General features: G+C 40.5%; 1 protein-coding gene across 1 annotated transcript; it reads right to left on the reverse strand.

Moving 5' to 3' along the window:
* Positions 1–18,156: 18,156 nt before the first annotated feature.
* Positions 18,157–47,738, reverse strand: LOC113836414 (brain-derived neurotrophic factor-like). The gene is given in 2 exon segments (XM_027422296.2): positions 18,157–19,672; positions 47,368–47,738. Coding segments are annotated over 2 exon segments (1,086 nt in total). The 5' UTR covers positions 47,686–47,738; the 3' UTR covers positions 18,157–18,904.
* Positions 47,739–72,089: the final 24,351 nt, after the last annotated feature.

Raw genomic sequence — 72,089 nt, forward strand, 5'->3', positions numbered from 1 at the left:
ATTCTGGATCAGTTTCCCCATATGTGTTGGTGGTGATGTACATATGTTCTAAAGATAAAAGTGCATGTTTAATGTTCTAGAACCTTGGTGGCACCACAAACTTGGAAGAGTCCTAGGGTGAACTCTTGGCCTATGTCTGGCTCTCAGGGTGTTTTAAAAAGTTCATTGTCTGCTCAGTGTTTTCATACTCTTAGTTTGTAGCAGAAGGTGTTTACTTTTCCTTCTTTTTAGGTGGCAGGAGTTCTGAGCTTAGGGTGTGTTATTTAAGCTTATTTACAGAACGAAAAACTGATGGATGCCGACTAAATGCTAGATATACAGATAAAGTTGGCTTTTCTATGCATCTGTCTTTTGGTATTTTTGTTGCAGCTTTTATTTCAATATTCTGGAAAGTTCCTAACAATTGTGGTAAAGTCTTTGAAAAGTCTTGAAAAACCCTCTGTAGGTGCCCCTACTACTAATGCCATGCAAATTCATGAGGACTAATGTAAATAAGAACAGTTTGAGCAAATATCCTTTTATTTCTGTTTTGTTCTTTATGTTTGGCAACTATATCCTCTTTAGATCATATTACTACATTTCTGTATCCTGTGGGCCTCAAGGCACATCTTGAGATATCAAAGAAAAAGAAAAAAAACATATAACAACATGGAATCACGAACTGTTAGAGCTTAGAGATCATTATGTTCAGCCCTGTCATGTTACGGATGAGGAGATGTCTAAGGGACATGAGATGGCTTGTCTAAGGTCACACAGCAAAACAGTAATCTTTTTTCTAATGAGAACTTTCCCTCTGAAATATTTTGATGTCTTCAGCGTTGTTGACATTTCCTTGGAAAGAGAACAATTTTTGAAATGAAATATTCTCTTCCAAGAGCCAAAGCAGGGGACGTTGGGCTTGAGGGTGGATGAGGCTTGTAGAAAGAAGCCAGCAGAGGTGTACTAGAGGAAGCCTTCCAACTGAGTGGTGGCTCGTTAGTTCAGCACAAATGCACCCTCTAGAAAAACAAAACAAAACCATAAACAAAGACACATTGAAGCAGGTGGATTCCTTCAAGTGAAATTATCAGGTCATTTTATTCAATAATTTTTTGAGGCTCTACTTCATGACAATAATGTGCCCAGTTCTATGAGAAAATTAATTTTCTGATAAAAATAACTAGCATTTATACAACAGGGGAAGCATAGTACAGTGGTCAATAACATGAAATCACTTTCAGTGTAACTACTTTCTTTTGGTAAAGTCTTGAGCAAGCCTCCTTTTAAAAAGAAAGATTAGTGTATTGCTGTGTCGGTGTCTGTGTTTAGGCCTGAGTACATGTGTGTGCATCCTGTGCATGCAGGTGCCTGTCGAGGCCAGAAGAGATCATCAAATTCCCTGCAACTAGAGTCACAGGCAGTTTTGAGCTGCTCAATGTTGTTGCTCTAAACTGCTGAGCCTTTCAGCCTCTTGAGCAAGACTCTTAAGCTCTTCATGCTTGGCTTCCTTATGAATCAAGTGGGGGTTTACGAATAGTTGTAGGGAAGGTCAGGAGTTTAATAAATAGTGGGTTCTGATTGTGTCTGACCTGCAGCCAAGCCTATGCTGTTATTTTACCTGTAATCTTGCAGGGTCAGACCCTACATGTATGACATAGATACCATTCTAAATTGAGGGTCAGAGATGGAAAATTGTTTCTAGCATAGCAAATCAAAGATATTCAAGGAGGAGATGGAGATGGCTCTGAGTCTTGACGGGTTTATTTATGTGGGAATGTGAAGGGACACCTGTTGGTGAGAAGTAGGCAGGGGTTGGCTCAGTAACTATGGCCCCTGAGACATGTGCAGGACTCCAGTGGCCTCTGAGGTACAAAGCCCTAGGTGGATGGATAAGATTGGTCTTAAGTACAAGACAGAGTGTACGCAATAAAGGTCAAGACCCAGAATGGTTCATAAAATGATCAAACGGCAAGAGAAATAGAGTAAAAATTAAGATTTGAGAGTTTGAGATATGGCATGGGGATTGTTTTTCATTAAGAATTAGTAAAATAGTGGCTTTATTTACTGGCTTAGTTTTCTTTTGACAAAAGTCACTTCAGTATACAGGAAAAAGGGTCCTTTTTAATTTCAAATCACCATGCTATATGATTTTGAAAGCACTGTGCTGATTTGAAGTGCTCAAGCATTCTTTATGAAATGTGATTGATGTGCTTCACACATTTAAACTAAGATGGAATTATACACAATTTTCTTTGACTGAATGAAATAAGTTCAGAACTTGAACTTTACCTGTGAATTCTCCCTCTCCTTCATTGGTTCACTCATATTTAATGGGCAATTGTTGTTTACTGTTCTTTAATTCTGACTGCAGGTTTTAAAATTTGACTTATGTTTATAGCTCACATTTTGCTGCTAAAGCCCCTAATATCCTCTCAGCAGGGTTAAAAAGGGTAGTAGAGATGACTTAGCATAACTTTCACTTTATGGTGGAGAATGCTGAAGTTCAGAGGGAACGTAACGGCTTTCAAGAGTGTAAAGGCCAAACATGTGATTGGACTTTTAAGTGATTATCTGAATATATAAATAATTGTGCTTTGGAGAAGAGCTTAGCTTCTAAGAAATGGCTCATAGATTCCCAACACAACTCTCATGTACTATTTCAAGACCTCAAATTCACAAGGCATTTAGATGTCAACAGGAACATTGAGATGTTGAAATCTTTCTCGCTGTGGCATGAATGTGTCTCCCCAAAATGAAAGTGTTAAAATTCAAGCTCCAATACAACAGTGTTGGAAGGTAGGACTTTTGGGACTCTTTGGGTCCTGGAGGTTCTGTAATTATGAATGGGTTAATGGTTCATTGATAAGGGGAATTTGGTTACCTTTTACCTTTTGTCTCTGTCATGTGAAGATACAATGCTCCTTCCTTCTGGGAGATGCAATGCCAATGCACCATCTTAAAACCAGAGAACAGCCCTCACCAGAGTTGAACCTCCTGATGCTTGATCTTAGAGTTCCCTGTCTCCAGAACTGTTGGAAATAAATTTATGAAGCTTATAAATTTTGTCTTGGGTCTTCTGTTATTACAGCACAAATGTACTACAATATTCCTTGTGCAGAGACCAAGGCTAAAAGAATTAAGGGACTTGCCCAGTTCACATGGTTGGAAAGTGTCAGAGCAAGGTCAAGGATTCCAGTTGGCTGACTGCTAGGACCATGTTTTCGCCCTGCACATGTTTATCCTTATTTCCGAAAGTCTTCATTTCAAGAATCCATCTCTTTACAGTCACATATACTGAAAGGAATTCTACTTCACAATGCCTGGAAGAACATCAAGTGGAATGTATCCAAACCAAGAGGAAACCAATTGCTTAGTTTTCTTCTGTTCAGGTTGGTATGTAGTAGGGGTGGAAATGTGCAAGATTGGGCAATTCAGTTTCAGCAAGTTCTTAATTTTTTTAAATTCCCATAAAGTGCTATCATTTTTTTTGGTGAAACGTGAACCATAAATAGTGAATTCAGAGTTGGAACCCTGGTGAAGCAAAACCCAATCCCACTAATACCAGGTCACCTATTTGCACAACACATTGGAGCTATTTTGTTCTCCCTGCTTATAAACAGGAAATACATCTGAAATCTCAATGGCCAGATTATGTGATGGTTATGTGTAAGTGTATTCATGTATGTGAAAGCATGGGACATTATTAAAAAACAAACAAACAAAACAAATCAAGAAGACATTATCTGGGCTTTTCCCTAGTACAGTGCTCTTTCTCATCTGTCATGGATCAGACTCCAGAAAATTTCTGTATCTGTCAATCTTGTTTGTTTTCAAAATAATATTGATACCCAAGCTTCTCTCCCAGGGGCTCTACTTCTTTTGATTTGGGGTAAGATCTAGAAATCATGCTTTTTTTGTTCTTGTAAACACCTAGATGCCCAACATACAGTGAGAGTAGATAATTTCTCACTTAGACTTCTAAGTAGATTTTTCCTTATTGCTGATAACTACTGCTATTTTATAGCCATTAAGGGCTAGATATACTTGAAACGTAGTTGGCCATTCAATTATCCTATAACCAATCAATTTAAAACATACATGTTGGGAGCTTCTGGCATATGGATAGATGGACTGTGGTGGGAAAACAGATGAATGGGAATATCTAGTACCCAAGACAAGCAAGGGTAAAACAGGGGAGTTGACCAGCAGTGCAAATAGTTTTTGCCTAGTAAGTAGTTACTGTTTCAGGAGAGATATTCTAAAGGCCTCATGGAAATCTTAAAAGATGCTGTAACATGTAGCAATATTTTAAAAAATGGGTGGTGGAGGAGATTACTTTGTGAAGAGAGACACAATTAATTCAAAAGTTGCTTTTATAAGTTCATAGTGGTACATAAATATGCCCTGGGCTCTGTCTGGGCTTGTAAGATGGAAGCATTTCTATTGTAAAATGGAGGCAAAGAACAAAACTGAGTGCTATAGCAGAAAAGAGTGGTTTGAAAGAAAATGGCCCTTATAGAGAGTGTAACTATTAAGAGATGTGACTTGTTGGAGTAGATATGGCCTTGTTGGAGGAAGTGTGCCACTCTGGGGGTGGGCTTTGATGTCACCTATGCTCAAGCTACTTCCAATGTGGACCGACTACTTCTGCTGCCTGTGGATCAAGATCTACAACTCTCAGTTCTTTGTCCAGCACCATGTCTGCCTGCATGCCACTATGTCCTGCCATGATGATAATGGACTGAACCTCTGAAACTGTAAGCTAACCCCAACTAAATGTTTTCCTTTATAAGAGCTGCCATAATCATGATGTCTTTTCACAGCAATGGAAACCCTAACTAGGAAAAACACTTAATGATTTTTTTTTTCTGATCCAGAACAATGCTGGGCATTTTGAAGAATAAATCCATTACTTGGGAAATGTTATGGATTGCTCATGAATGACTTGTTGAGAGTGGAAAATAAACAGAAACACCAAGCTTCACTTTGAGAGTATGCACATGGGCTTACCACCTTACAGGTGGAGTTGTCAGACACCAGGAATTAAAAAAACAGGGCAAGTGGAGGAGTGCTGTCTTCTAGACATAACATGGCTATTGTAGCCATGAACTCACAGCACCTATGGTTATCTCCATAAGTTAAAGGAGCCAAAATTAATACACAGATGGGAAGGTGCTCTCCAGGATATATTTCTTATTGAGGAGCTATTGGCAGTTGATAGCTGCTGAGGGAAGTAGAATCATTCTCTTTTGAAAGGGCTCCAATGGTTAGATTTTCCATGCTGAAGTGGATGGCCACATATTCAATGCACATTGGGCAATATTAATTGGACTTTATGGGTTATAAAAAACAAAAAGACATGAAGTTGGGAAGGCGACATGTTTGAGGGGACACAGAGGGATTGGATTATTGAAGTGGAGGTGGACATTATCACATTTTACTGTGTACATGTATTAAATTCGCAAAAATTGAAATAAAAAAGTAAAACGTTCAAGTCACCTAGTTGAGTTTGAATGTAAACTAACACAATAATAAATCTTTCATACTAGTCGGTGTCTCATCAATATGATATATACCAGGTATACTAGTCAAATACCTGAGAAAATAACTTAAAGGGGCAGGGTTTATTGTGGCTCACACAATATTGTGGTGAGAGTTTGTCAATGGCAGGGATGTCATGGCAGCATGAATGTGGGGCAACTAATCACATTGCAGATGTGATTTTGGCAGATGAACATTGGCACTTCACTCTGTCTTAGTCTAGGACTCTCCTTGTGGAATAATGTCTTTCCCCTTCAATTCACCCTATCAAGAAACATCTTCACACACATGCCCAAAACTTTGTCTCCTGGGTGAGTCTGGGTCCTGCAGATTTGCTAGTCACTATGAACCACCATTCCTAGCAAAGGCTAACTATAAAGAGGTTTCATAGACTTATGGTTTAAAAGTTTAATGTCCAAATAGTATACTATAGGCGCTGGCAAGAACTCCTTGGTACATAGCACAGTATGGAAAGGTAGGTCAGAAGTAATGAGTTCTGGGTACAACCAGACTCAGGATTTTGTAACAATTTTCCTTGTAGAACTAATGAAAGTCTCATGAAAAATACTTTATCTCTTTCAAGGGTATGGCCTCAGTTGCTTTTAGGACCTTCTGCTCAGCTCCATTTCATTAAGATTGCATGGTCTCCCAATACTGCCACCCTGGTGACCACTCCCCCAACATATGAACCTTTGTGTGAACACTTATTCACATCGTGTTATAGTCACTGTTTGGATCTACTTATATGAAATAGGTATTTACCTGGAAATCCCACTTTATTGAGCATTCTGTATTTTACCTGATTTGTTTTGTTTTGTTTGCTGTGGGTTATGGTTGGCTAGGGTTTCTTTGATCAAGGAAAGACACATAAAATGAATAAAGGCATAGATTAAATAGAGAGTCCACACAGGGAGGAAGTTGTGGAGTGGGAGGGTAGTATAAGGTATGTTATGAGTTGTCTGAATATCCAATGGGGAAAATTACCTGAAGAAACATCATAAAAGTCTTGAATGCCACTATGACTGATGTGTATTCTGTCAGTAATTACAGGACATTCCACGTGTTAAATGGGAAGAGATTATATAAGCCATCCATCCATCAGTAAGATATATTAGAGAGCATATGTCCTCTGAATTTATCTCCTGATTATACCAGTAATTGCCTCCAAATCACAGCCTCTCTCAGCCTTAGTTCCATGAGAAATTATCATAATTAGAGTTCCATTCTACATTTCTTTCTGACATTCAATCATCAAGCAGACAAGGCCACCATGAGTGCGTGTGGGGTACTCATTTGGGTATACAATACACAATGCACACACACACACACACACACACACACACACACTGTCTTAAAACATTGTTGCCTTAAAAACATCCCTCTTGCTCTATTTCATCCCTTGAACAAGCACTGAACTTTACTCCTGCGTATCACCTTCACAAAAGGACTGCATCCCTGCATCCTTTTACACACAAAATACATTTGTGTGTGAATGGGTGTTGTGACTTGCATGGTGTGATCCAATGCATTTTCACACTCATTTCCATTTGAACCTTCAGAGAGATCATATCTTAAAAGGAAAGAGAGAAGTCATAGACAACAGGTGGGGGAGAAGGAGACTGCTCGAAGGCTGCTATATTCCAGGTGAGGCATAATGAACACCTTAGCTGAAGTAATGGAAAGGAGAGCTGAAAATGGAAGGAAGACATGAAAAAAGAACCCTGAAATACAAACAAAGGGAAATTCTGACACCTGCATTTTGATCTCCTTGACATTGCTCCCATTTCCTCTGGGGACATGTCCCGGATAAGGGTGAAATCAGATGCTCCTTGGCAGTTTCAAATGACACCGCCCCTAACTTTCCATTGGATAAGAGATGGCCCAAAATAGCCTCTGGTCCCACAGTCGGGTGATTACTGAGACTCAGATTCCTATTCTGAAAACACAGGGAAGAAGCCAGGCATTTGCCCACTTACCCTCTCAAGCAGCTGCCCCGGGGCATTAGCACCCTGGTGCCTGCTGACGCAGTGCATCTGCCAAATTTGATTAGTCCCATGGCCTTGCTAAGCCAGGCGTGCCCTGCATTGCTGCTAAAAGAAGCCCTTCAGGAAGGGGTGATAGGACTCAGATACATTTTTCTTCTAATTGTCAATCACTACTGCCTGCTGGGAAGTTTATGGTAGAGGTGGGGGACAGAAGGCAAAGTCAAATGTTATTTTAATGGTCACTTTTGAAAACATAGAAAATCCTCAAAATAGTCATGATCGACTGTTTTTTGTCCTTTCAGTTGAACTTTTTAAAGACTTTCAGTGTCCAACAGAATAAGCCAGTCATTAATTAAATGACACTAGGGTGTGTTGCTGGTTGGAAGCAGGGGATGGCCTGCCTGTGAGAAACCCACACAGCTCCATTCTCCATAGCCCTAGGCCAGGGGACCCTCAGTTGTAGACATGGCTCCCTGCAGCCTTTGTGCCTGCATTGTTTCTGTTCAGGGCACCTGCAGGAATTGATAGACCTTGGCCCCAAAGTACAGGGTTAGGTTGAACTGTCTAGTGCCCAATTTATGACTCCAAAGGTTGGCTTTATCTTCTAGAATGCCTATCGTTGTTGCTGTGGTTGTGCACCCATTTGCACTTAGTTTACTCTAGGGCTGAGGTCCTGCTCAGCTAATTCTCAGTCACTAAAATCCCAGGATTGTGGTCATGTGCTGACTTAGAGGAAAATGAACCCAACCACTGGGAAGATTTTTGAAAAATACTGTTGCCTGGCTCCACTACCAGGGATTCTAATTTAACTTGCCTGTGTTTGGGGTTGGCATAAGAACCTTTAAATCTTCTGTGTGCAATTCGTATGTATAGGTCAAAACTGAGCCATAGGTAAGTTAAAATTGAAGCTTTGGGAAAACAGAGATATAACCTTAATCCTGACTATATTATTTATTAAGTATAATACCTCAAATGACTTATTTAAGCCTCTTTGCTGTCAGTTTCTGAGCCATGTGGTTGTTAAGTATTTTACAGAGCATGGAAAGCAGTTAGCATGGTTGTAGGGAGAAATTCTGGCCATGCCCGCTTGGGGGCTGGCACAGGTGACAACAACCACGCACACTTGGGCATGGTCAGAGTGACATAAGAAGGCCTTAAATATGAGTGTCGCATGCATGTGGCTCTCTCTGTTCTCTGACCCGCCTGGTTGTACAGGACTGGCTCCGTTGTGTGAGTACTTTCCTAATAAACCATCTGCTCATCAAACTAGCTCTGACTCCATTGCAATCCGCATTAATTGCTCTTCACTTTACATGGAATCTCATATAAATTAAGAATATTCTACTAGAGTCTGCTGCCAAACTCTTCTCCTTGTAGGTGTTCAACTAATCTTAGGATAGCCATCCCTTACTGACTTCTGACTGGCTTGTCTATCTGAAATCCATGGATGTCACCCTTAAGTAAATATCTACAGAACACACATCACCCTTTCATGCTTGATGTCTGCTAAACCTCGGGAATATACAGTCCTCAGCACTTTGACTTTGGTGTCAGAGCTACTCCACCACCTGGAGGACTTACATCAAAAATTTGGGAGATGAGAAAGGCGAGTCAAGTTCATTTTTGGGTTAGTTCTAGTCAACTGGCAGTGATTACACAGAACATAACTGAGCTCAGCTAGAACTTACTAGTGATGGTAGGTGATGATGTCCAAGACATCTTCTCCACTAACCATTAATACAGGATAACTTTGTAAAGTATTGACTTTGGAGGGATGGAGATGTAGCTAAGTGGTAGAGTACTTGCCCGTCGTGCAGGATGCTAATCCTCAGTACCACTCAAAGAACATTGACCTAGGCAGGACTGAGCACTCCCGAGCTTAGCGAGTGGTTCTAAACACTCATCTACCCAATCCCAACAACTCACAGGAAGCCTTGCAGCTCTGTTACAAAGTCGAAGGGATGACAGCTGTCCCACTTCTAGGTATTGAAAACAGCTGGCGTAAAGTAAAGGGAACCAGAGCCAGCCGCATTGGGAGGGGCCTTCATGCAATATGAGCCTATTTGCATGTTAACCCTTAAAAGAGACAGTCAGTGCTCTCTTGAAAGTTAAGAATAAGTAAGCATGGCCAGTGTTTTTCCTTTCTGATGGAAGCCCAAATCCCTCCCTCCCTCCCTTTCTCCCTTCCTTCTCCCTCTCTTTTTTCCTCCCTCCCCTTCCCTTTCTCACCCTTCCTCCCTCTTTCTTTTCTCACTCTCTTTTTCCCTTTTTCCCTCTCTCTGTATTTTCTGTTTCCTTAGTGTTTGTTTAATTTTGGCTTAGGTGGTTAGGATAGTGACTGCAGACACAGGCTATGTGAAGTCAAACCACTGTGCAGTACTCACCAACACTGAGAACTTGGGTAGAAATTATCTTTGTGCCTTAGTTTCTTTGTACCACCAACTCTTGATTGTTGTAAAGTGGGTTACTCTGCACAGGTGCCAGGAATGCTTCCCACTTTACTAGTTGCCTGCCATCATGGGATAAGATGGATGCATGAGATGAGGCAGGAGACCGAGGCAGGTTCTTTTCATGTTCTTTGGCCACTTTAAGGGATGTGATTGTGCCTCTGTTTGTCTTTCAGACTTCTTGAGTTCAGCCATCTACCATGGCCTCAGTTATTACCTGGTACAGACACTTAGGAGGCATGGACACCATTTGAAATATGTAGTCTAGAGAAATACCTTTTGTTGTAGTTTTCTGTTCCATTTGCCTATGAATATGGAGTGGTCACTGTCTAACAGACAAGACGTATTGCTAGTGGATAAACAGGAGTTGCCTCTCTGAATTTTCTAGAAAAGACAAAGCAGCCTTTAATGCTGCACAGACAACATAGGATCCTTCTTAGGAACTGGAGGACTCCATAGAAGGATCTCTGAGGTCTATGCTAGGCAAGCCCCACTTACCAGAATTTCCCCCTATGAGTGTGCAATGCTCTTTGAGGCTTTTCTGTGAGATCCTCACTTTTTTCCCAAGTTTTGTGTGTAGTGCCTCTTTGAGTCTCATAAACTCTTAGGGTATGCATTATTTTTTTTTCTAGCTTTATTTATAAGTGAGGAAGCAGACACAGAGAAGGTGAGTGACTTTCTCTTAGTCATAGAGCTATAATAGCAGGGATGGAATTCAGACACATGGGTCAAGCTCCAACATCTGTAACCTTAATGGCCATAGTATGTGCCTCCTGACAGATGAGAAGATGGGAGCCATAGGAAGCAGAGCCTGGAGGTCATCGAGAGGGAAGCCAGGCATGAAATGGCAATAAAAGGAGACATACTTAACATGGTAACAGATTTCTAACAGATTCAGACCTGAAGGACTCTGGGCTAGGAATAATCCAAAGCTTGGAGGCTGGAATAAAGATTCTAGGTCATGGTATGCCAATGACCTTGGTCCCCTACTCTGACCAAAGCTTTACTCAGAATGGTATCCCATGGCCAATTCTGAAACACCTTGTTTTCAAGGCTTTCTTCTCCAGTGGAGAATATACTTAGTGTTCAGAAGTGGCAGCAAAACAAACTGAGACGGGCACATCCTTGGCAAAGATGTAATGTCTACCCGAAACAAAATGAAAGCCCATTTTGTAACAAAGACTTCTAGAAACAATGACAAGGGGATGTAAATCCATCAGTTTAACTTGGAGGCTCCTCACCATAATTTAGCCACATGCTGCATTTCTCTTTGCCAAGCACAATAGGGCATGTGAGCAGGAAAAAAAATAGAACACAGGTAAGGAAGCATGGCCTAGCTTTGAAAGTAAGTATAAAGATAGGTAGAAATAGTGCACACCTTGCCGTTGGTCAACTTTGCCAAGGCTTTTTTTTTTTTTTTTTTTTTTAGCCTTGTTACATTTCATTTTAAAAAATGACTTTATAAGCTGTATTTAAAGTGAAAATTCTCTGGAAGCCTATCCATCACAACCCTTGTTCTGACTCAAGGTGCAACAGTGTTGTGGCATCTGTCAAGTAATAAGGGCACCAAGAATGGAGGGAAGAAAGAGGTAGAACATCTCAAGATGGTCTCCACCATGTAAGCGCTTCAGAAATCTCTTTTGTAATCTCATTTTACTGCAGGTAATGGAGTAGGCAGAATGCCTTAGAGCTAAAAGCTTACTCTAAAAAAGTCCAGCTTGGCCTTCTCCTATGAGTGATAATGGCTTAACAGAGTCTTAGAGACCCAAAATTGCTTGGCTAGCCTAGTCACGGTTGAAATCATCAAACTCCTGGCTTTTAAGCCAGGTTTGCTATAATTCAGTTTTCCGTATTGCTGAATGGGAAATAATTTTAGGCACCCTCCCATCCATCCTATGAATAGAAAAATTTTCAAATGCAGCTTGAAATCTAAAATATGCAGGATTATGCAAACAGAGAAAAACCTCTCTCTCTCTCTCTCTCTCTCTCTCTCTCTCTCTCTCTCATACACACACACACACACACACACACACACACACACACACAGTGATAACATGCTTAAGGGGATAGGCCCTTATTTCCATAATATAATTCCTACAAGGAAGAGGTAAGCCACAAAGCACAAAGACTGGGGAAGCCATTTGGTCATTCTGGAGGGTCAACCTAGGACTCCTTATCCTGCTAATGGCTAATTAAGCCAGGGTGTGTGTTTATGAACAGTACTTCATAGAGAGAGACAGGGCTACTAGAATGTGCACTTCTTCAGGTGGACTAAGATTTTCCTTTGCTGCATGCTGCCTCTCATTCCCAATGTGTTATAAATAATCACATGCTCTGGGACCTGACTCCACTACTCCCATTACTTTGAAAATAAAGAAAACAAAATGCCAACTATGAACTCGAGTGAGCTTTTCTGGTATGCATTTCCATGCTGGCATCAGTGCAACCCTGCACATTCTCCCACTTCTAAGTACCCAGTGCTCTTGGACTTTAGGAAGTGGCTTTCTAGATTGTTTGAAGGTGGTAGGGTCTTGGAAAGAGACAGTGTCCTGGAAGGATCAGAGACCACAGTTCCAAACCTTTGGGCTATGCTAACACTCTGTTACCCATATAAACACATAGAAGACTGGGTGTTGGATTCCCTTTCTAGTGATGCTCATGACTCACTCAGAGTACTTGTTGGCTAGGTTGTAAGGCTCAAGCCCCAGAGCCTCCTCCATGTCTTCGAGTCTAGAGTGGGGCCTAAGAATGTACATTTCTGAAGAGTCCTTAGAGATGCTGCTGCTGGTGGTGGTGGTGGTGTGGTTGGAGGTCACTCTGAGACTGGCTGTATTAGTGCAGCAGAAGAGTATGGAGACTGTGACCTCCGAGCAAAAACTGTTGAATAGGTTTTAGAGAAGGGCTCTGCTGTTTAAGTATGTCTATTTTATATTTATGCCATTTCCCTCTTCTGACCTGCACTAAATTACAATTCAGAAACCATTTCTTAAACATTGGGGCCTGATGGAATAGATATATTTTTACTAAATAAATTGAATGTATCCTAGAGTACTTAATAAAATTTTTGCAAACTGTGAGCACATAGCTAAACAAAACTGTCTCCCCCTAATTCAGATGTTGCACACAGAGCAGCTCCTTGTATCTGAGGAGTGATTTGAAAGGATACCCAGCAGTAAGTGCCAGGCTGCAGCATCACTATATCCTTTTGAAATGTGGACACCTCAAGCTGTTTCAACTCACTCTTTGGTTATTTACATGCTTCAGACACATCCTGTCATTAACTACAGCAGTTGGTGTGAGATTGTTTTCAGGATAAAGGAAACATTTTTTTTTCCTGAAGGAAACTTTCTTTTTATTTCTAGATTAAAAGCAAATAGTAGCTCACACTTAAATACAGAATAAATGCAAAGGCAGTCGCCTGTGTGTGTGTGTGTGTGTGTGTGTGTGTGTGTGTGTGTGTGTGTGTGTGTTTGGTGTATTAATTGTAAGATTAGCTTTTACAGTTTGATGCTACAGCCATTACCAAGCATCAGAATTGTTTTTCCAAAGGCCAATGCCAGGTTATGAAGTTTTCATGTGGTTGCTTACCAAGTTATAAAAAGAGCTGGGTAAAGGCTTATGGAAATTCTATGTCATGTCACATAAATAGATTTTTTGTTAATGAAGGATAGATGTATAAAGTGTCATAGTATTTTTGACATTCGTGTGTAATGTTCTTGTGTAATGTTCATATTCTGCAAATAATATACTTTATTCAATCATTTGTTAAAAAGCAAGGCACATGCATTTTTTCCTAGAAAGAATACTAGCTAAAATTAAAAGAGTAGATGATGCTCAAAAGACTGGTGGTAGAGGTGCAATTGGGTTTTCACTAGCTGGACTGTCTAGGCATGCTGGATGCTTTGTAGTGACTGTAACTCACTCTAGTCACTATCCTGGGCTCTCAGGCAGAAGTTTATTAGCTATAGAAAGGACAGTGCAACTAAAAGGAGTCAGAGTCACAGCTACTCTTCTTTGACCTCCCAAACCAAACAACTCATCTTTAAGGCAACAGTTAACACACAGCTAAAAGAATGGTTCAGTTACCATCAAATACTATTTTTTTCTGGTCAGGATATTAAAGTTTAACAATATCTGTGATGGTTCTTTCCAGGGTAAATACTTCATCTACATATGTATGTATGTATGTATGTATGTATGTATGTATGTATGTATGTATGCATGCACGCACATGAGTATGTATGTGTGTTTCTTGTAAATCTCAGTTGGCTCTGTTAACAATAGCTTACTAAAAATATGGACATTTCATCTTGACTGACTTGAACACATTAGATATTAGGATAGGAGAAACTAATAATGCTGCCAGGAGTGCTGGCTGCACCGAGGCAAGGCCTGATGTTTACTGGTGCAGTTCAAAGGTATCTGACCTGTTTTCTAGAGCATGATAATCATTTCAATGAACATGGGACAATTTCACTCTTTCATTCCAAGATGTACTTCAAGTTTCCACTGAGTTGGGATATTATTGATAAAAATCAGTGACGATGATAAAACAACCTCATAGACACATCGAATGACCACAGAGGTGCACTAATGTGATGAAAGCAATAGATCAAATCATGCAGCTTATTTCCAAGCTTCTTAATGATTAAACAGGCTTAATCCAGTGCAAACTGGTTACTCCTGTTACACTCCAATTGGGTAATTTAGCAATGCTTCTATCTTGTTCCTCTGACTTCATATTTTCTCTCATTTTTTGGTCATAGTTATAGCCTGAAGATCGTGACTTTTTATGTTGGTTAAGTAAGTTATACATTTTGATCTGATCTTTGGCACTAATGGAAACCTCACCCTATTTGCCAAACTCCTTTACCTTTACAAACATGGACGTCCTATTTAATTTCCACCTCTTGTTACTCAATCATTTTGAAAAAAACTTTAGTCTTTGTCAACTATGAAGATTGGGTAAGCCTGAAATATTGCAAAGGTCTAATTTCATGACTGGGATGTCAGGGCTGGCTGGTGTGTATGTGTGTGTGTGTGGGGGGGGGGGTTCAGAGGTTAGAGTGCTCTGCAAATGCACTGGGCAGATTATAGTCATTTATCTCATTCGATTTGCTCTTGCATATACACAACACAAGTCAGTGTTTGTTATGACTTTCCTGATCCTTATTTATAAGACAATACACGAGGAAACCATGTGTGTATGTTTGAAATAGAAATGATACATTGCACAGATATAGTTCCCCACTTTCTGGGATGGGCTGTCAGTGCTCAAATAGGGAGCCTGAGGAGTCAGAACAGATGCTCTTTTCCTTAATGGCCCTTTGTCTAATTTAAAATCTTCCATTTATTTCCCTAAGATTTAGTGATAACTTTAAACACTTTAACTAAATTACCCAGCGGCTTGGCAGCCATCATGGAGGCAAATCTTTTTAGAGATTGTAGCAATCTGTTAGATCATGGGTACTATGATATAAAATCTGCATGCTCCACATACAAAAATTAAATCAGTGCAATGGATACAAGCACATGCTGCAAACGGCATCGCTTCCAAACCGAGGGGACATGACCTGTCTCCAAATATTGAATTTCTGCAAGATTTTCAGTCATTGACTTTCTAAATTTGAGCCAATTTATTCTCATTATCCCTAAGTAAACCTACTTTGATTTTTTTAAACAGTTATTTTATAATCAAATAGAGCCTGCCAGCCCTGCTTCATGGATCCTGATGTTGCTAGGATACATGGTTTGGTATTTGATGAAAGTACATCACTTCAAAGGGGAAAAGTTTCAAGTGTCCTAGAAAATGACACTCCTGTCTTCTACTACAGAAGACAGGCCCAATCCTGGAGCTTTTCTGAGGCTTACAGTCTGCAGGATTGGCCTCCCCGTGCTTTGAAATAAGCATCCTGTGTGGGGACTGTTCAGTTGCTAGCACTAGTCAAGTTGGTCTTAAAGCAAGGAACACATGTATTTATAATAAAACACATTTTCATATTTAACAGTGAAGAGAAAAAACCCAGAACCCCCAGATTTTATGTACTTTGAAAATATATTTAAAAACATTAAAAATTCTATATTTAAAACATATATTATATGTTAATTGGTACACTTAAATAGATCCTGTATTTACAATAGGCTTCTGATGTGGTTAAGTTTTAATGCCAATTTTTTTCAATAACATAATTATATAAATATACTAAAATACAATAAATATTTTTCTTGTTTTACATGGTGAATAATATCTTTACCATAGAGAGAACAAGGCCACAGACATTTACTTACAGTTTCAATGGGAATCACTATAAAAAAGCAACAGGTCTGCTGCCATGCATGAAACATTTCTGCCAAAAAGAGACCACAGCAAGACTTAAAAACAAAACAGAACAGAACAGAACCAGAACGGACAGAAACAAAGAAAGGATTTTAAAAACAAATCTCAGGTCAACATAAACCACCAAACATGTAACTATGATGGATCTTAGTGGGTAAGAGAACGAGCCACTGACCACACAGCTGCTGAGTGTCTCCCATGAAGCCACTTAACAGACCTGGCCCTTGGAATACTGTTAAGATTGTGACGGGAATTCTTTTGTTTGTTTGACTGGCGTCTCTCAGAATGAAGCTGCAAAAAGTTAACATAGAATAGATATTCCAAGCATTCCTTAATAGATTAAAAAACAATGACGAAGATTAATGTTGTCAAACAGCATAAAACAATCTGTGCTACGTAGTCTTTCTTTCAAAGACAGGTATTCAGTGGTACTCCAGAATGCAGGTTAACTCTAAAGGAAAGACTGGACAAAAAGAAACTGTTTGCTGATGGTATCTTCACTCCCTGAGTCACAATGGACATTCACTTTTGTTCATCTTTTCCCCTCCTAAGATGAAGCAATTTTTTTTGCCTGTTTTCTGATGCTCAAGAACCCAGATAAGTAACCACTAACACATTCACTCTTGGAAGAAGGCCAAATCGAGAAATGGTCTTGACACTAATTCTCACTGGGTCCATTCATTCAGGCTACCAAGCTGACTTCTAATCCCAAAGGGCAAAGTACAGAGGGGACCCTCACCATGAATAGACAGAATTGCAGGAGGTTTCTGTGCTCTTCACTGAAGCAAAATTTTCTCCTGTGTTCTTGCCTCTTCCACAGTACAAAACACCTTCTTTAGTCTTGTTTCTGCCCGGGGCTTTTAGCCTTTCTAGACATTGATCATTCCATCTAAGTTTTGGTGTCTTTTCCTTTTTTTCTTTTCCTTCTACGAAAACATCTCAAAAATAAAACCTAGGCTTCCTTAAGTCTAGGTTCAAAACAAATAAGTATCCTCATAGCAAACATTTTCTATCATTGCATTAATTGCATCATCACAAATGTCACATTTGGATCCAAACCCGCTCCAGGTTAATCCAACTGTCTACACAATTATTTAGGAACGGATGGAGGGCATAAATGGATTTGAGTGAGGTTTTCCAATTGAAAACCTCTTGAGCACTGTTAGGTAATGTAGGCACTTAAAGCAGGAGGTCTAAGCAACTTGACACATCATTCCAGAGCCTACTCTGAAGGGTGCTTTGTGCCTTCCTTTAGGAATGTCTCAAGTACCATTCTCCACCTCCACCTAGACCTCAGGATGGCCACTCAGAAATTCCTCCTGCATTGCCAGGAAATGGTATGTCAGCTCCACTTAGCCTCCACAGGGCCATTCAGTAGCATTTCAATGGCAGTGTGGATTCCGGCTCTGATCTAAGTGTCTGGCTGTATTTGGTGACTTTTACATGCAAAACATTGTTAGGCCTTATAATGATTTACCCAATTCTTACCACTTACAAAAAAAAAAAAAAAGGAATATTTATTCTTGTTCTTTTTCTCTTGGGGGGGGAGGGGAGACAACCCAAAAAAAAAAAAAAAAACAAAAAAACAAAAAAACAAAACCAAACCAAAAAACAAAACCAAAAACATATTGTTTCCTATGAGTGTCATGATATGACAAACTTCGTTCACCTGTTCAGTGATGATAAAATATTTCAAAGCGCACAACTAAATTTTCTTTCATAATATAAAACAAAACAAAAAGAGAGGACCAAAGGAAGAGGAGGGAGGGGAAGAATGCTCTTTAAACAAATTGGGGTCTTTCCAAGAAAGCAGCTTTCCCTGACCCATCAGGGTGATCTGAGGACCGGGGAGATACATCATGGGCAGTGGAGTGTGAGCATTTTATTCAGTTGCCTTAATTTTTATTCACTTCCAGTCATCTGATTGGATTTTGCAAACATCTTTACAACATACAAATGTAACGTTTTATCAACCAGAATGGATACTGAAGAAATTTTCTCCATCCCTATTCCTGGTAGAACTAAAAAAACAAAACAAACAAACAAACAAAATAAAACACAAAACAAACAGAAATATACCCCTCCCTTCCCCCCTTCCCTCAGCCAGTAAAGCAATGACAACAGCACCTTGACATTGTTTTAATTCCAACGCTATCAGAAGTCGAAAGCAGTAAAACAGAGTACTAACAATAACGAAGATACTTAGTGTCTAAAATGTAAACGGAATGTTTTGGTTCAAATTTTTGTTTTTGTTTTTGTTTTTTTTTTTGTCTGTTTTTTGAAAGAGGGACAGTTTATTATCAATTCACAATTAAAGCAGCATGCAATTTATTATTTTTTTTTTAACTTTTTGTTTTCAATTCTTGGCAACGGCAACAAACCACAACATTATCGAGGAATGTAATGCAGACTTTTAAAGTTGTGCGCAAATGACTGTTTCCTTTCTGGTCATGGATATGTCCAATAAATAGATTGTAGAACCACTGTACTGTATAAACTTCATTTATACATGCAGTTCATAAAATTATTTTTTCTTAACTGAATAATTTACCCTGTTATGTATATATACAAATAGATAATTTTTATCTCAATATAATCTATACAACATAAATCCACTATCTTCCCCTCTTAATGGTCAGTGTACATACACAGGAAGTGTCTATCCTTATGAAACGCCAGCCAATTCTCTTTTTGCTATCCATAGTAAGCGCCCGAACATACGACTGGGTAGTTCGGCATTGCGAGTTCCAGTGCCTTTTGTCTATGCCCCTGCAGCCTTCCTTTGTGTAACCCATGGGATTACACTTGGTCTCGTAGAAATATTGCTTCAGTTGGCCTTTTGATACCGGGACTTTCTCCAGGACTGTGACAGTCCCACCCGACATGTCCACTGCAGTCTTTTTATCTGCCGCTGTGACCCACTCGCTAATACTGTCACACACGCTCAGCTCCCCACGGCGGGCTGGGTCAGAGTGGCGCCGGACTCTCATAGACATGTTTGCAGCATCCAGGTAATTTTTGTATTCCTCTAGCAGAAAGAGGAGAGGAGGCTCCAAAGGCACTTGACTGCTGAGCATCACCCGGGAAGAATACAAGTCCGCGTCCTTATGGTTTTCTTCGTTGGGCCGAACCTTCTGGTCCTCATCCAGTAGCTCTTCGATCACATGTTCAAAAGTGTCAGCCAGGGATGTCGACAGACCTCTCGAACCTGCCCTGGGCCCATTCACGCTCTCCAGAGTCCCATGGGTCCGCACACCTGGGTAGGCCAAGCTGCCTTGTCCATGGATGCTTGCTTCTTTCATGGGCGCAGCCTTCATGCAACCGAAGTATGAAATAACCATAGTAAGGAAAAGGATGGTCATCACTCTTCTCACCTGGTGGAACTGTGGGAAGGAAGCAGAGAGAGACACGGAACAGGTTAGAGCTTACTTTCTCTGGGATACCGTGTGACCCATCTGATTGTAATTCCAGATCATTCTGCAAGGTCAAGGGATTTTTTTTTTTTCTTTAATGTCTTAGTGATCCACTCCAGCTGCAGGGGACACAAATCAATGTCAGTTAGTGTGCTGTATGTGGCTTAATATAAACCAGAGACATGCAATGTTTTCCCCAAGATTTACATGTAAGCCTGAGAGTAAACGGTTTCTAAGCAAGTGAACACAATGGTGGCTTCACGGCTCCCACTTCCTCCTGCTTTAGCAGCTTTGGAAGTTTAATTTTTCATGATCTCTGCTCACGCTGTCACCAGAACCACAATCACAAATGTTACTAAGCAACAACTGCAAGTCGACTAGTAATGTTCCTTTCAAGTCAGCAACACAGTCCTGTGTCGGAATGTGTGGCAGAAACAGTAGTTGCTTGAGGGCCGGATGGGTCTCTGCAGCTCTGAGGAGCCTAAGCAGGAACAGTACAATAAAACAGCAATCAGAGAGCCTGGAGGGGCCTTTTTCCTCCAGACACAGTGTTAAGGCATGTTTGGACCACCAAGTTTTGCAGATAAGGAAGCTAAAGGCCACATAGGACTTGCCTGGTGTCATGAAGAAACTTTAGATTAGGAACTAGAGATATCATCTCCAAAGTTCTACTGCATCTGAAAAGGTTTTGCTTATTTCCAAACAATTCATTTTCAACAGCTTGGTTCTAATGATGTGCCTGAGGCAGGTATGAAAACAATGTGTCTCTTTAGAGAAAGATGGATAGTTCCCATGAGGAAGCACATAAGTCAATATCAATGCCTCTCACGTGCAGACTCTGAGCTCATCTCACACTGGTCTTTCCCAACTCACTGAAGGCACTTAGCCTGATGGCTTGTTTTGGCTAATCTTCAGATCTAACTGAGAAAACTCAACTTCTCTTTATCAGAGCACACCCACCCCCTTGGATATGTATGGTGTGTGTATAAAACTCTGTTGTCATACCTTTACAAAGCTGAGTAGTGTTTTACACACTTTGGAATAGGTAGCTAGAACATCTTTCTGTGCATTTGTAGTTTCCTAAAACTCTCTCTCTCTCTTAACAGCACACCACACAGTTAAATCACATGTTGGCCTTCCATCTATAAGCGTGCTCTACAAACCCAATCAAAATTGAATAACAAAGCAAAAGTAAAACATACCTATAGACCAAACCAGGGTACATCAGGTGGTGGAAGACTTCAGAATTACTTACCTGAAGCACTGTAATCTTAGCATTAAGAGTAGCATCCATCTAACTTGATACTAACTTTGTTTCTACCTGTTAGCTCTGGAACATGGACTTGTAAAGACATACATATACACTGATCATCATGCTGGGTAAATCCACAGGTGTCTCTGCCCACGATGTGTTGCTGAATACAAAACAACCTACCTTCAGTCAATAGGGTACAGTGGAGAAATGGCCAAAAGCTCTAGTACTGAAAATCCAAGTTTCTAGTGCTCACTTTAGAAAGCATATTCTAAATCAAGAGGCTTTATATCACCCCCTATACAAATTTCCTCTCATATTCACCTTCAATTTGCGTAAAAGGTAAACATACTTGGAATTGCTTGGACAGGAGGGGCAGCTGAGCAGCTAGAAGATGGGAGTTATCACATGTGGTACCCTGAACAGGGAGCACAGAGAGCTTGAGCTGCAAATGCTGTGGGAATTCTCACCAAAATGGGACCTGAAGGCTCTCCTGAAGTCTACAGTGGTATGAACATCATCTCGAGGCTGATTTTCCTCAGGAGGGCAGTGACACCTATTACAGACTTCATATCTTTGTATAGCCTCCACACACCAGCCACAGCAAAGGGAGGCTCTCAAGCACAGTCAGACAGGTAGCAAAGGGAGTGAGCAACATTTCACACTCACAATCTAGGCAATGATTGAGCCAGGTGCAGCACCCCTCTGAAGGAGGCTCCTGTCTTCCTTAGGAAAATAGCACTCTACCTCAAGCCTTCCCCCCTGCTCTGCACAGCATCCCCACTACTTGGTAGCCATGTCACCCTTAGTGAAGGGTACTGAGCTACTTGCCCCTCTGTGTCCTAGGACTTTCTGTTGTCACTGGACTATCTTTGACACCCTTAGCCTAGGCATGATGAGCCAGTATCAGATTTTAAGTTACTCAGAGTAGAGTCGGGACTATTTATGTTTGCTTCCTTCTACGTTTTGTACTAGTGACTAGTAGAAGTTCAATATAAATAATTAGGTTGTCTTTATTAATAAAACCTACAAATTATGAGAGAGAGAGAGAGAGAGAGAGAGAGAGAGAGAGAGAGAGAGAGAGAGAGAACTGCTTGAACCACATGGTGATTTAAGGTTAGAAAGGCAAACTGGTTTGAGAAAAATGTCCCTGTGAATACTGTTAATATCTAAAGTTTTAGGAATGATTTTATGCAGTACCATTACAGAAATGGATCCTGCATGGAGGTTTCTGATCAGGGTGGTGATACTTATACCATGGAGAGAAATTTTTTCTAGTATCCCAAGTGCACATTTAAAGAACTCAAGGGGCTTTTCCAATTGAGGCCGATGAAATGAAACATCTTTAAACTAGTGTATGTTGGTGCATGCTTCTAATCCTAGCTCTCAGGAGACAGAGATAAGTGGATCTTTGTGATTTTTGAGACCAGCTTATTCTATATAGTGAGTTCCAGGCCAACCAGGATACAGAGTGAGACCTTATTTCAAAAATAAGTAAATAAAAAAATGTTTTAGTTGTCTGTATCACATTGGTGAAATTTTGCCATTATCAGCTATTTTTATACCACATTCCATCAAATCTAAGATACTTTTATTTAAAGACACACAAGTTTGGGGCTGGAGAGAGAGTTCAGCAGTTAAAAGCTCTTTGCTATTCTTGCAGAGGACACCAGTTCTGTTCCTAGAACCCACACGGATGCTCCTAACTGTAACTCCAGTTCCAGGGAATCCAATGCCCTCTTCTGGCTTGCATGGACACTACACACATATCACACACACACACACACACACACACACACACACACACACACACACACACTAAAATTAAATATTTTTAACAGCCTGCCAATTCATGTTCTATTGAGAAAGAAAAACATGCTTTCAAACTTTGTTTTTCCCTTCCTAACATTATTTTTTACAGAGTTTTTAAAGACTTATTTGGATATAATTTATCCTATATAACTTTGGTACATACACAAAATAGAAAAAAAAGGAAATGGATAAAAGCAATGGTAGGTATGTAATTATTGGCTAGCTAAGAATACAAGATGATATCCACAGGAGAATACGATCCAACTTAAAAATGTTGAAATACAAAAACAAAAAGGTGAATTTTAGAAGTAATGAGATGTAGACTTAATAGGCAGTTACTAAATGGCTGTATGATTTTAAATGGCTGGAGCTGCTGAGGCATCTTAGATACAGAGTTAGAAATTTGTTTATCACTATTACACTAATGAGTCTTTGGGGAGGGACAGAGTATTGGGACATGGCATCTTTGTGTAGCCTTGGCTGTCTTGGAGCTAGTTCTGTAGACCAGGTTGACCTCGAACTCACAGAGATCCATCTGCATCTGCCTCCCCAGTGCTGGGATTAAAGGTCTGCACCATCACTGTCTGGCCACTAATGAGTCTTCTAATGATAGCTTTTTTTCTTCAGCCTTTCATAGGTATCCTTTATCTTTTTTATTTTTAACATTCTGATAAAAAGTAATTAATTCTATATGTATCTTTCTCTCACCAATTACACAAGCAAATTCCAAGTAAAATATTGACATCTGAATAAATATGACTTGGATTTCACTCTAGGTCTACATACAGATATTGGTTCAAGCTGAGCATCTAAATAGATTCAGTAATTAACTGGATGGTAACACATCCAGCCCCACTTCTCTGACACCCTCTGAGTGGTACTTCAGCAATTCATTTGGCCTATTTGCTGAAAAGGCTTTAGAAAATGCCTTGAAAAGTAACTCAATACCTTTTGTGAGCACAATGGTATGCCCTACTTTGCCTGTTTACTATATATTTCTTCCTATGTATCCCAGGATGGCCTTGGCTCTAATCTCAATCTTCTTGTCCCAGCTTCTGAAGTGTTGGGAATATAGACATAGATCATCATGCCCAGCTCTACTTTGTTTTCTAAGCATGGCTTCCTGATATTTTAGGTACTCTTGGAGTTGATGAAAATGTTTGGAATGAAGTTTAATGACACATTTCCTATATAGCCTTTAAATTTAGTCAATAAAGGCATTTCACCAATGTTTCCATTCGAACTTATCCTACCAATATCTCTTTCTCTGGCATACTGCCACTATACTAGCCCAGTCTTTATTATTTCCTTTTTTTAAAAAAACTATAATGTCCCCTTGTTGCATAGGATAATCCTTTCTGCCTTATAAAATTCCTGACAAAACACTCCTGTAGATTCTCTTACACAAAAATTTACAATGGCTTTATGTCTTGTTCTAATGAGGCCACGCCCTTGAGGTCCTTGGTCATCACTGGAAATTATTTGATTTTTCTCTGCAAACAGACCTCTTTCCTTTATACCTCTAGGAAACTGAGTCTTGGTTGTCTTTCATGACCTAGTTTAAGCATTAAAACTTGTCATTGCTGCCAGCTTCTCTAATTACTTAAGCACATGCTATCTTCTTCCTTTTAATTCTCCATTATTATTGTATTTGGTACTTCATGCCCTCTATATTTGTCATTATCTATACTTACTAGTTATGCCCAGTCTTCTGTAAGAAAATAAGTTCTCCAAGGAAAAGGGTCATGTCATACCTCTTGTAATGCTCACACAGAAAAATTAACAGTAATAATCCATAAACACTCATTTATTAAGCCAAGAGAAAGAAGAGTTCTGATGTCATTTTTCACAAGAAGTCTTATCATTTGAATACACTGAAAGCTTTAGTTAAATTCTTGATACATTTTAGTATATAATGTATATGTATACAATAGGCAAATTACAATCACAAATTTTAAACTCTAAGGAACCATGAATGGTTGATATTTATCATCCAAAAAATCCTTGAATTTTAATGGAGTAGAACATTGAGTGATAAAAGCAAAAAAAAAAAAAACACCAAAAAATCAAAAACAAAAGACACTAAAACACCCTGTGCTACATACAGCTGTTTCCAGGGGATCAGTGAGTGGGAGGTTTGTGTAGTAGTCAGTGCTAATAGCAATAATAATGATATACAAATTTGGAATGTCTGTCTTGTAGCTGTCCCTATCATATTCTTCTAAATTCTTCAGTGGGTAATTTTATACACTATATTAGGAACTAATAAAAGTCTAAGAAGGGCTCCTGTTGTGCTTTGAATATGAAATGCTTCCCACAGACTCCTGTGTTTAAGGCTCAGTCCTCAGCTAGTGCTATTTTGGGAAATGGTGGGAACTTTCGGAAGTAAAGGCGTGGTATGGAAAGCAATCAGTGGGGACACCAGAGAAGCATACTTTGTCCCTCGCCCCTTTCTCTTTGCCACAAGGTAAGAAGCTTCCCTCCACTAGGCTCCCCTCATTCCAGCCATTAGTTGAAATCTCTAGTAAATCTCTCCTCCTTTCAACTTTTTCTCTGAGGTATCTCTGATGTCAAAAAATCTCAATAAATCTCACCATCCAAAGATACCGGGGTTGTTCAGTGCTGCTAAGCAGATGATTAGTCTATGTCTGCTTAAATTTAATGAATTCATTGATACCAATTTTCCCAAGGCTTAACAACAGTCAACTCTACCATATCTAGGATGATTTTCTTAACCTCGTCTCAGCAAAGTTAATATAGTATATGTCACATTAAAAAAATCAACATGTTAAAAGGAAAACTTAGTTAGAAGCATGCTTCACAAGACCTAAACATATGACCAAAAGACTATTCATAATAGCTTTCTCCTCTACTTCAATACTACATAACTTTGTTGTCTAAAAGATTATAGAATGTTCAAAATCTTCATTGAATTGGATTGTGACAGAGAAAGGACAGTTAATATCATCATGATTATACAGATACAGCAATTACATTTCAGAGAAGTAGTCTGGCAAATGTCACAAAGCTAATAGATCACTGTCTCCTCACCTGAGCTCTTACTGCTAGAACATAATGCCAGTTTTAGAATATTAATCACAGGAAAGAGAAAGACTATGACAAAGAGGGAGCTTGTAAAACTTGAGCACCATTTTATACGGTTATACTAATCACAGAGGCCAACTTTCTAAAACCAGCAACAAAACGATACTACTAGAACTGTTTGTAGCCTTTGTCATGATTCAGATCTTCCCCTTGTGAGTTGAAGAGTTGATCCCTCACACACAGCTATGTATACAAGTGGGCTTTTAGATATTGCATAGGTCATGAGTGCTCTGATCTCATCAATGGTATATCCATTGATAGATTAATTATTAAATCGTAAATGGGAAAGGTAGAAGCCATAGGAGGTAGGGCCTACATGATGTTCTGCCTTATAAAGGATGGGAAGCTGTGGAGGCAGATGATCATGGAGTGAAAACTTTGAAGTGCAAGCCAAAATAGTCTTTTTTCCTCCTTTATGTTAGTCATATTAGAACTAAATGTTCATGGCCAAAATTGAGAAAAAGAACCAAATAACCATATAGAAAGATCAGGAACTTGGGGATGAGAGGACCATAAAAGCTTTAACTATTCCTAATCTCTTTGGGTTTTGTATGTAAGCATGTAACCAAAGCAAACAGTTTAATGACAGGGTGACTTATTTTAGACAGTTCCATAACTACCAAGGATAATGATAATGTTAAAGAAAGATTAATTAATATTTAATTCTGTCATACAGGATACAAACCTATTAAAACCACATTAATAAAAATCTGCAAAATAACATTAAAATGTTTAACTTGCATCTGATTTTACCACATCCATATATTAACCTTACTTCTGTTTGTTCAATTATAAGACAAGGGATCCATATTCTAGTTCCATAGTCTAAGAAGGAGGTGAGACCAATGTGTAATGTAAAAGAAAAAGATGAATGATCCAGGGAAGGAGTAGATTAAATTCTAGAAGGAAAAAGATGCTATTTCTAGGTAAAAAATGAAATACTTTGCAAAGATTTCAAAGGATTCAGGGAGCTCTAGCTAAGATAGTAGGAGAGATGATTGTTTGGTAAATGGTTTAGAAGGGAGAAAGAATAGAATTAGACTATGAGGAGAAGAGCTCTGGATCAGAAGTAGTAAGAAATAAGACTAAACAATTGACCAACTTCATAAGGTTCTAGGAATGATGATAAACAGACTGGAAGCTACTTTATGGACACTGAAGAACCAGTTTTCTGAGTAGAGGGGGCTGTTTTACACTGCCCACACAAGGCTTCAAGGAGTGGCAGACTGGAAGAAATAAATGAGTTCAAGAATTGCATTATTATTGAATAGTGAGCTTTAAAAATAAATGCTAAGTAGTTGTTTACATGTGGAACTATGGATCTGGATCAATCTATTTACTAAAGCATGTTTCAAAAAGGAAAGTGGTTACAGAAGTGGGCAGAGTTAACTACCAACCACAGTAATGTCTGAGTTGGCAAAAGAACAGAACATAGAGAGATGGAGATGAGGGAAAAACTACAAACTTTCATTCCAATTATAATTGTACTGAACTTTGGTTCTATGGCTCAGCACTTTTAATTCAAAGCTCTCCAAGTGCTTTGCAAATATTAAGTAATTAAGACTCATAGGACCCAAGAGGTGCAGGTACCTATAATTATCCCCATTTTGTGCTGGAGGAAAGAAGAGCAGAGTTTTTAATCAACTCATCCACTCAGTGTGGTTCCCTTGGTAGAATGAGGTCAGAACCTAGATTCCAGAAGAAGTTTGGCCTTACTCTAAAGGTACTAGTTTGTTTCATGCATCTATGTCATTTCTGTGTTATTGTCTCATGTACTGCTAAACCAAGAATCAACAAACAAAAAACAAGATAATACTGAAGACACCCACACCTTCCTCAAAAAAGAAGAAAAAAAGTTGAAATTCATAATTAAAACGGTAAAAACATAGTGACCCTTACAGATATTCACCTACTTAGTTGTGTGTCCATTTAATTAAAGCTAATAAATAATTTTTAAAGTTTAGGTGTTAATTTGACTAGATGAAGGAATGTTGTTTTGAGGTGTGGTTGTGCTTCCAAAGGAAATTGTCAGATAAATTGGTGGATTGAATGGAAAAGTGTGTTCTCCATTGTGGGTGGACACAATCCATATCATTGGCTGGTTCCCACACAGAACAACACGGAGAGGAGTGATTGAATGTTTTCTTTTTTTCATAATTGTTTTACACTCTTCTTTCCCAAGGCTCATTGTCACATAAACACAAGGTTTAATGTTAGATATAAGAACTACCAGTTCTTTGGTCTTGTACTTGTATTTGGGTCCTCAGGTTCTTAGACCTTTAGACTTGGACCAAGCCATGTTAACAGCACAACAATGTTTACAGCTTGCAAACAACCCCTCATATATCCCTTACCATCAAAATCATTTGTGACAACTTCTGTGTTTCTCCTATGTTCAAACATCTATAGCTACATTGTTTCTGTCTTGCTACTCTAACCCATTCCTCGCTTTTCCCTGGAATTGAATGACACAAACTTTATTTTTAAAAGATAATCTAAGAACTGAAGAATTTGATAAGTTTTAGCATATATTGGAGTAAAACAAGTATAGGCAAATACCATGAGAAAAAAATGTACATTTTACTGAATCATTAATTTGACAGATAAACTTACATGCATCTTTGATAGAATGCCAATCTTCTGTTACCATCTTCTACTCCCCTCCCCTAACATAAACAAACAAACAATGGTTTTCCTATTGGCAATAGACTTACCTTTCTTTTGGAGAAAAATTAGATCATCTGCTAAAAACAGAGACTGAGCATTCTCTCTGGAATTGTTACCCGGAGTAAGTTGTACAATGTACTATATCAAATAGATCCTCTAGATACTGAACCACCAAATTCTCTTTATGCTGGTGCTATTGACACAGTATTTGGGGGAAGGTGGTTAAAGTATGAGACATAAGTCTTAGCATCAGCTGAAATGATGACTTGGGTTTGGAAAGAAGGAATAAAAAATTATCTTATACAAAGACCGGATTTGGGCAGAGAACTTTCTATCCTGACATCTTAACCTTGAACACAACTGCCACCCTTCCACATGACCTCAGGCAACCAATGGAGGTTTCTGAATGTTAGAACCCTCTCTAGAGATACCAATCCTGTTCATATCTGCCCTTCTCCTTTGCCTAAACAGCACATGACACTAACAAACAATCCTTAGCAGCAAGCATTCCTAATTCATTTGCTTATCAAATATGCATTTCTAAATATTCTTTAGGACAGATATTTTTAGTTATAAGGCCCAACTGGCAGCACACAGTCAAGAAGTAAAGTCCTTTAAAATTAGGATTCTATTTTCTTCAGAATTCCAGGTGAGATTTGTTACCATTCACCAGTTAGACTTAGCAATGTATTATTTACCAAGTTATCATACATGGTAGACAAATACTATTAATTTCAATTAGTATCATTAAGCTTTATCAACTCACTTAGTAATTCACAACATATAACTTTATCATATGAATATCATATTTAATAACAGACATTCATCAATTATAATGGAATCATGGGTGTTATTTTAAAAATTATTTTAAGTTATATGTATGGATGTTTTGCCTGCATGTATGCCTGGTACCCCACAGAGGTCAGATCAGGGCAATTCCCTTGGGACTGGGAAATTCCAAGGTTTTGAGCCACCATTTAGGGGCTGAGAATTGAACCCTGATTCCCTGGAAGAGCATCTAGTGCTCTTAACTGGTTAGCTATCTCTACAGCCCCAAAGATGGGATTTTTATGGAAGGGGATGATGTCTTCGGAAGTGTTAAACAGGGATGTGAAAACAACTTCAGCATCACATTGGTACAAATGAACTACAACTAAACTGTACTTAAATAAATACTTGAATTTATAGATAAAAATTCAAGGTTGAAATTAATTTCATGCAACCTAAAGTCTCAAATATCAGGTCACATTTTCAATGAACATTTCTAAACTGCTTATTAATGCAATTCAAAATTGTCATTAAAGGGCTGAGGAGATGGCTCAGTGAATAAGACAACTGTTGCACAAAGTGGGGGATCTGAGTTGGAATCTTAAAAACCCACATAAAAGCCAGATGTACTGTGTAAGCATCAGGAATGTCAGCATCTTCTATGGGGAGATGGAAGGAGATAAATGAAAATCCCAGATGCATTTGAACCAGCTAGCTTGGCATACACAGCAATGATGAGACCTCATCTCAAACAAGTTAGAAGGTGAGGACCAACACTTGAGGCATATGACCTACACATGCACAGTGTGGTGCCCATGTACACGCTGTACATTCAAACAATAACATAGAATTAATAAAAACTTAAGAATATATTCCAACAAAATAAGAGATTTGTGGGTCCTGAGATTAGAGTTTTAGGAAATGGAGGTATGGCTAAAATTCAATGTGCTCCAACTAATGACCAACATTTGATCAGTGACCCAGCTGCATTGACACTATCAAAGAGCTCCTAAGAACTACAGAATCTCAGCTTTCCCTCTCTCGTCCCATTTATCCTATCCATTGTCAGACCCTGCATTTCAACTAGATTCAGATGCTGGAAGTAGATTCAAAAGCTCATCAAAGCTGAGGTGTAATAGACCAAATAATACATAGAATGGCAGCCAAGGTAGATAAGGAAGGAAATGGACAAGATCAAATCGAGCACTACAGTACTCTCTTAGTAGGCCATGGGGTTACCGGCCATATTGGCTCTTTGACTCCACACTCATCACTCATTATGTGAGAAAGTATTGTAGCTTTTGTAATGGTATTAAATAAAACCTTCTCTCTCTCTCTCTCTCTCTCTCTCTCTCTCTCTCTCTCTCTCTCTCTCTCTCTCTCTCTCTCTCTCTCTCCCAACTGGCTTTTCTACTCTGCCCATGCCATAGCTATGGCATATATGGGATACCTATAAATGAGAAGGCTAAATGAGTATTTATAGGGTATCACTGATATAAATCTGGACTGTTATTCAATTACTAATTTTTCCCAAGTGCTATGAGGCAGATGCAAACATATTTAGCTCTCCTAATCACTTCACACAGTCTGATATCACCCACTCAACGAGAACCATACTGGAGATGACATGACTAACTAGATCTGAGAGGAGATTTCCAAGCACTCAGCCAGATGTCAAATTGCTTTCAGCCAGATGTCTCTGGTCCTTTGTGTTCTGAAGTGGTAAAGGAGAGGCAGAGGCAAAGAGAACTCACCCCCTCAGGCAGATTTATTTTTAGAGTTGGTCCCCAAACCAACAGATCTCCAGCTATTTCCTTCCATGTAGACATTACATGTACCATAAAATTCAAAATATGATTAAGTCTCAATAAATTAATAGTGCTGGCAACAAAAACCACAATACATGTAGTATATGTATATGTGTATGTGTATGTATGCAGGAAAAGAATCACTCCTTCAGCTTAAGTCTGCCACTGCAACAAATGCCCAGTAGGTAGCACAATTTCTCAGTAAGCATCTGATACCTGAAATTGGTTGCTTCAAGGCAAGTGCCTTAAATGGCTTTTTAAAAGTTAAAAAATGAAAGAAATGCTTACAATTTTTGGAATTGAACAAAAATATGAGGGAGTTGTCAAAGCAATTTTTTAAGTAGAACTGAAGTCTGGTCTCCTGTTGAATACTTGACAAAAGATTGTAAGGATTGCTAGATTCCAAACACCAAGAATCAACTCAACTAGTCCACATGTGAATGCCATGCACTGAGAGCCCCGCCAGTGTGGCAAACCATGTGCAATTTTATGGGGCTGATGTAACACTGAATCTTACTTTCTCAGGCAATGTCTCAGATACTGTTGAGTTCTACCTTGAGTAGGATATTGAAAGGCACAGATGCTAAAGGACCTCCTTTTCCAGAATATACATGGACACACCTCCAGATAGAACAACATGAAAGCAAAGCAGGGAACTATCTTCTGTCCCTCAAGATTACGTGTTCTGTTCACCAAAAGCAGAATGCAAGACGGGCACAGTTGCATTGTGTGGTAACTCTTAGCCCTGAGGATGAAGGGAATCCCCTTGAAGAAGTGTTGTTTGCCATTATTTGTTGATTGGAAACATTCCAGGATCACCACAATTCAAAACAAGAGAGACAGAGAAAGTGAAGGCAGTCTGTCTTATTTCAATCTCTTTTTTATGATTAGCTACTTTAATCAAATTCTGTCTATACAGTACTGTTGAGAACCACTATGTTCCTGCCATTATATACTATCAGGATTCTTACTGTTGAGAGGCAACACCTCACCAGAGACCATAGCCACACAGCCACACAGCCACACAGCCATACACACCTAATGGAGCCTGGAGCATGATAAAAGCATATACTTAACCAGCTTTTCTACAGATGATACTCCTGACATTTTCCATAGCCAATATATTCTTGTGGCTAGCAGCACCATTTCCACAACAGAAAGAATACATATACAACATCAATTTGTAAACCCATCTTAGGACCAAGCTTGTAAGTTGAACATTCAGAAAGACGGCTATGTTTTGTCTATACAAAGGACCACTTTCAATTAGACCCTATCTTCTGGAAACAGAATGCCAAACTTAATAAAAGTGAAGTAAAAGTATGTGGAGGAAGAAACTGGGAAGATGAGTTGCCCCTGGCAACAGAAGAACAACATTCCTTTTCAAATTACTATCATGATATCCCAGGGGAAAGATAAAATTAGCAAGAGAAGGTTACTAGCTCTTTGTTGCTCACCTTTATGATACCATTTTCAGCAGTCAGTTTGTTCTCCTCCACTGAGGCACAGAGGCACACACCACAGCCTTTCTCCTGGGATGCACAGTCATACCATACAAAAGTGTGTGGGTAGAGACCAAAACATGCATGGACATGCAACCCCATTCTGTAGAAACTCGGTGTTCTGAGTATTAACAAGGATTAGCCAGGACACATGGTGAAAACTGGTGGTTCCACACATCCAGTTGTCCTTCGGGTTATGCTTGCCTCCAACTCTATAATTTCTTTTAATTACTTACTGCAATGCACAGGAAAGTGCTCATTATTTGCAGCTTAATGTGGGAGGAAAAATAAAATATGTTTCCCTGCCCACTGCCTTACTCCAGCTCTCAATTCTTCTAAGTGTTACTGTAAGGAAGATTCTGTGCACTGTGTATAACGATCCACATGGACACTGACTGTGTTCTGAACTATTAAAAAATATAAAGTAAACAGCAACATCTCAGATGACAAGCAATCTATATGATTGGTCAGAACACACCACCACCACTTAAGCACTAGTGTGGGAATATTCAATCCTGTAGTGCCATGAGTAGCAAGGCATTGAGAGCTCCATCCTCCCTGCATTTCACCAAATATAAGTTTGGAGATGTGACATGAAAATTCATGTCAATACACTCCATCGAAGAAATGGGAAAGGGACTGTATTTCTACCTACACCCTCTAAATAAAAGTCATTGTTGGTAGTAGTTGTGTAGGTGGAGAATGGAGTTTAGAAGATGCTCTGGGCAGCTGTATAAATACTAAGCTGCCTTTGTATTAGAAATGACTACTGAATACTTAACTGTCATTAACTAAATCAACCACAACTTAAAACTATTGTTTGGCTTTCTATATAGATCCAGTTGTGGATATGGTGTCTTTGATTTTGAAAGTCTACATGGCGAAGACATTCTGTAGTTTCTATATTCCAGGTTCTTAATTTACTTCATCAGGATCCTATTTGAGAGTTTCTCATACACCGTGTGTTTAAAGTCTAATTCCTTGGAGTTTGAATGCAACCCTAAAGTTTCTTCATTACTTCCTGTCCCTAAAATGGGGTTATTCCCTTTAGGTACCAATCATACAACACATATGTAACAGGCCAGAATGTCAAAGTTATGCATAAATGCAATGCATTAGCGGTGTCAAACATCACCCAGAATTCTTTGGATACTGGAACATAACTACATACTTAATTGACCATTAACACTACTACCAGATGCTTCTCTGCCATCTCTGCTGGAATAAAAATGATTTCAATCAAGACTTAAATGCTAAGCACTTAAAAAAATATCTGTGACATAACATCTTTGTAACATCTTAACTTAATGTTTCCCATATCTGAATGTCTAATACTACATGGCACCTTATTTGTGACTTTTGTCCTACTTCTTAAGACTGTAGGTTAGGGGCTAAGATATTTGCAGAAAGAAGACTATGACAGAACAATCTTAAATGTATCCTCAAGAAATAGTGAAAACCACAAAGGTGGAAGAAGAAATGGTCCAGTCTGGAGCAAGCAGCACTCTCCCAGCTGGGGGGTGGGGAAGCTGACATCCTTAATTCATGTATTGAGTTAGATGACAAATAGAGCATCTTGCTTCTGGCCATCATCAACCCCTGGGAGAGAAGAAATATTGAGAGAAGCAGCTTCAAGGAGCCTGAGAGCAGAACTGGAAATGCCTGTTTTGAAAAGACTTTGCAAGTATCATTAACAAAATCAAGTGTGTCTTTGTCACTGTGCATCAGCTAATGTTTGGAGGTCTACTTACACGCCTAGGAATGGTTTCTTGTGTAGACCAAAATCACTCATCACTACAACTCTCCAAGTTCAACTGTTCTTTAACATGGCCCTGTCAAAACTCTACTGTAGAAAATCTTGTTTGGCCAGGCATGATGGTTCACCTGCAATCCAAACAGTGAAGAAGCAGAGGCAGAGGCAGAGGCAGAGGCAGAAGAGTCTCACCAAGTTCAAATTCTGGGCTACATAATGAGTTCCAGGCCAGCCAGGGCTAGAGTGAGACCCTTTTTTCACAAGCAAGCAAATGAGTACGAAAATAGAATGATGAATTTTAGAAAATAGAAACATGAATGCCTATTTGGATTGGATAACCACTCTGCTATGCTCCATTTGCCACATTCTAGGCAGTGAGACTGACAGAATTTCTTATTTCTAAATAAGGCACACCATACTCAGAGAAAAATGAGACCAAGAATAAATCCAATAAGAATGGTAATAGGTATGGGAAGACGACCTGGAATACATGCCATTCACAACATGGAGATGTTATCTAGGTCATAAATCATGCTGCTTTCATACGATTCCCTATTTGCATAATGCAGGAGGCTGCTTGGCAACACCGAGGACAAAGTGTACTGACAGTGCACCACAGTTCAGTGTTTACATTGTGCTCTGGAATTTTAATTTATCATATAAGGTACTAATTATTTAATTATAAACTTTGGTGGAAGCACAGAATCATTCCTCAAAAGAGCATGCCTTGGGTATGAATGCTTTTAGTAAGACTCCTCTGTGCCTGGAGGTGCATCTCTTGAAGTCAGTCCTGGAAATGAAGTTGGTAAGAGAATAAAGAGCAATGAAAGGCCAGGATTTAGAGAATCATGGCAGAAAAAAACCTCTTTTCTGTTCCAATAAACACTTGACCTCTTTAGAGCCGACCCTGTTAGTTCGATGAATAATGGATGTATGTCTAACTTTCCATTACAGGGAATTCTGCAAGTGGCAACATGGGCCTATTCTGTGTGTGTCATTAGAGTTGTCAATCCATGTCCACAGTGAGACATTGTGCCCACTGTGTCACAGTCCCACTGAAAATCAGGGGCAAAATAAAAGACTGAAGGTTCATTTGGAAATTTCTCATCTGACTACATTACACCATAGGTATGGACAGATGGGTGTTCTCAGACACTGTTAGTGGGAGTTTAAACTGTTGCATCTTGGGTTAGGAAATTTTGGGGACTCACTATCAAAACTGTAAGTGAACTCTTCTATAATACAGCAGTTGCAGCCAAGAACAAATGTACAGACAGGTGCACAGGCACAAACAGGCACATATACCCATGCACATGTATGCATATATGTAACATATATCATCATCAATTACAACAGGATGTATAATAGAAAAAGCCCAGCTATCAACTATGGGAAAATAGAACCACAATAACTACTTAAAGTCAAATTTAGACAGCTATGAAGAATATATGTTTCCCCACATAAGGTAGAATGGAAAGGTATCTGATATATAGTGCCAAGTGACCAAAAAGAGGTACAGAATAGTATGTCACCTTTCCTTTAGAGATGGGGGGATAATCATAGCCATATCTACTTATATTTCTATAAAGCAAATAATAATGGTTTCAAAAAACCAAATAATTCTATATTAATGTCAATTATAGATGTTGTGTGGAAGGGACATCATGCAAGTGGAGGTATACCTCTCGGTATAAACTTCTTTTTAATATCATTTTGGCATTTTAATTACATGAATAAATTAAATATAACTTTTTAAATTAATCCTAGGCAGATAGTAATGCTGGTAATATCTGTACTTGGGAGGCAGAGGCAGGAAAATCAAGAATTCAAGGTTATCCTGAGCTACACAGTGAGTTCAAGTCCAACCTAAGCTACATAGGGTTCTACCTCAAAAGAAATTAACTAAATAACCAATTAACTCACTAAATAAGAAAGTTTTTAAAAGATTTAACCCTGGGGCTTCATTTTTCAAGACCTATACCCCTCTGCTGTATTGTGGTACTCAGAAAGTTTTCTATTTCATCTTTTGGTACATTTCCATGGAAGAAATTAGTGGAAGGGCAGGGCTGGAGCCTGGGAACGAAACACATCAATCCTGATCTTCCTCTTGCATTTTGTATAATACTAACCTCATTAAGTAGCTATTTGGCCACTTTTAAATCAGCAAATTGAACAAACTCCGAAGTGGACAAACTTAAGGACCTGTGCCTCACCTCTGTGACACACTGAGAGTAAGAATACTAATGCTTCTAGATTCAGTGCATCTTTGAAAAAGAACTGGTATATACCCAGGGGATTTGTGACCTAAAGGGGGCAACTCTACAAATAACTGTTATGACACATAGCACGAGACTGAGAGGAAAGCACGGGCAAACATCGGAAGAGAATGCAACCTGTTTCCCAAAGTATCTAAGGCACTGAAATAGTGAATGATGAAGTGAGTTTCACAGAGACAGAATAAAAACACAAACACAAAACAAGAACAAGCTGACAGAGAGTGACTTCAAGAGGAAGGCGTGTGGTTACAGGACTCCATATGTGGTTATCCTCAGTATTTTGCATTCTGTAAAGTCTAGGCAGGAAGCTATAGAAGCAACTCTAAGGACACAGACTTGAGTATAAACATGAGATCTGTGTTGAATGTAAGACCCAGTAGGATGGCCCTCATTCTGTGAACAGTCTTTGGAGCAAGTGCCCACTTCACACAGGTGGCATCCAACTTACTTCCAAAATCAGATGGAAACTTCAAACATTTCTGAAAATGTTCCCCAGAGGACCATTTACCCCAAATTAGAGAGTGAATGAAAAACCATTCTTTAAAAGGTACCTCTCTCCAAACAACCCTTCTCATCTCCACATATCCAGTCATCTGGAAAGCAGATTTACCATTAAACGAATGGTCAAAGCCGCCCCACAATGTTAAACTAATCAAGGAAATCTAAGCGTTGCTTTCCTCACCTTTCTGGAGTGAAACATTCCAAGAGGCTGGAAATAACCACATGTTGATGCTGTAACCCGGGGTTCACTGGCACTGCTCTAACTCTGTACCAACATCCAGATGCTGGGACAGGAAACCAGCTACTTGGAACCCAGTAAAAGTAAGTAAAGCCCTCCCTTCTACTTTGATTAGTCAGTGCCTCTATGTGAAGTTCCTGGTTCTTGGTTCCAGCAGGGTCTAATTCTGCATCCAGCTGTATTTAAGCTGGCTAACTCATACAGTGTGCTTCGGGATCTCCCATTTAATGAAATGAGGGACCTGCACACACTTAAAAGACGGATTTAGTGGGACCCATCAGTCATATTAATCAAAGTGATGCTGATGGTGGTATGGCAGGAGCAATCTTCCTCAGAAAGCACTCCTTTGAAGCAAGCCCTCTTGCATAACATAGGATGGGGAAATGATTTCCCTAAACCATACTTGTAGGCCTCAGAACTTAGACACCTGATCTCAAGATCAAAGAACAAGTAAGAGGTGTGTTGGAATCAAATTTAAACATTAGACCCCGGAAAGGTACCAGTCATGAGCTGCCTCATGCAAGTTCTATTTCAGAAATATTTCTGTGATATGAAGAAAATGGGCTTCCCTTAGATGCTCTAAATCATGTTTTCAAGACTAGTGCACCTTCTCCAAAGCTCCTAACATGTAATCTGACAGAGCCACGATACACAACAATGATTTAATGGTTATACAATTAATCACTATGCTCAGAGATGAAGAAAACAACTCAGACAGGGCAGGCTTATCATGTACAGGAGTCTTTCTAGAGGAAACAGAATTCTTGCTGGGTCTTGAAGAATTGATGTAATTGTGTGAGGAGAAAGTTAATAAGTAAAAAAAAATTAGACTCAGAATTTTAGGAGATTTCTGATCTTGTTCTTTTTTGTTGCTCTTGTAAAGTAAAGCTCATTTAGGCTTGAAATGTGTTAGTGAGGCATTTTGCTGTTTGATGATAAGGTACTAAGATATCTTCCTCTGGAGTGGGGAAGTGCTAAGAATATAGCTCAGTGGCAATGGTTAAGGGCCAGTCTAAACTTTACACATATTATCACATTTAATCGCCCACTAGCCTGTCAAGAGTTTTAGGCACAGAGTAAGTAATTGGTGGGATCTCAGACTTAGTAGATATTAGACGAACTCCACCCTTGGGTTCAGGAATAAGAACTTTGGTCTTTTGCTCTTCTTTAGAAGTCTCTGATAGAAATTCCTTCCAGGTCAGAACAATGTTTAATAGTCCTGCCATTCAGAGTCTCTGAATGTCTGGTTATTTGGAAGGCTGCAAATCTTTTCTAGCCATGTTCTAGTCTAGGGCACAAATGATTAGTCCCTGTAAATCATAGACTATTAGGTTTATGTGGTTTCTAGTTCAGGAGTTCTCAAATATTTCTGTGTGGTTGAGACAGCTGTGCAAATCGCTAAGCACAGCACATTCCCAGGCTAGTTCAGTCTTGGATTCTAGGCCCTCACATCTGTAGTTTTAAAAGTTTGAAAGGTATTTTTGATGGTCACCAGGTTTGGGTATTGGTGCTTTTTATGTCCTATTTTACTTATACCTCTAATGAAATATGTGCCCCAAATCCTATATCTATGTATCTATTCCCCCTTTGTTTTTGTTTACAATACTATCCCACTATAAGGAAATCATTACCATGAATGTGAAAACTACATAAAGAATGAGATAGACTAGATGTGTAACCCAGTGGGGACATTTACTTAGCATGCACAAGACTCTGAGTTTAATCTTTAGTAGAGAAAAGGAAAGACAAAGAAAGTGAAAAAGTAAATTCAGAGAAAACATTTTGAAATAAATGTTAATGGTAATTATAGTACATTTTAATGATAAATAAATGCTTAGTTGTTGCTTTTCTTCCACTATAAAGTACAATTTCCAAAGTTCTAAAATGGGAAGCTTTGCACATTTTCAAGGAAATCTACCTTCTGAACTGGGAGGCAGATGTAACTGTCAACATAAGAAACTGGCACAGAAACGTGTTGGGGGACTGACACCTTCACAAGAAACAAGCAATATTGCAGCATGACTCTGCTAAGGGCATCTACCTACTGACTTCTGATTGGGAGCAGTTCACTTACCAAGGAGGTTTTGTGGAGTGAAGTGTCATGATTTCTCTAGGGAAGGTGCAGTTGAGATTGAGAGGCAGAAATAACATGTTGCTTGCCTATTCTCCCAACTAGACCAGAGTTTCTTGTTTCACACACACACACACACACACACACACACACACACACACACACACACACAGGAACACATGCATGTACACACACACACCCCTACACACACATGTGGTCTCTATGTATGATTTCATTAAGGAAAAGATGCTATATACTATAGTATCAAGCTTTATAGGTTTTACAACATGAATTTAGAGGCTAACGTGTTTGTCTTTCCAATTTTGTTTCAAAGAGAAGATTAAGAAGTAATTTCTATCATTGGACAATAGGTTTTGGTATTACATAGAAGGCTAGACCATTTGCCATGTACTAATCATATGGGTATTCCCCCTTCCTCCTTCTTTCTTGTTTTTTTTTTTTTTTTCAAGATTCACAAAGTAATTATGTGAAGGTTTGCTTCCTTGCATGTTGGGAAGTTAACTATTTCTGAGTTGGTGATGCCAACTGTGCTGTATTTATATAGTTATAAAGACATGGCCCAGGAGCACAACATACATATTAATACCATAGATAGCTGAGCAAAATCACTTCCTGACTTCAAAACTAAGTAAACAAATGCTTTGTTTCATTTGTGAATTAATCTTCTATAGCCCTGGCTCAAACTTGCAGTAGCTCCATAAACAGCTCCTGGTTATACCATGGGCTTACACTGAACCTGCAATTACAGGAAGTTTTCCCTTCCTGTCATCTGTTGATAAGTCAGCCTCCAATTCCATACCCCTAACCCCCTATTCTGTCATGATGAGGTTTTAGAAATTCAACAAGGGCTGTGGCAATAGCTCATTTGTAAAGCACTTGCTTCAAAATCGTAAGGGCCAACGTTCTGTCTCCATACCCTCCACAAAAAGTGCAATGGCATCTATTTGTAATCCCAGCACTGGGGCAATGGAGACAGGGAGATGACTGGAATTCAGTGGCCAGCAAGTGTAATGTACTTGGTGGGCTCCAGGTCAAGGAGACACCCTGTCTCAAATAACAAGGTAGATAACTTCACCAAGAAATGACACCCAAAGTTCTCCTCTGGTCTCTACACACAAACATATGTCCATGCATCTATACAAGAACACACATAGACATCTAATTCACATGCACACCACACAATCACAGTATTTCACATTAAATAAATGTAAATGATCCAACTTCTATCGAGCAGCAGAATGCCTGCAGTGTCTGTTGGCTTTATGTTTTGATGTGATAAGCATATCGTCTGTGCCTTCAGACACATCATCAGCCAACACTTCATGCTGGGTGTACTTTCCCAGTGTTGCATAAGAGGGAACACCTTGGAGCCTTTGGTCTAGGAATGTGGCCTGGGACTCTGCCAAGCATCTCCCTTCAGCATCATGACTGTAGATTTCTCAACCTTTAGGTTCTACGTCATGAGAAAGTAGTGTGTGTTTTAAAATGCATCCAGTACATAAGTGCTCATGTGAAAACACAGAGAAAGTTGTTTAAATTTGGGCCCAGGTTCAGGTTTCAAAGGCAGAGGAGAGTCCACAGAAAATGAAATCACCCAGACAGAAGCTCCAAAGCCAAGAGTGATTAGACTCATTGCCAGGTGACAAGAGCTTTACTGAATGAGCTTCTCCTTCTCCCTCTTTCTCTTGGGGTGGGGGTGGGGGTACAGGGAGGTATTTTCTTTCTTTTTCTGTTTTTCTTGAATAAGGATGTATTCTGATTGCTTCTATGGAGGACACATAGCATGTAGAGTACAGTTACTTACTTTGCCACGCTGTGTAGTTTTTTCTTACCAGACAATGGCACACATTTAATACATACCATTCAGTCCTTGAAATACATAGGAAACAGCATCTCTGATCACACCCGAAAACTTGAAGACATTAAAAAATTCCACTTGTAAGTTTCTGGTTTCTGTCTCAATCAAATTTAACGTGTCAAATGTTGTGAACATAATTTAATGAGTGAAGTAAATTATGCATGAAAAATTTTAGAACTAAGTTAAATGAATGACTTTTATGATAGGTACTGGGGAAAAATAAATATTATTAAATATTTCCTACAATTTTTGCCTCCTCGCCAGCAAAACAAATAAACACCTTTTCACTTTTTTTTCTAAAACCATTAAGTTCTTTCATCAACAAACACAGAATCTCAGGCAACTACTAATTAATCTGCCTGTTCCTTTAGCAGTGTTTACCCATGTACATCCTTAGACTAACACTAGTCTTTCTGGATGCCAATGTAGGATCATGCATAGGTACACTAACTAAACATAAGTTTATGTAACTGGGGAGAAGTTTGAGTCAACTTATAATTACTGATTCCTGTTTTCATCACTTTTTGATGTTATTTACTCCTAGGCTGATATTATCTTTATCATTTCTTTCTACCTCTTTTGTTTTCCTTGCGTTTGAGGGTAGGGGTGTGTGTGTGGGGGGGAGTACAGTGGTGTTTGAAAATCCCACCCTACTTATTACCCTCTATTTTATTCTTAAATCTTCTCAAATCATGAAAGTTAAAATTAGATCAGAGATGAAAGACATTCCTTAAGATCTCTCTACTCCGTTTATTTGGTGTTATTCTATCTCAGAAAGTGGAATGAATGTTGCCTTTGGCAACAGAGTAAAATCAAAACCTTTGTATTCGGTGCTACAGTGCAAACCCTTGAAAACAATAAATAAAATGGGGGTGGAGAGGCAGCCCTTGATTCCTGGCACTCAATTTTACACTGACTAGCATATTAAAATTCTTAAACATACTTAGTGTATAAGTTAAGCTATGAGGTTGTTTACTTTAAAAGCCACCTGCAATGAGAAATGTTACTCTTCCTCCCTTCTCCCTCACCCCTTCACACACACAAGTCTGCACAAAGTGGCATGGAAAGTTAGTCAGTAAAGCCATGGAAAAGCAGTTTGTGTGGCAACACGGTGACTTCCAGGTGAGGCCAGGTAAATACTATGCAGGCACTATGACTTCAATGTTGGGTGAATTTCTTAAATTAATTTGAAATGCTTTTTTGACTTTCTATTACACACTTATCAAATTTCATATAGACTAGTTGTAGTTAGAAAGCAGACTGCTGCTTTTGTTTGTTCTAAAAACAATCTGAACTGAAGTACGGTGATTTAAAAAAAAAAACTCATGTAATTTTTATGTACTTTCTGGCATATTGAAATTAAGATATATCCCCTTTGCCTGCTATCCTCCTTCCAAAACTGCAGGGGAAATATCAAAAACACAGAAGGTAGTCATAAAATCCCAGTCAAACCAAAGCAACCAAGATGAAAGCACATTTAAGAGCTCCAAGGTTCTGTAAGCTTTCAAAATCAGGACATTACTACCAGGACAACCAATGAAAAGTTCTTTCAAGTGAACCTTTGGGGAAACTATGTAACGTTCATTAATCTCTGGGCTCTTTGGAAATAAACTTTTACTTTATTATGCCTGCCACTGAAGCTTGTAAATCAAGTTATTCCCCTCAGTCACTCACTCATCTAATGCAACCCATCCTTGAACTTCAAGCTATCTATGTATAAATGAAACCTCAGGGTAATGAGCTGCTTCGTAGTCATCCACTATATTTGGTCAGATTTGCCTCACCAACAGTGTGTCTCAGAGTTTGTATTTGCACTTGAGTATTTACATAATGAAAGTTGCCATACTGCTTGTGATAGTCTCTCTCTGTATATATACATATATACATGTATACATCATGTAATATATGTGATAGATATAATGTGATATGTATATATGTATCATATATATTGTCATAAAATATATATGACAGCATTCACTTCTTAACAATTTTCAAATGTCAATGCAACTACTGTGTTTCATTATTTTTTAGACTTTCAAAAATGACTCCATACATTCAATAATTGGGTCCATAACTTTTCGAAGTTTGCAGTATCCCTGTGATAGAGTGATGTAAGTCATTGGAATAAAAAATTATTTAGGATTAAAAAATCTCAAGCCCTAGGTGGAAATCGGAAGAACTTGAGGAATGCACATTCCCTAACTTTAAAAGTACTGAAGCCTTACTAATGTTCCAAGGGTTAACTCTCTCATGATAGTGACAGAAGGATTTCATTTGCCAACATCATTTATTGCTTAGCATTACTCCATACTAGATAGAATAAATGGAGACACCGTGTAACCAGTACGTCTGCTCGTTCACTTCTGACGCCCATCTGTGCACGTTATCCATCCTAATAAAGAAAATTTATCATAATGCAACTTAATGTGATTATCCTTCAAATGGCTTCTGCCTCCATTGAACAACAGCCAGCATTTTCAACTTGGAATTCTGCAAAACTCTCTTCTGATTCCTCTTTAAAATGCAATTCACAGCTTGAGATCACAGAGCCTGCCAGTGGCTGAATGGCTGCACTAGGCGGCTGAGAGTCCTTCAATTAAGCAGCAATTTTGCAATTAGTGGAAATGGAGTGCTCCATAACAATTGTTTGAAAACAAGTTGAGACAAGTGAGCAATTACCCTATTAAAGAGATATATTCACTTTCACGGGACTAAAAGAGCCCCCTCATACAAACTGAAACCTTCCCCACAAGGAGACAAACACAGGCTGAAAATTATGTTTTAATCATTAGAATGAAATCAGTACAGTATAACTGTTGCAGCAAGAGTGCTTTTCATGAAAGATAGTCAGAGGTTTAGCTGTTGTTCCCTCTCTGTCTGTTGTTTTCATTCAGGAGATCCACAACTGCTCTTTACTCTAGGACTAAATTCCTACATCTTAAATTCTTAATGAACTACTTGTGTGTGACCTTTCCTTCCAAGGTGTACATCTTAGATTCTCTTGATGCTTAGAAGATAATGTTTATGGAACCCAAACCTGCTGGCTCTGCTACAATTTACAACATATAGGGATATAAAGTTGTGGGGGGGGAGGGCTGGGGAGGGATTTTACTGAAGGCTTTAAAAGATGAATGTAAAAAAGAATGAAAACAAGCTGGTTGCTATACTATCAGGTGGGCGTGCTCAGCCTGTTCTAAGTGCCAAGCTACAACTCAGAGCTATTTATATTTGGAAGAAATGAAATTATCAATCATTTACATTTTGACTATTAAAAAGTTGGGACTCTTAAAACATTTCTGGAAGCAGGAAACAGCTTCTAATGTTGCCCCCTTTAAACAGAACATCCAAGATTTTAGAAATTTGCATTTACAATTACTATGATTTCTTCCTCCCAGCAAGTCAAAATGAACTAGAAATAACCCAGCTTCTTCTCTCTCTTGGGACCTTTAGGAGATTTAAGCAACCTATTTACTTAGAATAAACGTGTTCTGAGGTGAGGGTGGTGGCACTCTAGGCAAATGACCACTTTCTAGACTCCTCTTGTTTGCAATTAAAAGTTATGCTTCCCCAGGGCATCCTAAAACAGATTTCTTAAATGCCTTAATTTCTAGATACATAAAGGTGACAATCCTTTTGAATGACCTTAAGTAGCAACCTAAAATAAACATGATTTCTAATTACCAACTTAGCTCTGAATGGGCTGTGAGAGATTCTAGAAATATGTGAAAAATTACTGTTACTCTGTCTTAGAAAAATGTTATGTCTAAGTGTGTCTGTAATGGTCTAATGCTTCAAGATGTGTGCGTCATGTACACCGATCTTGTTTATCTGGAAATTATTTCTTTCTTCCTAAATCATTTATAAACAGGAACATTTTAATTACTTAAAAGGTTCTCTATATAGCATGTGTTGTGTGTCATAGTATTTACTATTCATATTTACCAATATGTGTCCCATTTGGCAAAATAACATAGACGAAGAACAGAAAACAACTTTATGGTTCTGGAATTCCAATAATGGTAACTACCATATTTCAAATTCCAGTAAAGATTACATTTCAACAAGTGTCTGTTTCCTTTCTTTTACCTTCAGAGGTAAACTTGAAAAACACAAAACAAAACAAAGACTCCAAACCTTATGAAAAACCAGGAACTGCAGTAATTATTTCAACCCCCCCCCCCCAGTGTTATTTCAGGCCCCTGTGCAACGGATTAAGTCTATTATGTGTAACAGCTTGAAGCGCTCCTGTTCTAACCTCAGATCCCTCCGACCTGAAAACAGTGTCGCCTGTGGCAAACTTAGAGGGACCCCGGACGCTTAGCGGAATCAAACCGGTAAGTAAATAAATAAATAAATAATGCAAAAAACAAAAATCAATCGTAAGATCAAAATGTTTTTTTTTTACCTTATAACTAATGTATTAAAAATCGATTTTGGAGAAGAATTAAAAGAGGAACATGTTTTCAGTAAGTTGATCCAATTGTTGGGAAGGGGACTCATTTAGCCTTTTATACACAGATAACAATGATCGTGCCTAATTACACACCAATTTCTTTTGAAATGTAATTTCTAGAAGACTTACTATTAAACAGAGAGAAATATGCTTCTAGCCAAGAACAATCTGAATTCTTGTGAGGAAAAAAAAAAAGTTCATTGGTTGTTGTTGACACTGAGAAGTATATTGCAGGATATCGGGAAGACCTTGAAGTAAGATCCAGTAAGTCCCAGCTCATTGTCAAGGGGGGATCATCAAAGCACCCCAGCGACGACACAAGGAAAGAAGCGCATCAAGTTATAACTCCCAACTCCCACATCTCAGGAAGCTGGTGCGAAACACTGTTCAACAAGTTTTTTCTCACACACCACTAAAGATCCGCAAAACTGCCCCCAAGAACTTCCCCACCCCCATCCGACCGCCCCCAGCAGCTGCTCTTGGCAGTGCGGCCGGCAGAGGGCACCCTCTCCCTTCCTAGCGCAGCTCTTCTGGCCCTCCTCTTCTGGATCCTCCCTCTCTACCTCTTGCTCTCCCCCGCCCCCCATCCCTGTCCCCATACTCAGTTCCCTAGTCCAGGCTCCACCCCCAACTCACGAATTGTTTTCACTAAAACACCAGTTCACCCCCGCAGCCTGTAGCTCGCCCACCCCCAGCCGCCCCAGGAGAGCCCCCCACCCCGGGCTGCAAATTGCCCTTTTCCTTCATCATGAAGCACAAAGCCCCGAGCCCCCATCCTCGGCTATTTCTTTCCAGCCTTAGTTCACTCATCCATTCCCCTTCCTGTTTCAGCATCCCCAGAAAACAAAACCTGTCGTTTCATCCTCCATAGACACCCAACCTACTCCCCGACCAAAGTCAAAACTTTCACTTCCGCGGGAGGATGCCCTAAGGGAGGCACGCAGGATGGGCAGAGGGTCGGATGCAAGCTGTCTGGGAGTTTTGCAGATCCTTTCAGGCCCTAGTGGCAACAAGGGTCCAAGTTTTTCCAGTTACATTGGCCTTGGACCTGTAAGCAAGCTTTGGTGTAGAGCAGGTGACAGTGTACAGCCTGTGTGATACCCAGGAAAAGGAGATGAGGGCACGGGGCGCAAAGATCCACTCCCGGACCCCACACCACCGAGGTCCGAATCCTCTTGGAGAGTGCCTAGATGGTGGTAAGGGATCCCAGCCCAGCCCTGCCCCGCTGCCCTCCGTCTGAGCCCCCGACAGCTGGCGCCCTGCATCTCTCACCACCCTTCCTCGTTTACGGGAGGACTTCGGGGATCCCCTGAGCGCAGGCTTAGCTCCCATGGCGCAAGTCGTCCTATCCCCTTGGCCTTTTCTCTCGCACTGCAAGGATTCCCGGGGTCCCGCTGTCCCTCCGGGTTGTGGGCTCCTGGGAGAACTCTCCTCAAGAGCAACCCCGCCCCTCTGCTGTCACAGGACGAAGGTGAAGCCGGAGTTCTGCGGTCCCACAACTTCTGATTCCCCCAGTCAACTTTCCCGGGCGCACGCGCCGCCGGCTCCCGCGCTTAGTCCCACGCCCCGCAGTCGCCTACCTCGGGGTCCACACAAAGATCTCGGATCTCCGGCAGCGGAGTCACATCGTTGTCACTCTCTTGGCCCCTACGCCCTGTCCCGGGCCCCGTGCGCTTTCCCGTCCGCCCCACAGCAGCGGTGGCAGAGGGAGGAAACCGGTCTCATCAAAGCTTCCCCAAGCGGAGGAGGCGCGTCGCCCCAGGCGGCCTTCTTCTCCAGGCCCGGGAGTCCCCGGGGCGGCGGGGACCGTGCGACAGCCAGCCAGCGGGTGCGCCCTGGCGCGGCGGCAGCGGCGGGCACCCGAAGCTCAGCCAGCGCCAGGCGCTGGGGTCAGACATTATTTAGCTCTTCGGTTGAGCTTCGATTGGTCAGACAGCGCCGCCCCTATCCCCTCCCTGCTCCGCCGCGCCACTGATACCCATTCGGGTTGGCCGCTTAAAGGGGACGCCGCGTCTTTTCCTCACGGGGGCTTAGCCCTCGGGGGCCCTCGGGGAACCCCTGACCGTCCTGTACCGTCTTCTCGCTGTCCCCGGGAGTCCGCCGCTTAACCCCCAAAGCCCTGCGCCTGCTCTCTGCGGCCAACACAGGGTGCCCTGGGCTAGGAAGGGTGGTCGAATCCCAGTTTCCAGGAACCCAGCTCCTGGCAATGTGCCCTAGAGCAGGAGAAAGCGCGTGCGAATCCCACGCGCCCAGTTCTTTCTCCCCTGGTTTGCAACTCTCCCCACCTTTCCCATCCCAGCACCCAAGTTCTGTGGGAGAGGGCGTGCATTTCCCCCGCCCCAGACACACCTTCCCGCACCTTTCCTCACCACAGAGCTAGAGGGAAAAAAACGAGCACACAATGAAACTGCACGGAGCGTGCGGGGTTATGGTTTACTCCTCTACTTTAAACACACCAGCTTAACCAGAGTTCGCGCCCTGACCTCTCCGGGAGTTTGCCTAATAGAATTCAATCAAGATAATAACAGTATTTTTTATTAATGAATAACCCCGGATAACATTACACCAAGTTACTGCTTCTAGCCGGGAAGCCTAGGCAATAACAGACCTCACTAAAGCCATATGCTTCCCAGCAGACCAAACGGGGGAGGTGGGGGGGGGGAGAGAAAAAGAAAGGGAAAGAGAAAGAAAAGAAACCCACCTTTTTCAGTCACTACTTGTCAAAGTAAACATCAAGGCAGCTGCTCTGGGGAAGACCGGTCCCCAAGGTCCTAGACTCTTACTATATTTTTCCCCTTCCCTTCGGTTAATAGGGGGTGGGGGGACGAGTCTTTGGTGGCCGGTATGCACTCCTGTTCTGCAGCAAAGAAGTTAAATTATTGATAGTGGAAATTGCATGGCGGAGGTAATACTCGCACGCCTTCAGCGAGAAGCTCCATTTGATCTAGGCAGAGGCTGGGAGATTTCATGCTAGCTCCGGGGGTGGGTGGGGGGAGCGGCAGCGAGAGCAGTCCTCTCCTCAGTGAATGGGAAAGTGGGTGGGAGTCCACGAGAGGGCTCCACGCTGCCTTGACGTGAGCTGTCATATGATACCTCCTCTGCCTCGAAATAGACACTCTAGTGCACGAATTACCAGAATCAGAATTCCGCGCATTTAAAATGATACATCTTTTATTAGAAGAATTCCGTTCCAGGGCATTGCATGCTTTGTAGATGTTTTCACTTCCAGTCCTAGCGAATACACACACACACACACACACACACACACACACACACACACACACACACAAGACAAGCCTTTCATTATCCTTTAACTAGAGCTCAGGGTGAGGGGTGGGTGAGGTGGGGTGGGGTAAGTCGCTCACTAAGCCCCTTTCCTCTGGAATAGTGGTCTTTGGGATTCTCTTTTGCCTGTAGTGGCTAGGGGCTGGAGGGCGATTTTCACATAGACGTTTGATAAACTCTCCCAAGCGTCTACCTGAAACCCTGCTTTGTTAAAGGTTCCTTCCTTAATCCAGCCAATTAGCAAACACTAGGGCAAACCTTAATTTTTAGGAGGGGGGAGGAAGAGAAGAGGGCAATACTGAGCTTGGAGTCCCATCTCTTGTTAAGATAATCACTCGAATGCATTAAAAGGGAGGTTCCTTCTTCTGAGGTTGGCCTTTAGTATGGCTAAGCCAGGGCCCAGAGATTAGCATTTTAATAAGCAATTCCTTTACAGACAATCTCAAGTCATACCACGGAAGACTCATATGTGACTCATAGAGGAGGCAAAAATGACTATCAGAAATTCTTGCACCCCAACTCCTGTGGGCCCTTGTGTGTGAATGTGCATTTTTGTTGAATCTTAATGACTTAATCATTGCTAAGGCATTGCTGTATGAATGTCTTTAAATGCTTGAGCATTAAATTTGCCAGAGGAAAAGAGGTATGAACAGTTCCCTTTCCCTTTCCAAGATGTCTCATGGTTATCAAGAATGAGCTATTGAACAGAATATAAGATATTATTGTGTACTGAGATCCATTTACCCAAGGGCTAATAGTTAATAAAGTGAACTAACTAACATTAGCTATTTGAGACCTTCCAAAAACTGCTGACAGACACGTTTTGTTTTATAATCGAAGAATCAGAGATTTAATACCACACGGCAGTTTAGCCAAGCGCATAGTAATTTACTCAAGTGCACATATCAGAGATATACCTTAAAGGCCTCAAGAACTCCAGCTAGAAATGCACCCCACTTCTACTCTCTGTCCTTCAGTAAAGGGAAGTCATCAGAATTCAAGGTCCTTCCCAGTCCTGTTGGAAACTGTGGTCTGAATAGCCAAGTTATTCAAATATATGCACATTCTTAGAGTGTCACTCACAGTTAGCTTTGCACCTCTGTCAATTTGATGGAGCACGTGATCAATATGAAGGATTCTGCAGCACAGATGGTGGAGTTTATTGTGAAATAGCTAATGTATATGAAATGTGCAGGAGAAACAGAGAGCAATAGAGGACATGAATCTGGGCTTGGGCCACCACCAAGACCCTCTGTATTTCTTTCTAGGGTATAGGCTGAATGCAGCCATGATTCCTTCAATTGTTATAACTTAATTAGCTATATTGTAATCTCTAAAACTACCTGTATATCTTTAAAAAGGACTGGAGTAGTCTTACCCCCAATTTTAAAAGGAAAATCACTTTAAGTCCGTTTCAAACTGATGCCAACTTTCCAAACCATACATTTATCAGGAATGGGTTCTGACCCTAGGTTGTGAAAGAGGTTGTGATTTCTCTCTTTTCTGAAAAACACCTTGCAAGCAAATGTCCTTGCTAGCATCGTCATTGCTGCTCAGGTAGATGTTACGTGTAATCTTCCTTCTGTGGAACTCACATTTCCCTGTTAGCACTTCTGCTGAAAGAACCATGCTCTCATTCTGAGACTCTAATTGCATGGCTGATCTTGTTATGCCCACTATCCCTTGACATTATAGAAATAAATGTTTGTGTCTTTCCTTTCCAGTGGGTGGTGCATTTTTACTGAGAAAAAGACATACGAGTCAGAAAGGCAGGGGTGTTTTGAACAGAAGATCAAGTGCCGATCTATATAAGCCTGATAAAGTAGACTTCTGCCCACTTTTGAGTACTTTCAAATTTCCTGATTTGTAATTATGGCAATAACTGAACAGTAAAAGACCACACTTGAGACATTTATCTACTTGCCATAAGAAGTTTCCCTTATACTTAACAACAACAAAGTCAAGATGGATCAAGTGTCAGCAGTTTGCAAGAAGTTATGAATTCTTAAAAATCTCTATTCTGGTAAAATATCCCACTAGTTTTGGGGGCCTAAGATCAAACTTTGTACAGAAAGTGTCTTCCTCATTTTTGGCAGGTCTCACTATTCAGCTCAGGCTGGCTTTTGAGTTGGACTCCCGAGTGCCCTGTTCTGTAGGTGCATGTTAAAACGCCCTGTTCTGTAGGTGCATGTTAAAACACCAACGTCACTTTCATATTTTGCTCAAAGGTAATGTTTAATAAAATTAAGCATGTATTTTTTATTTGTCTTAAAGACTGGCTTGTGACATAAAAGATTGTTTATTGGGAGCAAAAGTTCTTTCTAAGTTTTTGATACCAACGTTTTCTCTACTATTAAAAGGTAGAAAAAAAACTATGAAGAAAAGAAATGCTATTGCTTTGGGGCTTAAAAGTTAATTTTGAGTGAGTCTAAGTCTTAATTCCTTTGGTTTATTGCTTAATACTGGCCTAACTAGATGATTCAAGAGGACTGAAATGAAGCAAATATGTGACTTCCCATCTATTCTTGTCAGGAAATACAAACTAATCCTCATTACCCAAGTGGGAACAGAGGCAGTAGGATCAGATTTGATACTGACATATTTTTCTATTAATAATTTTAATTGGCTGAGGTCAATTCTACCATTTCCATAAGCATTTTATGTTGAATTGTGTTTATTGAAGTTTTTCAGTTACTGCTATCTTTACTCTTTGAAAAAAAATGTCTAGTATCAAATGAATTGACCCCAAACACTGCTGAAAATTAGAGAAAGTAATTAACACAGGGAAAATAATAAGTAAACAGAAAAAAACTTCCCTGATGAGTAGAGTGACAAGGATGTTTTCAAATCCATGCTGCATGATTTCCAATGTCTAGTTTGACCTTGAACTGTGTCATTCACAGTCTTTGAAATCATTGAATAAGGCCTGTTCAGAGAAAAACACTTTAAGGGAAAAATAGTCTCCTTATTCATTAGGTAGTACTTCTCTGTAAAATTCTTATAAAGCATAAAAGTAACTCTACATCTTACTGAGATGTGGCCAAATTGGCCAACACCTGTTACAGGATTATGTATTCCGGCAGTCCCAGTATTGATAGATAAAAAGCAAGGGAACAGAGCAGAAAAGATTACAAAGGCCTAGGTATTGAGTGTTGAAAAGAAGAGTGAAAAAAAGAAGTCCCATCTGGAAACACTTGTCTAATTCAAGAAAAACACCATAAAAACCATTATGAAATTGCTGAGGCTAACCCCCTAACCGTTCAAGAATTGTCTACTTGTAAACCCTTTTCTAAGTTGTCAGATCTTCTCTGAGAATATGGAAAGATGAACAATGAAGAGACATTGATTTACTCATTATAATATGGTTATGAACATAGTCACAAGGGTACAGAACTGTTGGTTTGGGAAATAAGAGCTGGAGTTACTGACCAGGGTGTATGTTGGTTGTCCTGGGAGTACAGCCATGGAAAGTATGAACAAACTTGAATTACTGGGTTTCAGGGCAATGCATCAGATACTTAGAGTAGGTCATCTTATTTTTGAGATACAACTATTTTTTAATGTGTGATGGTTTGGGTGAGAGATATTTCTTCACTTAAAATTCACATTTTTTCATGGACATAAAAGAAAGAAAAGTCTGAAAATGAAATAATTGTGGTGCTTCCCAAAGTCATATTAAGAAAGTGCATCAAGAAACTGGGCTATTTTTCTCATAATTTTGAAAGGAATATTAAATATTTTCCTGTAATATTGAAAGACCTGGGCAGGCTGTACAGCTCTCTCTTAATCTGGTCCTACCTAGATACTTGGCAGGGCTTGGGGCTTCATGGCCACATTCATGCAGCAAGGTTCAGGTTTGGGCCTGTCTAGCATATAACATCATCTGGAAGCATCCAAAAGCCACCAATTCATGGATTTCAGGTTCCTGTCCCTTGAAAATTAAATTCATTCAGTTGGTTATAACTTGCTAGGCATCGACTATGTGCCAGCCATTATTCCACATTTTATGACACAAACAGATAAATAAAACACGTCTCCATGCTTTAGGAGTTTATAATCTTGGCCATGATTTATAGTGCAGTTTGAGGAACATTTGTGATTTTCCCAAGGCAAAAAAGTATGTTGCTTTGTATTGCCTTAGGCTTGTTATATGGTATAGACTAATGATAATCTTCATGCCCCATGTATTAGTGATGATAAGAATTTCCCTCTGAGGCTGAGGGGTACATAAGAATTAGGGAGGACATACCACAATGAACTGGCACCCTAGTTACTATTATTCATGGTTAACTGTGTTTTTATAAAGCAAGCAAATAATAATGGAGAGAGGAATTGAGAAGAAACGAGGCAAGTGATATGTATTGGAGGTAAATAATTTTTCAGCAAATTATCAGGTAACCTTTTCACTAAAAAGATTTCCTTGTTCTTTTTTATGTGTATTTATATGTTCTTGCCTGAGGTTATGTGCACCACATGTGTACAGATGCCTGACTGGGATTTTACGTAGTTATGAACCACCTGATGGGGGTGCTAGGAATGAAACCTGGGTCCTCTGCAAGAGCAGTGTGTGCTTTTAATTGCAGAACCATCACTCCAGCCCTTAGGTAGATGTTTTTAAAGAAAAGTCTCGAAGTGGTGTGTGTGCTCACATGTGTTTATCTGTGTTCATGTAGGTTTAACAGCATATGTTTATGTATGTGGAACTTTGGGTATTGTTCCTCAGGCACCTTTCCTTTCTAAGGTGACATACACTTTGGATTTTTGGAGAAAGGGTCTTTCACTGACCTGGAGGTCACTGGGTAGGCTATGATGCCTGGCTAGCAAACCCTAGGGATCTGCCTGTCTGAGCCTCTGCAAGCTACCACACCTTACGTTTTAAGTAGGTTCTGGAGGCCAAACTTAATTTGGGGCAGATACATCATAGACTGAGCTCTCCCCCAGCTCCTAGAAGGCCTGTTAAGGGGTGATCTTGTGTTCCTCCCTACTTACAGGCCTATCATTGTAGATCAGGGAAGTATATTAAGCCTCTTTCTCAGAACTTCTATAATCTAGCATCACTAGCACTTGGAAGCTCCTTCTTGTAGCATTGTTTCATTGTTGTTGCAATTAGTATCTTGTTTTATTTCATCCAACCTTACTGCAGATGAAAAAAAGCTGCTTATTAACTTCCTGGTGTTGCTAACTCACCACTCAAACTTTTCTCATAGTGTATCAAATCTCACAACTTTCTTCATAAACTCCAACTTCCAGTCCATTCATCACTTCCCTTGCTCTACCCTGGGCCTCCTCCAAGGTCTCCATATTCTTCTGAAAATGTGGATCCCTGCCCTCAACATGTGTGTGAAATTATCCAGGACTCAGGAAACATAGGAATCTTGAGTTATCTGAACACAGCTGTTGGGGAAAACTAAGGGAGAAGATTCAGTCAGATTGACAAATCATCCCTTGCAAGTTGGAGACAGACATGGTTGTTTTATAAAAGAACAAGCTTTTGTATCAAAGCTGAATCTTTATCTTTAACATAAGCATGCTGTGTTTTTTTTCTTTAAAAGAAACAGATCCTGAACAGGATACTCAGCTCCCCACCCCCAACCCAGCCACACACAATATTGTCTCAAAGTAAAGGATGTTTTGTGCTCTACTTAGTGTCTCGAGTTGTGGAGTTCTAACTATTAAATTGGAATGCTATTCTGGAGTTTGTGTTACTACTTATGGACAATTTCTCGGAAAAAAGATTTATGAAATTCTACACTACTTGTGAAGCTTTTACTCCCTGAAAACTATTGTTTCCTTCAATTTTGTTAACACATATAACCTAATTAGAATGAAGTTAATAAAATAAATCCAATCACATAAGAATTACACTAACCAGCCTGGTACCTAGAATCAAGCTCTCTTCCATATTTCATCCATCAGGTATACCTCTTTCATGATTTCACAGTCCATCCAAAATGTATAACAAATTCAGTGTCCTTCCTTACCCAAATTGGGGTAGAATTGGAATAAGTTCTTTTCATAGACTTCAGCATCTTTGATTGTGACTTTAGCGTCTCTGAAAAGACCATTGACTTGTGCTAAGATTTATCAACATGCTTTCAATCAGTCATTTTAAAGCATACCATTTTTTGTAAGTTGCTTTCTAGGACAAGGATGGATGCAATTTATCAAGAAGACATCTAAAAAGATGTATGACTCCATTTGCTGTGCTATCTTACTATGCAGCTACCTTCTAGAGCTGGTGTTTTCACTTCTGAGTTGGTGCAAGACACCAAGGACCCAGATACCATTCCTGGCATTCTCCCAAATGAGATGTATTTCCAGAGAGGCTTCAAGTTTGGAGTGGAGCCCTTAGAGGAAGAACACTGAATTGCACAAGGAAAGCCAATAAACATCTTAGTCCCCAGCAGGAACTATAAGCCTGCAATTACGTTTCAGGCTGTGCTTGTCCATTTTCTTCTTCTCCATGTCTGTAAACAACATGTAAGTTTTGGAGGTTTGTCATCGACTGTGTGTTTTTGGAGAGGGTGTTTCTCATCCGAGCATCTGCAGTACCACAGCCAGTAACAGTTAGAAAAGGCAAACTTATGAAATGGCTTCTAAACACACTAAATCCCAATCTAAACAATTTATAACGTTTCTTACTCAATAACTCTTAGAAGTCAACTCATTTGGAACTGTTCTAAACAAGAAAGGAGTGAGACATCCTCCATTGGGTAATAAGCCAAAGTGAGTGCAAGAACGTGCAGGTAAAGAGTTTCAGATCTTTAGCCAGGCTAAAGACTTATTTCTGGAAAGTTCTGTATTGATAGTGTCTGAGACATGACAACAATTATAACAGCGAAAATTGCACAAAGCTTTGAAGGTTATGTTAATAATGAAAAGAAAACTTTGGTATTAGAAAGACGCAGGTTAGAGCCCAGCTTTGCTACATTTCAGTCACTTGAAAGTCTTCCATCAATCAGCAAATATTAAAAATAATCCCAATGTATTGTTTAATATTGAGACGGATCACCTATTGTAAAGAGGTGTTGTGAGGACTCCTTAAGAAAATACCCTTATTGCCCGATGGTGGTGGTGGCACACCCCTTCAGTCCCATCACTGGTGAGGCAGAGGCAGGTGGATCTATCTGAGTTTGAGACCAGCCTGGTCTACAGAAATAGACAGCCAAGAACAGCCAAGGCTACTTCACCTCCCTCCCTCTGTCGGTCTGTCCCCCCTCCCTCTCTCCCTCCCACCCTTTCTTCTTCTATCTCTCCCTTCCTTTCCTTCTCCCTTCCTTTGTATTGGGAATTGAACATAGGGCCTTACACATGCTAGGCAAGCACTGAGTCATGTCCTCAGCTTTATTTATATATTTCTTTTATATTTTAAGATAGAATCTCCACAAGTTACCCAGGCAGACCTTGGGTCCTTGTGTCCTTCTAACCTCAACCCCCAGAAAAAGTCAAATTATAGGCCTGTAACACCAGACCAGGCTTAGAAGGCAGGATTTTAAAATGAACCCATAAGTCAGAAAACTTTAGGTCTGAAGTTTAGCTTCTCCACTTAAGATTTACTGTGTTTGTTTGGGCAAATTACTTAAACTCCCTGAGCTCTAGTTTCCTTGTTTATATAATTAGAATATAATCTGTCTCCAAGAGTTACTTTGAGGGTTAAATAATATATATCAAATACAAAGCAAAGAGCTTAGTGCAAACTAAATGCAAAACAGATGTCCCCTCACCTCGTAATTTGTGTAAAGGTTCCTACAGTGTAGCAATGTCAAAAATGAGTTTTCAGACTCATTGAGTTTGTTGACGTTGTACTAGCTTCCTGGGGATGGTATACCCCTAAGTTAATGGCCAGTGCTTAAACTTTCAAGATCTGTTTTGAGGGGGTGGCTACGTTGGTGATCAAACCCAGGACTTCATGCATGCTAAGCAAGCACTCTACCACTGAGCAGCTCCCTGAACTTACTATCCTTTTCACAGGGGGCATCGATTTCTAGAGCTGTGATGCCAATACTAAGAATATATGTTATGGTAACAGGTAGCTTAATGGAAGAGAACATACCACACTGTGGCCATCTCATCACTTGGTCTTCTACCCACAATGTAGCTTGTCTAATAGCAAAAATGAATTTAATTTTTTTTCTTCTAATGCCGATTTCCTTTGCCAGAAAGAAAAACCAAATGTCTAATGTTGACATTGGCTAAATTCACATTTCTGAATCAATGCTATGATAATCAGTGCCTCCCACATGTTCTGTTGTCAAACATGTGTAAGGGATGTTTTCCAGTAGTATTTGTAGACTTTATTACAAGTAGAAGTTAGACATTTTCATATTGCATACTAATTGTTAGTATTTCAAAATATACCAGTGCTTAAATATCAAAATTATAGTAATCATTTTGCTGCTAGATCTTATTCAATGTATAATAATATATATTTCTATATCACATAAAATATTACATTTTGTATTATTATTGCTGTATATAATACAACTGATTTCCTTTGTAACCATGGACTTTTTGTTATATTCATTTAGTATTCTGAGATGAGTCTACAAAGGGGTTATATCAGACTGCCAAGAAAAGTTTATGCCTCAAAAATGGCTACAGATCTCATGCTCAACATGCCATAAAGAGTAAGAGCTTAATTCTTGAATATTGATTATGGAAGTTGTTGGAGAGGAAGAAATTCTCAGAGGAGGATGAAGGTTTTCACCCTCATCCTCAAGGAAATCACTGTTTCCTCCTAAAGTAATTACAACAATAATGAGCATGGAAGGCGGAGACGAGTCCCTGGGGGAAAATGGCCTGGAGCAATACCCACAAAGAGCCCCTGGATTATTTCTCTACTCAGTTTGTTATATATTTCCTCTCCCCCATTTATCTATCTAGCCATGCCCCGCTCTACTGGCTTTACATTTGGGGAAACTTTCATGTAAACGCTTTAATTTGCTTATTTTCTCTTACAGAGGTCTTAACACTTAAAGATTCTGGGCATTCAATATGTTTCCTTAAACCCGGAGAGATCTTACTTCTAACTCCTTCTGGTACTGAACAGACTCTGAGGGAATTTCTAGGTATCACAGCACTTACCACATATTCTGGCACCAAGATCTTAACATTTTCTTCTGCTGTTGGCCTCTGCTTCCTAGTTTTCAGAAAGAGTGCCTTCACTCAGAGGTTAAAAACATTGGAAAAGTCATTTCTATTTCCCATAGTAATCCAGAGAAATGCCCTTCTCTGTTTAAAATATCTAATATAAGTTACATGTTTCTACCAGCTTTGGGTTGATTTGCTAATGTGAGGATTAGCAATTGCTAAATGACGAGCGTATAGAAACTTTTCTTAAGATTCAGTTTTTAAGTTAGTACTTGGAAATATATTTTTGCCATTTGTCCAAAATAGAATTCAAGAGTGATGTCTGTCATTCCTTGTGCATCAGAAGTTATTTTAAATATGGCATCTTTATAAAAGTCAATAGCTGCCTCATCAAAGGGCAATCATGTCCAGTGTGGGTGGCTGTGCCAATTGTTTTTGAACTGCTGCAGCAATCTAGCCAATCCCAGGGAATGGCTTGCAGTCTTTCTACTCCCACATTTTTTCTTAATTATCTCCACCAGGCTGAGTTAGCTAAGGACAGATCTATAGCATTTCCTGGATGTCCAAATGCCCACACACCTTCTGCAGGCCTTGAGTTACCAGCTCTCTTTCATGTTTCTCCTGGTTGGCCTATCTAATTATCAATTATCATGTACATACAAATGCATTATTTCTAAGAACAAGACACTTTCAACATGTAATATCTTTAATTTTAAAAAGAAGTGACATAAAAAATAGAACATGGATGTCACAAAGGAAACATCATAAAATTTGATAGTGGGAATTCTACATTACTTCTTTAAAAATAAATTTGAAGAAATTTAAGGACAGTGTTCTATCATAATGTTTTTTTTTGTTTTTTTTTTTGTTTTTTGTTTTTTTTAGGAAAACGGTGAATTCAATACCCAGATTCCTCCTACATGGGTCTCAAGTAAGTTGCATTTGAGTTTTTAAAACTGCGTTTAGAAAGTAAAAAAATGATGATCTTTAAAATTATAAATCATCAAAGGTTAGGTTAACTTAAACTCTCCTTCCTATGAAAAATGGGAAATCATTTTGGTACATACATCCTATAACACTGGGCAATGACCCCCAGGATCTCATGCATACCAGGCAAATAAATGTTCTACCTTTGAACTATGCCAGCTGTCTGTGTACTTTCTGTTTTGAGACAGACTAAGTTTCAGGAACTGACTTTGACTTCACTCTGTAGGCTAGGCAGGCCTTAAACTTGTGATCCTTCTACCTCAGCCTCCTGAGTGTTCATATACCCAACCCAGGTTGCATCTTGTGCATCAATCAAACACGGTAGTGAAATGTACTTTAAAATGTATCGTGAGAGCGCATTTTCTGTCCTATGTGTAAGGAAACAGAAACCAAGTTGATTGACCTTTTAGCTATTAATAATGAGTAGAGGATAAAGCTTGAACTATGGCTTTGAATCTGAGTCACTGTGTTTTGTTGAAGAAAGTACAAATCCAGATGTCTGTACTCTTCAAGGGACCAGACTTTGTCACCAGCCTACAAGTTCCAGCAAGATAAGGATCATTTGGTCTTGCTCATGGCTGAATCTTCCAATTCTGACACAGTTTGGGACTCATAATTAATTAATATTTAATACATATTGAATATAGTTACAACTGTTAATTTTCATCAGAAGGCATACTTTGGGAGCAAATGTCATCATGATCCACTTAAGATATGCAAACACTATCTACTAAGGTAAACAAGTATCCAGGAATCCAAGACCAGGATGAAATTCCAGAGGGTTGAAAGAAAGCAAGCCAGCATGAACTCATGCATCGGATATGGGCTGGGCTAAGTGACCTCTGACAAATGTCTGGCCGTTAGATTCTATGACTCATGAGTAAAAGTAATGAACTTCTTGGCTTTGGCCTATCTTCTGTGTTTGTTTTTCAGGGGAATTAGTGACTGTGACTTAGCTAGTGTGTCAGCCACAGGAAGATTCCTAACTCCTTTGAGCCTCCAACTTAAGGAGAGGGAAAGAAGAATTTGGGAAGGCAAGGTCATGGGCTGGTTAAAACTTTCCTTTAGTTTGAACAAATTTTGGGAATATTTTAGATCATTTTTTAAAAAAAAATTAAACAAATCAAAATGGGAGGAAATGGTACCTAAGACTCCCTCAGAGGCCTTAGTTATGTCTGAGGGAAGATGATGGCCACTGAGCAAATATAATCCTTGAAATCTGAAGGGACAGATTCTGAGTCACCAGACTGTCCACTGTGGCATGTCTCTGTAGCTTGGCACTGCAGTTTCCTCTGTAAAAGGCCACGGTGGTCCCCACCCCACATAGCCCATATGGAAATTAAATTAAGAAAACCGTAAAGAGTTGTTGAAATACTCCTTGAAATGCTCTTAGCAGGAAACTCATATTTGTAGTATGCCACAATAGTAAAAAAGAACGTACAGGATTCTTTTACAGTGTTTTAATAAAAGAGAAAAGGGGAGGGAAAAAGATGAAGATATACCTAGATTAAAAACAAACAAACTCACCAAGTAAGAATGGAGGCAGAATAATAACTCAATATTTTGACACATGGTGTCAAATTGGGGGGGGTGATTACTGTTTATAAAACATGTCTTTTTCTCAAGAGACATGTTTGAAAGCAACAGCTCTACATTTCCAAATAAGAGACATAAGACTTTATAGTCTTGAAATTATACTCACTCTGAAGTCAGAAGGGGAGAGAACATTTTATTGTTTAAAAATTTAATCTTCTCCACTTAAGACAACCCCCTCCACTCTTACAGCACTCAGTAATGGTAAACGTTCACTGAATGCTAATGTTTATTTTATTATTAACTACTACATAGTGTTCTTTATGGGGATTACGGTATGGGTATGTAATTTTAAGAGACTAGCTACTTGTTAAATTCCCACTAGGAACACACACACACACACACACACACACACACACACACACACACACCACTGACAGATCAACAGAGAAAAACACCAGCAAAAGAAAGATAATTTGAGATACTTCTGAGGTAGCAGTTGTAAAATTAAAATAGGCAACTCATTAAATTATCCATAGAGTGAAAAGAAAGCTACAAAAATAGATATTTTTCTGGCAAGTCAGTGCTGTTCTGAACAAATTTAGTTTTCAGTGGAGTTTTTATATCAGATGATATCAGTTCATATTCGTTAGAATCACTTGCACAGTTAGACACGTTTGTTCTAATTAAAAGCAAAAATTACGTAGAATGTTTTTAGTAAGAAAACCAACTCTTCTGTAATACATCAATTAAACGGACAGTTTGTAAGAAATATGAACAAATGGATGCTTTGTGAGCAATTTGGAGCATGGTCTCAAGATCACAGAAAAAAAAAAAAAAACAAAAAGAAAAATACCTTCTGTAAGTCACACTTTAGTTTGAACTGCCCCAATGCAACTTGCTGACTTTTGTGGCTGCTTTTCTGTTTTGTGGTCACCCAGTATCTTGTATTCTTTATCTGATTGCTGGTGTTGATACATTGTTTCTTATTAAAGTTTCCCCTAGAGGACAGGCCAGGAAAAGGAAAGTCGCTAAATTCGCCAGCTTTTCTTATTAAGAATTTAAAGACTTGGTAGGGAAAGTGCAAATGAAAGCAGCAGCTAACACAGGCTGATCCCACATCTTTTCAAAGCTTCTCTCTTATTTACACTGATAGATACCTGACAATATTTAGCAAGCCAATTAAGTACTTGCTTTTAGAAAGCTCCCTTTGCTGCCACGACCATACAGATGAGATAGTCTTCTTAATTAGCAAGGACTCTGGTTCAATCAAGTACAAACTCTGCATGCACAGAGATGTCGCCCATTTCTGGAGTAGCAATTTGCAAAGCCTACTCAGACATTTTTTTTCATGTCCTCTAAAATTTGCTGTGTTGTGGGTCTTACTATCAATGATACTGGAAGAGACACTGGCAAGATATATGCATTTTCATGTGATTCAGTACTTATATATCTCACTGAAGGAGTCAGACCAAGGCAAAAATCTCACCTACAGAAATGTTAATATGCAAAACCAGGGGCTACAGAAGTAGGCTAGATTACTATTAAAATTATAAGGTTAAAAATCTCCCTCTCTTTCTCCCCATCTCTTCCTCCCTCCTTCTCCACTTTAATCTTCTGACTCCTAAAAGGTCAGTTGAAATTATTTGCTTTTATATTAAAGCTATCTATGTTAATATATAAAATAGTGAAATTCAGGGGCACGGTTCTTAAAGTGATAGTCGAAACCATCTCTCCTTATAAGAGATGCTTGGGTGTAAGAGGATGACATGACACTTTTGAGGCTTATTTAAGTTGTTAAAAAATGTCGAGGTTAAAATAATTAGACTGGTGAGTATTTTTCCTCCTTGCCGCCTACAGGCATGATACCTACAATTTTCTCGGTTCAACTGTCAGACAAATTGGCAAGTGGACTAAAAACATAATATTCCCTTAACGAAGCGTTCGTCTAAAGCCCTAGCAACTGTATTAGGCAGCTCCAAGTATTCGCAAGCAAGGCATGGCGCGGGAGGGAAACTGCAATTTAGAATGACAGATTATTATTTTTTTCTATATCCATTAAGCCTCCTCGAAATGTCACAATATTTACACCTTTTCCTTAGTGAATTAGATCCAAAGACAGGCAGACATGAAGAAAAAAGAAGGGAAGAAGGAAAAAAGAAAAAACCTAACTCCAACCGGTTGCCGCTGGGTTGGGGAAAAGCAGGCGTTGCACCTTTAAATTCTGTCCCTTGGTTCCCTGTCCCCGGCCCCCCTTCTCGGGATTTTGCAATAAATCTCCCAGTTCTGCGTTCAGCCCTGCAGATCCGTATTTAAAACAGCACCATCTGGGAAGGGTGGGTGGCGATGGTGATGCGGGCGCCTTGGAGTTCCTTTGCAGCACGCTTGGAATTGCATCAGACTGATCCGAAATCCCCCCGCCCCCAAGCCCGGCCCCTCCCGCTACGCTTCCCTCCCGGCCCCTCCCCTCCGCTCCCTTCACGTAGATCTGACTGAGAAAACGCCTGGATCCCGGAACTGTCTGTGCCCCATTCGCTGCAGGCTTGATCCGTAAACCCTGCCCTACGCTCCCTTTGTGTGGCTAACAGCCTATGGGCAGTCATCTGATCCAACTGCCTGCCCCCCCCCCCAATCCCCAAATTTCCACAATATCCTCTCATCGCCTATGAATCCATCATTTCCACCTGCGCAGAGTTGGGATTCTTTCCTTCATTTAAAATAATCTTGAGTCTTGAGTTTCAGAAATCGTCTCCCCCCATAACGCCCCTCACCCGCATCCCAAGCCTTATCTGGGGAGGGGTCCGGAGGCATGAAGCCTTGGATGGAAAGCTGCGGCAGGGCAAAGCTCCTGGCCTGAACAAAGGGCCATGAAAGCGGTGGGAAAGAGGGTTGTATGAGTGTGGATAGGTGCCCTCACCCCTCCCCCAGGAGCGCGCAAGTCCCTGAACTCCCGGAAGAGAAGCTGGAGGACAGCGCAGCAGCACGCTCTGGGCTCTCTAGGTCCCCCGGGGGCGCAGGCGGGGGCAGGGGAGTTGAAGGAGAAGGCTGGGCGGCTCCCAGCCCGCGTCTAGCTTACCCCCATTCCCTCCATCTCCACTCCCTGCTAGGCTATCAGCCCACCCAGGTGGTGGCGGCAGCTCGGCGGAGAGCCCAGGCCCTCTACCCGCACCAGTGGACACAACCTCGCCCGGTTGGGCGGTCTGCGCGCCCCGCTGATTGGTGGCTCTGTCCAGCCGCCGCACGGAGCTACGAGTGTCGTCCACCTCCACCAGCCACACAGGCCCCCTCCCCGGGCCGCTCCCAGGTTCTTGGATGCAGAAAGGACCTTCCAGTTCCCGAGCGGAGGCACCCCCGTTTCCCTGAGTTACCCCGACTGACTCGGACCTGGGCTTAGTGAGGCATCCGGGCCGGCAGGGAGTGGAGCGCAGTCTCAGCGGCTCCCTTTCCCCCGAGAAAGCGGGAGCCCTTCAAGCCAGCGCCCGGAACTCTCGGGGAGGGAAGATAGAAAGGGGTAAAAATTAAAAAAAAAAAAAAATCACCCAAAACATAAAGAACTATCCAGCGAGGATCGCGAGGGCTAAGGAGAGGTAGAGAGAAAATGAGGGAGGGATGGAGGCAGGAGGAGGGGCGGGGTGGAAGAAGGGGGGCGGGAAGGAGGGAGGGAGGGGGAAAGAGAGGGAGGCAGGGATACTGAGAGAATGAATCCTGCTCACTAGAGGAGCTGAAATTACCTTGATTCATTTTGTGGGTTTTTAGCTAACCTTCCCTCTACCCAGCCTCCACCTCCTCTTTCCCACTGCACACTCCCTCCATCGTCTGATTCTAAATGGTACAAAGTCAAATTTTAGGAAATCGAATGTTGTGTAAAAGCTTCATAATTAGTAATGAATCTACTGTACATGCATACACACCACACACAAGCAAAAAGAACGGAAAAGAGGGAGGGGAAGGGGGAATGAGAGAGATCTTACATTTGAATCAGATATTTGCAGTTCCAAGTTAACTAAACTCATTATATCCGCAGGAAGGTTCAGCTTCCCCCACCTCGATTTGCCCTAGGTTCTCACCTAGGGCAATTTAAACTGGGCAAATACCAAGAAACAACCCTTTCTCATGCTCTCCTCCACTTCCTCCGCTCCACTACGCGTCCTTTCCGGAAGATCGAGTATCAAAATAGCCTAAGAATTGGGGATGCAGGGTCCCCGCCCCGGTGCTTACCTTCTTTGCGGCTTACACCACCCCGGTGGCTAGATCCTGGAGATAAACACTTGCATTTCCCAAAGTTAACCCAGTATACCAACCCGGAGCTTGCCAAGAGTCTATTCCAGCCTACACCGCTAGGAAGCCAACTTCAGCGAGCTCAATGAGGGGACCAAACTGGGGCTCGCTCTCCAAACGCTCCGCTCCAAAATCTGACTCTCTCTCCAGCCCCGATCTCAGTATGAGCCGAACCTCGTAAAAGACGCTTTTTAAGGGCGACACCGGGTTGGCTTGACAGCGAGGAAAAGAATACCTGGATGAAGTACTACCACCTCGGACAAATCCGCTGGCTCTGTCCAAGGTGCTGAATGGACTCTGTTAGCCCGGATCACACACCCGGCGCAGCAGGAGGAAAAGGCTAAAAAAAAAATCTCTAATTAAGTGGTACTTGATATTGCTCTAGTCGGTTTCTTCCACTTCCTTACGTTTTGTCACGTGCGGATGGCTTTACCAAAGCCATCCTGTTAATAGTTGATCACATGTTGATGAGATCCTTTTCATGTATGAGAGCATTACCCATTTCATTATCTATGATAGGCGCGTCTGACTTATTCCTCTCGCCCCCAACTCCACCCCATCCTCACCTTAACTCTTAGTCTCTAACCCATTCTTACCCTCTTCACTCCCAACCCCAATCTCTAACAACATTATCGTTTTTAGATGGGAATTAACCCCTTTGCGGATGTCAATTACATGCCCACATATAAATCATACAATATCCTCATACACCATACAGTAAAGCAAATAACGGAATACAAGAAGGCTGGCAGACAAGCTTCAGCTTTGAACTGCCAGTTTAACAACCCCCTCCAGTTCCAAGTTTGTTCCACGCAGTTCCACACTGCTGTGTTAAATCTCAAATGATTCCAATTAAAGTTGCAGTGGGTAAAACCCGATTCCCCTGGCCTGAATAGCTGCTGTTCTTTGGCGTGTGAAGTACTAGGAAGAGCCGAGATATTCCTGTTGTTAGGCAACATGTCAAGATTTTCAATTATAATGCAGGGTTTATTGCTACTCACCATTGTGGCTTTGCTGTCCTGGAGACTCAGTGTCTTAAAATCTCGTCTCCCCAACAGATGCTGGAAGGTAATGTGTCTTGTTTGAAGTCATCATGTGAGAAGTTCGGCTTTGCTCAGTGGATCGCCCACCACTTGGTGTGACTTATGAATCTAATAACCCTTTGCAATATCCGCAAGCTTAAACTCTCAACCACCTTGACGACTACAGAAGACAAAGCAACTGGCATCGATGTTGAAAAACCTATAGATTTACGCAAACGCCCTCATTTTGAGAGACACGTTTCCCTTTGAGTTCATACGTGATTCTAATGAATGAGCGAGGTTACCAATGACTATCCAACTGCCCTGCTAGATAGCGGGTGTTTCCTGAAGCATCCTTCTCACCGCCTTTCACTGCGTCCTGGCACAAAAAGTTCCCAGAGAAAGTGAGGGAGTTTCAGAGTACCCCCATAAAAAAAAATAATCCAGTCTGCACACCGCTCCTTTGCCCACTGCTCAGGTCACACCCGAGGCTCTGGTAAAGATGAGCTCGGCTCAGGAGATTTCCCTGTCGTCAAGTAAGAAAACCTTCTCCTTGTCAGGCTAGGGCGGGAAGACCGCTGGGGAACTTGTTGCTTTTCTGCACCAGCCGGCTACCGCTTTAATAGGAATACCAGAAAAGCGCAGCGGGGAGGGGGCGAGGGGAGGGGGCAACAGCAGCCGCTCTGAGCCAGTTACGTGACCAACTTACTGTGACTCCCTTGGTAAAAAGGAAACTTCTTAGAAAAGTTCGTGCCCCTCCCCCCCACCATGACTAAGGGTCTCCAGCGGACGTGGTCGTGAGTGATGATCAGATTGGGGGAGGGTGGTGGTGAAGCGGAGTGACTTGTCCTAAGGAACAACTGCGTGCATCGAAGAGCGCATCAGCCCCGTAACTTTCCCTTTTCCTCTTAGGGACTGATGACTAGGCGAGAGGCACTCGGGCGAGCCACTAGTTGCCCACAGGAACCTGTGTAAGCCGAGCTCTCAAGCGGCTTGAGTTGAATGAAGTTTTATGACTGCGTTTGCTCTAATGGCTCACGGCTTCTCAAATGCCAGTTAACAGCCCCTGTGTGCAGCTAGGTTCGCCCCGCAAGCCCCGGAGCTCTGAGCCAAGGGGTACAGGCTGGTGGGGGCGGGGAAGAGGGGGGATCTGCGCCAGACTCTGGGCTTCAAGTCGGATCGGTGCTTCCTCCCTCGGTACTGTCTTATCACGGGTGCTTCCCTGTAGCAGGGGTTGAGAACCGGTGCTGTACTTCGGAAGCGAATACTGGGGGGGGGGGGGGGGCGGGGGAGGGGCAGGAAGCCCCGTGCTGGCCACCACACTTCCACCAGTGACTGCGCAGGTTGGGAAGTGGTCACGTGTTGGCGGAAAGTAAGTTGAAAGGAAAAAAGATGAACTTCAAGAAGGAGGCACAATAAAACAATATCCCTCCCCCCCCAGTGTGTGTGCGTGTGTGTGTGTGTGTGTGTGTGTGTGTGTGTGTGTGTGTGTGTGTGCGCGCGCGAGTGTAAAATAAAGAGAAAGGCGGATGCGGTGGGGGAGGGGCGCGGTGGGGGAAGGGCGAGGCGCTGAGCTGAGGTCCTGGGCAGAACTCCGGAAATCTCTAGAAATGAACTGTAGGTCCAGAGTTAACCACTTCCCCCAACGTAGGGAGGCGCTAGCTCCAGGTATCTTCTCACCAGAGCCTTCCTTTAGCCTACCCTCGGCTTCGCCTGCGCAGAGGAGCAGAGGAACCAAGGATGAATGTAAACCAGTTGTTATGGAGATGCCCGTAGCTCCGAGGAGCGCGAGTGCCCTGGGAAGTCCCCAGGCGCTTTTCAGGTTTCGCCGTTTTGGCACCGACACCATGATTTTACTCTCCTCCAGAGTTCCCACCAATGGAGCCCACCAACGGCGTCACTGGCCCTGGCTGTGGCGCTATTGACTGCAGCGATGAGACAGGGGGATGTTGCAGAAGATGGTAGAGAGCTCTGAAGTTTTAGACCACCCAGTCCTTTTCAATTTTCAGTTTCTTTATTCCAATCAGATGTGCTGTGTTCGAATGGAATTCGTACTTCCTGGTGAATAAAACCAGAGTTATGCATAGGATGTTAGAAGATTAGCACGCAGTGGCTGCTTCAAGGTTCACCACCCCCACCCCCAAGAATGCTTCTTTTAAGGAAACTAAGCTTACTTCCTAACTCCATCTGTGGGTTTCTGTTCTTGGAACCTCCATTGGTACTGGATTATTAGTATTAGTAGTAAGTCCCGTATTTAGTATTCATATGCAGCTCTTGAGAGATGTCTCCAAAGCCCACCCAGCCCATCTTAGGCTCCAGCAAACATACATTTATACAAAGGCTTTCTTGACCTCGTAGACTTGCCAGGCTCCTGGAGACTTGGGGTGATCATCATTAAGAGATGACCTTTCACCATTACAGTCACCAAGGCAACAGCTATCGCCTACTAAAAGAACTGTTCATATTGTTCACAAATTGTCACTTTTGTCCATCCATGAATTAACCAGCAGATGCTGCCCTAAGACTAGCACAGCCTGGCAGAAACCATTCTCAGAGGTCTTGGGGTACAGGTTTTGTGGGCAAAGCCAGTTTACTAAGAAGGCTATTTATAAAGCTGCTAGTAAGCTCTCTTGCCTGTTGATGAATTCAGGCTGGTCTGAAATCTTACAGTGACATGGGACATGCTTCTTTCTTATTGTCATCTGTCTGACTTTGTCAACTGTTTCTGGCTTCTGTAGGGAATAGTCCTCTCTAATGGATTTTTTTATTCTGAAAATTAATGCTATGTTTTAGGGGTACACTAAATTGATGGCTTAGGCATTTCTGGATTCAAAATATGATTGTGTGATTAGATTTGAATTATTTACACAGCACAGGACTGTACTGAAAATATTTCCACAGGAATATTTTTCCACCTTTCTTGCTTGGGTCTATTATTAAGAAGTAATAAGACTTATGGACCAAGCTGAGTGATGAGAATTATTATATAATGAGATTTACTGTAGTGAGTTGTTGAGAAAAGTGAAGAGATGATAATGGACCTACATAAATATGATATGTATATGTATAATGACTATACATGTGCGTATTTTCCTTTCTTGATTTTTCAGTGACCTCAACGAGAAGAATCCTTTCCTCTTGGTTCATAATCAGCTCTCCAGGTTTTTATCTGCTCAAATTCCTTATATAATTCCTTTTCTCTTTTCCATCTGTAGAAATTCAGTACCTAATACAAGCAAAGATTGCAGTCATTTTTATTTGCTAAAACAGATGCCAACCAGTGTACCTGCTACAATTTTAATCTTGGGAGTGCTTGTTTCTGTGGTCATGTCATTTTTTTCCCACACAGCTCTAGTCAGCTGTGATATGAATATCACACATCTCCAAGTTCATCTAACCCCATTCATTTTTAGCAATGATAGGACCATTTCAAAGTAAATGCTAAACAAATGTGTCTGAACTACCACAATCTGAAAATGCAGTTAAATTTAAAGTGAAATATGAACATAATCTAGTAGGAAGGATTTTTGCATTATGTTCACATGATCTTCTACCAATGCCACAGTTAAGAAGCTTGTCTTCTATCTGTTTGTCCCTGTATAAAGATAAGCACAAAAATGAATAACAGCTCTCCCAAAGTAGACAGTAGGAGAACACAGTTGAATAGATGTTTCAAGCACCTTAGAATTAGTGGGAATGGGTAACCAGAATGAGAAAGAAATGTTTTTTCCTTAGCAAATTAAGAGATGCTTGGATATCTTTTGAAATATCTTGGTTTCTAAATGGAAATTTACAACACCACATTCCAAGTGATGGGCTAGGAACTTCTCTAGTGTGTCCATGTGGGAGTGGATGAGATGACACTCATGTTTTTTCCTCCCAAGTATTTTCACCAAATCAATTTTTTGTTATTGATGAGTTCTCCATTTCACCCTGTGTTTGAGGTCTTATTTTCTTCTTTCTCTCTTACTACTAATTTTATTCCTTCCTCTTGTGCTTACTCTGTGGCAGGCAGAATGATAAGGGCTACTGAACCATATATTAATAATTTCTTAAAGCATCCTTGAATCTCAGAGTTGAGCTCTTGGTTAATTACTGTAAGATAATAAAGTACCCCCTTTCTTTCCCTCAATGTTCCCTTATCTTATTCATTACCTCAAGATTGCTAGTTATAATCAACTCAAGACAGTGGCCACGCAGAGGCTTTAGATGGTAGCAGAGTTGCTGACTTGGAATCTAAGAAAACAGGTAAAAATTTCTGTTTATGACATAAGAAGTGATTCTGTCCAGGTAGGAAGAAAGATTGGCTCTCTTAGTCACTTCCTGATCCCTAATGGTTCTCCACAGGCAATAGAAGGAGAGGCAGAGAATCACGATGCACAATTTGGAAAGCTTTCTGAAAACAAGAATGGGTAATGATTGCCAAGAACCTGGTGTTGAGCTCATATTTAAAAAGAACTCACGAAATCTTCCATCTACCAAATCTAGTTTAGCTGGAAAGAAAATGATCAAAGCATCAAGGGGACACACACACACACACACACACACACACACACACACACAGAGAGAGAGAGAGAGAGAGAGAGAGAGAGAGAGAGAGAGAGAGAGATTTTGGAAACTCATCATTTAGTCTAGAATAGCTTTGGTGTATTCCTCAGCTTGACAACTAAGCCCGAGATAGAAGATTTAAATATGACTTAACTCAGTTTCAGAAAACCAGACAACCTCCCAGTGAAGCTGAAATAAGACCACATGGAATTTGGAGCCTGAGCTGAGTGACTTTTTTTTTTTTTTTTTTTTTTTTCAATGCCGGGGTTTCTCTGTGTAGCTTTGGAGCCTGTCCTGGAACTTGCTCTGTAGACCAGGCTGGTCTTGAACTCACAGAAAATCTACCTACCTGCCTCCCAAGTGCTGGGATTAAAGATGTGTGCCACCACTGCCCTGCCTGAGTGACTATTCTTAAAATCATCTTACAGGTATGGGGTAAATAAAAGGAAATATAAAGAGATGGATTACCAGAGTTAAAATCATGGAAAGGCGAATGAAAACCAGCAAGGAACATAGACTGACTGTAATGCAGTGGGCCGAGCAAGAGAGACACTTGAGCTCTCTTCTGCCTGCAGTATCTGGAGGAAAGATCTCATAGCTGCTGAACTGTGCTTCTCATAATTTAATATACACACCAATCTACTTGGCGGCTTGTTAGAAAGCAGAGTCTGAATCTGGGATAGGAACCAAGATTTGGCATTTTCAACAAATTTCCAGGTGACAGGGTTGCATTGTTTTGCACAGTTGAGTGCTAAAGCATGTTCTTCCAGGCAATGGTTTCACTCACATTATGGTGTGATTGACAGCTAAGAAATCTCTTGAGTAACTGGAGTGAATGTCACACAGTTTAAAAAAAATCAAGGAATAAAAAAAAAAAAAACCCTCTGATTTTTAAATCTTTATTCTGCATAAACTACGGGCTCTAACCCCTTCTCAAACTTATTAGCTCTCAAATTGTCTTGATTGTCATGAACATCAGTCTCTCCTAAGAAATAGTACTGGCTTAGAGTTTGAATATTTGTCATTTAACATGTACTGGAATAAAAGAAGAATGATATGCTCCATTTGAGATACACTGAATAAATTGCAGAATGGAAGAGAAGTCGGAGCAAACTATTCTAGTCATGTAAAGAGAATTGGTTAGGTCATATGATGAGCCCTGAGCTCATTCTGGGTCTCTTTCTATAAATAGGATATCTTGGAACTAGAGAAGGCATAGCAGAAGGCAACTAGAATGACAGAGAGATTTGGGGAATTTGCTGAAAGGTTAAAGAAACTAGGTCTGTTTTCCTTTGATAGGAGAGGAAAGACATGTCTCACTGAGGTGATACCATCCTGAAAAGAGTGGAAGCAATAGAGTGAGACAAGAGTGTCTTATGGAAGTCAGGATAGAAGGATTCTGGCAAGAAATGAAGACCAGGGAATGGCTGGTGCTTGTCTAAAGGGCTTCAGCAAGTAGTGCTCCTGTTGGCAAATGTCTTCTGCTCACAGATCAGGAAATAAGGGAAAGACAGAGAATGAGGAAGTATCCCTTTTTTCACCAATGAAATTTTCAAATG

Source organism: Cricetulus griseus, chromosome 6, assembly GCF_003668045.3.
Source record: "Cricetulus griseus strain 17A/GY chromosome 6, alternate assembly CriGri-PICRH-1.0, whole genome shotgun sequence".
In the NCBI taxonomy this organism is placed as follows: domain Eukaryota; kingdom Metazoa; phylum Chordata; class Mammalia; order Rodentia; family Cricetidae; genus Cricetulus; species Cricetulus griseus.